Source organism: Glycine soja, chromosome 20, assembly GCF_004193775.1.
Source record: "Glycine soja cultivar W05 chromosome 20, ASM419377v2, whole genome shotgun sequence".
Taxonomy (NCBI): Eukaryota; Viridiplantae; Streptophyta; class Magnoliopsida; order Fabales; family Fabaceae; genus Glycine; species Glycine soja.
In genome coordinates this window covers 11,482,010-11,554,098 of record NC_041021.1, presented here as the reverse complement: position 1 = coordinate 11,554,098, position 72,089 = coordinate 11,482,010, and the positions used below count along the sequence as shown (strand labels likewise).

Below are 72,089 nucleotides of genomic sequence, written 5' to 3'. Positions count from 1 at the left end.
TTAGTTATGATTTAGCCCACTAATCCAAGATCAATTCCAAGATTCTCCATTAAGTGTGCTTAGGTGTCATGAGGCATGAAAAACATGAAGGACATGCACAAAGTGTGACTATATGATGTGGCAATGGGGTGTTGTAAGCAAATGCTCACCTCCTCCTCTAAAATTTAATTGGATTGGGCTCCTACCAATTCAATTAAATTTATTTCCAACCACACACATCAAATATCCACTTAGTGCATGTGAAATTACAAAACTACCCCTAATACAAAAACTAGTCTAGGTGCCCTAAAATACAAGGGCTGAAAAAATCCTATATTTCTAGGGTACCCTACCTACAATATGGAGCCCTAAATACAAGTACCAAATATAATGACATCCTAGTCTAATATGTACAAAGATAATTGGACCCAACCTTGGCCCATGAGCTCAGAAATCTACCCTGAGGTTCATCAGAACCCTAGGGCCTTCTTCAGCAGCTCTAGCCCAATCTTCTTGGAGCCTCTTGCTCATAGTTCTAGTGATTGGTCCCTTCCTAGGGAGGATTGCATCAGAAGCAACTGGGCGGCAAGCTCCTCCACGTTGTTGAAAAATGGTTTCCGGGGCTTCCGTGGCTTCCATAATGCTTCCGTAAAATTTTCGAAAACCTTGGGTAAGCATATTTCACTTAACATTGGTGAAAGGTAAGAGAAAAAAAGATGAAAATCAAATCCGAAACACTTCCGTAACTTTTCCGTAAAGTACGAAAAGGGGGTGAACTTAGTAATTGCGGTGCGCTTAGAAATCTTCCTCAAGAAGCCTCTGGACGGCAAGCACCTCCATTTTTCCCTATAAATAGGGGAGGGGGGCTGTTTCAAATGTTCATGACCCCTAAGCTATGCATTTCGGCTATTTTGGGCAAAAAAACACGTTTTCGTGAAGAAAAATCGAGTTGAAGTGCTTCCGTAACGCTTCCGAGACGTTTCCATAAGCGATTCTGTGGAAATTCTTCATCGTTCTTCACCGTTCTTCGCCGTTCTTCAGTCTTCAACCGGTAAGTTCCCGAAATCGAATCTTTCAATTCATTCTATGCACCCATAGTGGTCCCTACTTGTTTTGTGTACTTTCACTTCCATTTCGCTTACTTTCAATTTTCTTTTCTTCCACTTTAACGAGCTTTTAACCGTTTATTTAATCCGTTTTCTCACCTAATAAATGATAAAATGAATTTCAACCAATCATTTGTGTTGTAATCTCGTTTAATCACTGTTAAAATAAAATCTAACTGATTGTTCACGTTGTAACCACAGTTAAATAAAAAAAAGCAAAATAATAATAAAATAATCAAAATATCTTGAAAAATAATAATAAAATAATCAAAATATCTTTGAATAAAATAATCAAAAAAATCAATCGGACGTTTTTCTTTGGAAGTTTCCTTGAATGAATTGACTAGTAACCAAAGTAAAACTAAGGCTAAAATCAACTCATAAATCAAGCTTCGTCCGCAAAAGTCACTCAAAACTGTTTTAAGGTCCAACGCCTTAAACAATCCTCTTTGCTTTTATCGGTTAACATAGACCGTTCAATAGCATAAAATCAACACATAACTTTACCGCTTTTGCAAGAACTACGTAGGTCTGATTTCCTCATCGCAATTGAGGATACGTAGGAGCAAAAGCCCCGCTTTTTTCGACCACCCCAAGAGATGGTTAATGGTCCAACGCCTTAACGTTTCTCTACTTTCAAAAACCAAGAGATCGTTAATGGTCCAACGCCTTAACGTCTCTCTCCTTTCAAAATCAAAAGATTGTTTAATGGTCCAACGCCTTAAATGACCTTTTGTTCGGTTAAAATATATCTTGCAAAAAAAGATAAAAACAACTTAACCAATGTTTAGTTCTCAAAGAACTACGTAGGTTTGATTTCCTCATCGCAATTGAGGATACGTAAGAGCGAGGGAAACATCCTTGTCGACCACAAAAAGATAAAAAATACAAAAAGACCCACAAAAGGCAAAAAACATAAAAAGGGAAAATACATAAAGACATAAAAAAGGGGAAAATACATAATTTTGAAGTCATGTCTTGCACACTCGATTAAAGGCTGTCGTCCCTTGTGACGAATGCGTGGAATGCTAATACCTTCCCCGTGCGTAAAAACTACTGTCGAACCTTTCACGATTAAAGCTCGTAGACCACACCTTTCCGGTTTTTTTGACGTTTTCCTCGAATAAACGTTGGTGGCGACTCCGCGCATTTTCCTCCCATGGAAGACACACCCGCGAGCCCCGCGTCACTCTCCCGCCGAAGGGTAGGTTGCGACAGTTGGCGACTCCACTAGGGACTGTTTTTAGAGAGTTAGGCCTTCTAATCTCGTGCAATATCATGACTTCCTCTTTTGTCGATTTCCTTTTTCTCTTACGTTCTTATATATAAGTCTTTGATGCTTTCAGTGTGTTTTTGAAATGTATGCATGAGATAGATATTTATTCATTTGATGCACACAAACACCAACACTATTTGTACACACAGTGAGTTGAAAAGGGGCCCTATACCCGGGTCCATAGGAACATAAGGAGTGGAGGTAAATATGTGGTCATGTTGGGTCTCCGACTTGCTTGATAACAGTGAACCCTCATCTAGAGTTTTTCTCTTTGATAACATATTGTTGCTGGTAGTCCCTACTGCCGCAATATGTTTTTCGAAGGGGATGATACCTCTAGAAACCATCAAGAGAGATATGACCACCTTGGGAATTATCACTAAAAGCCTTTTAGTTCCTCCCATTTAGGTCCCTAAAATAGGGGCACAAAGCGAACACGCTGCGTGCGTTTTAAACACTGCCATGCATATAACCTAAATGTCATGTACGCCTTTGCTGTATGATTATTTGAGAATATTGCCATGTTGTGTACATCCCCCTGTTGCGCTTTTGCACATCTACATCATGTCGTCACGCATGCATTGTATGTTGGTCTCGTCTTTTGTCACGGGAAGTTGGAAGGTCCATATCACCTTCTTAACTATAGACATGGGGCACTGCGCCCCCAAATGCGCAAGTAAGAAGATATGATTTTTCGGTCTCTCGTGTCCGTTAATGCATTCATATCATGCACCGCATAAGCATCCCTTCATGGCATTGTAATGGACATATCGTTCCTGCATTTGTCACTTACCATATTCATGCATTGCATTTTGCATAAGTCACTTCATCACCATGCATCTGCATCTATGATGTGCCATCATTTTCTTCTATTTTCTAAACCCTTTTTGCACCATTTTAATTATTGATTGGTCTTAATTGTCAATTAATTAGGCAGTTTTATAATTTGGGCTCATTTAGCTAATTTGATGTTTTTAATCTAATTTCAGGAATTAATGAAACATTGGGCTTAATCCGGATTTTGGTTGTGGACTTGAAGAGGGCAAATAAAGCAGCGCTTACCTTAGTTAATTTCTAATTAGGAAATTTCGCAATTTTATTTTATGTTGTTCAGTGTTTATTTCGTTTTGGGCCAGAGTATTGTAATAGGGCCCAGTGACTTTGAGTGACTCTTTTTAAATAGCTGCATTGGGATTCATGCAGGGCATTCTATTCTGTTATGCTATTCATTCTTCAGAGCTTTGTTTTAGGGTTTTTCGTTTTTCTGTTTTGCTGCTTCTGAGTTCGTAATGCAATTTTACGTTTTCTGCTTCTAATTACAATTTTGTTCTTGCTTCTTCTTTTACTCTCATTTACGTTTCTGTTCCATTTTACATTTCTGTTCGTTTACGTTTCTGTTCATTTACGTTTCCGTTCATTTACGTTTCTGCTTCATGTTTCAATTGCGTTTTCTGTTTGAATCCATGGAAGGCTAGATTTTCTGGTGTTGTTTCCTTTTGAGGACGAAGCCCAACTCTCTTTGAGGTTTCGCTTGTAATGTGGTTTCCTGGCAGTTTTCCCTTCACCAGTTATCCCAATTTCGTGAATATTAATCAGTGCACGCTTCGTGTTCGATTAATTGCCTCTGAGCCTAACTTGCGTTCATGCTTAATGGACGAAGGGCTAACTGGTGTATGTGGTGCCTAATCACGTATTGAAAACCCTAAGTTGATTTTCGCTTAGTAAATTGAAATAGGGTTGGATTAAGTGGTTGACTGTTAGGGACGAATTCTCCATAACCCAGGATAAGAGAGTGGCTTCTGAATCAGAGGAAACAACCCGTTTTTAATATTAGTAGTTTCGTATTCCATTTTATTTGTTCTGCTCTTTAATTACCAAACAACCAAACCCCCCCCCCCCCATCGTTACTGTTACTGCCAGCATATTATGAACATTTGGCTCGTCACTGCTCGTTGGGAAACGACCTAGGATCACTTCCTAGTTACTGCATTTTCATGTTTATTTGATTCGGGTACGGCCTCGATCAATCTAACATGTTTTTTGCATACCATTTGTTTTCATGTTTACTCATGCATGATCCTTGCATTTTCCTCTACAAAACAAAAACAAAAAAGGAAGCATGAAAATTCACGCTGCATTCTTAGTTGTATATGTTCGGTACCATGAGCCAACCATGTTGGGATCATAAACCTGTTTCACTTAAAAACAAAATGATTAAACATGGTACCTAATGCATGGTTAACTAAGAAAAGATGTTTCTTTGGGCATCTCAATTTCATAATTACATTTGCCATGCATAGCTTAAGTATGCTTGAGTCATTCATCTCTGTGAAATGTTGTCAAATTATTGGCAATTGAAATTGTCATTCCTTGGGTTATGGGGTTGAACCAAGCTCATGCTTTTACGAAAAAGGTTCATCAAGTCAAGTTGAAGTATGGAAGTAACCATCTTGCAAAAATTGGGGCAAAAGATGGATCGGGTTACATCACTGGTTCATCTACTGCCAAACACATTTAGGACTATTGATGTCCTTGTTACTTCTAGTTTCACCTTGAAAAAGATGTCATGGACCATGTTGAAAATCTAAATTGATTCAACCCCATGTCTTGCGTAAAAATTCGCAATACTTCAACTGTGCATCATTCGCATACATCCATGCTTTTCATTGGTTGCATTGCTCATGGCATTCATTCCTTGAAAAAAAAAGAACTTAATCATTGTTATCAAAAGGAAAGAACACACTTTACGGCGCCCTTATCGAACCCGTGCTAGAGCTAGATTAATGGGTGAAGTAGAAAAGGTGCAAAAGTAGATGAAGGCCGACATGGAGGCCATGAAAGAGCAAATGGCCACAATGATGGAGGCCATGATGAGCATGAAGAAGATAATGGAAGCCAATGTGGTTGTAGTTGCCGCTACCAGCGCTATTGCTAAGGTGAACCTGATGCCCCCATTTGGCCTCAACCAAATGAATCATCCAACCTCAGCTATGGTAGGCAAAGATTTGGGAAGTACGAGCGGCCCCTATTATGTGCAAATTCAAAACAAGCATGCCTTCCCACCATATGGCTTGCCTCCCAACTATACACCACCCAATGTGGCATACACTCCCAGTGAGGATGTCAATAACTCTGCTCCCATACTCATTGAAAGCCGACAACCTCAAGTTGATCATGCACATGTCTTTCAACCCATGGGGGAGACACATGAAATGCCCCACCACAATCTAACAGACTTTGAGCCTTGCCTCGGATATGCTACTGAAGGGCAAGCAGTTGGTGGTATACCCCTGCAAAACACTTTGGAGGGCCCTCAGTATCACCCACAACCACACCCCTCACATTCCACAACGGTTAAAAACCCTCATGCTATGGCAGAAATGGGAAAGTTGGATCATCTAGAGGAAAGGCTCGGGGTCATTGAAGGAGGCGAAGATTATGCCTTTGTTAACCTAGAAGAGTTGTTCCTAGTACCCAATATCATCACCCCTCCCAAGTTCAAGGTGTCAGACTTTGACAAGTACAAGGGAACTAGTTGCCCCAAGAACCATCTAAAGATTTACTGTCGGAAGATGGGGGCATACGCAAAAGATGAGGAACTGCTGATACATTTCTTCCAAGAAAGTCTTATTGGGGTAGCTGTTACCTGATAGGATGAGGTTGCATGAATTATCACCTCTTTCAAAAGGACAGTCAATCTGTGTTTTCCAAAAAAAATCAAATCAAATCAAAATCACAAAATAGGGAAAGAATGTCATGAACGTTGTACAACTTTCCATTACATTGCATTGTTGCATACGAAGTCCGCATTTACCGCATTTCAAGACAAAGGTTGCATGCATTTGGAACCCTAAAAATCATGTTAACTACATAGATTTCCTACATCTATTGTCCAATCTTTTTGAATTTGGAATGACCGGCCCTCTCGATGAGTCAATCTCTTGCTTTCTCATAAGGGTGGACCCTTGGGTACTAGTACCTTCACTTTCAAAGGGCAACACGCTTTCGCCTTTAGTGGACTACACCTCCACGCCTTTAGAGGGCTACACGCCCTCGCCTTCAGAGGACTGTACGTCTTCGCCTTCAGAGGGATACACGCCCTCGCCTTCAGAGGGCTACATGCCCTCGCCTTCAAAGGACTACACATCCTCGCCTTCATAAGGCTACACGCCCTTGCCTTCAGAGGGCTACATGTCCTCACCTTCAGAGGGCTACATACATTCACCTTCAGAGGGCTACACGTTCTCGCCTTCAGAGGATTACAAGTCCTCGCCTTCAGAGGGCTACACGCCCTCGCCTTCAGAAGGCTACGTGCCCTCACCTTCAGAGAACTGCACGTCCTCGCCTTCAGAGGGCTACATGCCCTCGCCTTCAGAGGACTACATGTCCTCGCCATCAGAGGGCTACATGCCCTCACCTTCAGAAGACTACACGTCCTCCCCTTCAGAGGGCAACATGTCCTCGCCTTTAGAGGACTACACATCCTCACCTTCAGAGGACTACTCGTCCTCCTTTTCAGAGGGCTACTCATCCTCGCCTTCAGAGGACTACACGTCCTCGCCATCAGAGGATTACAAGTCCTCACCTTCAGAGGGCTACGTGCCCTCGCCTTCAGAGAACTGCACGTCCTCGCCTTCAGAGGGCAACATGCCCTCGCCTTCAGAGGACTACATGTCCTCGCCTTCAGAGGACTACACGTCCTCACCTTTAGAGGACTACACGTCCTCACCTTCAGAGGACTACTCGTCCTCCTTTTCAGAGGGCTACTCATCCTCGCCTTCAGAGGACTACACGTCCTCGCCATCAGAGGATTACAAGTCCTCACCTTCAGAGGGCTACGTGCCCTCGCCTTCAGAGAACTGCACGTCCTCGCCTTCAGAGGGCGCCCTCGCCTTCAGAGGGCAACATGCCCTCGCCTTCAGAGGGCAACATGCCCTCGCCTTCAGAGGACTACATGTCCTCGCCTTCAGAGGACTACACGTCCTCACCTTTAGAGGACTACACGTCCTCGCCTTCAGAGGGCTACACGCCCTCACCTTCAGAGGGCTACACGCCCTCGCCTTGCCTTTAGAGGACTACATGTCCTCGCCTTCAGAGGACTACACGTCTTCGCCATCAGAGGACTACATGTCCTTGCCTTCAGAGGACTACACGTCCTCGCCTTCAGAGGGCTACTCGCCTTGCCTTCAAAGGACTACACGTCCTCTCCTTCAGAGGGCTACTCGCCTTGCCTTCAGAGGACTACACGTCCTCGCCATCAAAGGACTACACATCCTTGCCTTCAGAGGACTACACTTTCTCGCCTTCAGAGGATTGCACATCCTCACCTTCAGAGGGCTACACACCCTCACCTTCAGAGGGCTACACGCCTTCGGCTTGCCTTCAGAGGACTACACGTCCTCTCCATCAGAGGACTACACGTCCTCGCCTTTAGAGGACTACGCATTCTCGCCTTCAGAGGGCTACACGTTCTCGCCTTCAGAGGACTACACGTGCTCACCTTTAGAGGGCTGCACGCGCTCACCTTCAGAGGACTGCATGCACTCGCCATTAGAAGGCTGCACGTCCTCGCCTTCAAAGGGCTGCACGCCTTCACCTTCAAAGGGCAACACATCCTCGATTTCAGAGGGCTGCACACCCTCACCTTTAGAGGGCTACGCGTCCTCACTTTCAGTGGGCTCCATATCCACACCTTAAGAGAATTTAAGGTCCTCTACCCCTAATGCTTAACCGAGACTTGCACTCCCAGTTGAGGGGCTAGTAGTTTGCTTTTATCAGTTCCTGGGCCACCCCCTGATATTGGAGGGCGACCAACTGTGCGAGCACAACCAAAGAGGGAGGCTATTGCGCAGCTACTATGCATACCGGGGCAAGATTTCACCCGTGCCACTGCAAAGAGACGAGTGCGGATCATGCACACCAACATGACCACTCTTACACAGATATGGATGACGTTGTTACTTAGCAACATTCTGCCCAGCGACCACAATACCGATCTCCCCCTGCGCAAGTATCAGTTGGTCTGTGCCGTCATGACACAGGTAAGTATGCACGTGGCTCAAATGATTTCTGATGCCATCCACTATTTGCAAGGATTGCACCTGCAAGACACCCAGTGGACCCAGAGAAGTCCAACAGGGCCCTGGGGTTTCCAGCTCTGGTTATGGGCCTCTGTCAGTCTTACTGGGTGTCCGTCCCCTAACAAGGTCACGCCATCATGACTTAGGTAAGTATGCACATCACTCAACTGATTTTTGATGTCATCTATTGTTTGTAGGGATCGTGCCCGCAAGACACCCAGTGGACCCGGAGAAGTCCAACAGGGTCTTGAGGTTTCCAGCTCTGATTACGAGCCTCTGTCAGTTCTACGGAGTGCCTGTCGCCCCCAGCAAGGTCATCAGGCCCCCTACTAACCGAGCTTTCATCAAGATGTACTACGCCCCCAGGCAGGCGCAGGGCGAGGCACCACAGCAGCCTGGGGATGGCCGGCAGCGGGCAGCAAACGCACTGCCGCCACCTCCAAAGCCCCTCAGCTCATCTACAAAAGTTGGAGCGCTGCCTACAACCTGTGGTCGACCTGCAGGCGACCAAGTCCAAAGCCAAAGGTAAGCAAAAGTACTAGGTCCGTGACTGACAAGTCATCACGCGTCCAGCTCAAGACGTTAAAGAAGCGCTACTAGGAGGCAACCTAGTACCCTTTAAATTTCTGCTAGTTATTTGATCACCTTTTGTTTCTTAAGTCATAGTAGGACACACCTAGTTGCTCATGATCCTAGGAATTTAAATAAAACAAGCACAAGCTCAGAAGGTAGTCATACCTCACAATATATCTATATATATATATATGTGTGTGTGTGTGTGTGTGTGTGTGTGTGTGTGTGTGTGTGTGTGTTTAGGTAGCAAAATACCTCATGAAAAAAAAACAGAAAAAGTAAAATAAAAATAAAATTGGTTAGCTAAAAAGCCAACATGCTTTTGAAAGGAAATGAACTTGCCATTCAGAACACAAGGTTTTTGAAGAAAAATGTGACCTGAAGGGTGAATGCAGTGAAAATTTTCCTGAACGCCCAAAATGGACTCGGATGAATGCATGAATTGATGAAAGAACATATTTTGGAAACACTGGGTTGACTTAAATAGGAAAAATGAATCCTGAGCCCTAGTGTCACATGACCATAAAAACTTGATGCTTGAGTGTCCACATGGGTGCGTGCATGACTAGTTTTGCATAAAATTTCCAAATCATCATTGTTGCATGTGTGTCATGGAAATAATGTGGGACATCCCCTTTATCCCTAAACCTCTGGCCAAACCCACACCCTGACATATATCATGTCCAACCGTTCTACAAGCCTTGACCCAAAATCCCAACTTACCATAAACCTTGACCCAGGGTGAGAATGTCCATCTGTGCCCTCGAAAGAAAACAAAAAAAAGAAAGTTCCCGATCAAAGATCGGACGAAAGCAAAAGAAGAAAATTCCCAATCAAAGATTGGAAGAAAGCAAAAAAGAAAGAAAAATTCCCGATCAAAGATCGAAAGAAAACAAAAGAAATATACAGAAAGGTCTTTGGACCAGACAATATCTGAACAATACAGAATTGTCACAAGTAAACAAGAAAAGAAAGAAAACCACGACTTGAAGTGGTCCCCTCCCTTTGATTGCCAACCAAAATCCTGTGCGCTAGCGACTTTCTCGCCCCGCACTAAACAAAAATAGAAAAGGAAAAGGCCCAAACACTCAGAGCCAAATTCCTCACCAAAACACCATTCCCGAAAAAGTCCTATTGATCCATGATCACGCACGTAATCTTTGATTTGATAGGAAATGATTTGCAAAATTAAGTCATGACATATCTATGGTTCGGAATTAAGATAAAACACTTACCTGTGTGAGATTGATACACTTCGAGTGATTTTCTTCTATTTTGTTGGACCCAATGTTTCCTCTAAATTGTCGTTTAGAAACGAAACGCTAACATCCAAAATCTCATTTATGGTTATGAGAAAATTTCATCAGCATACTCTCCTTCCCCAATAGACACATTGCTTTTCACCAAAAATCATATGTTGCTCTGATCAGTTGGAGGTTTTGTTTCTTTACTAAAGCATGTTCACATTTTAGTGAAAGAACACCGAGACTATTTTAGTCTCAACATCACAAAATCAAGAACTACGTAGGTCTGAGTTCCTCATCACAAATTGAGGATATGTAGGAGCAAAAGCCCTGCTTTTGTCGACCACCCCACCTTTTGTTACCGTGACCCAAGAGTCCGGTGGCATGCGGAGACACCCGATGGTAACCTGCACACACTCTTTTGCTATCCGTCTAACTCAGAGTTCGATAGCATGCAGAGACTAACATCGTCATCTGCACCCTTTGTCAACCTGGGGCAAGCGAGCCCTTTGACACGCAGAGACTAACATCGTCTGCACCTTTGTCATCCAGAAAACGGCGAGTCCGATGACATCCAGAGATACCCAAATGATTATCCGTACAAAATGATTTCTGTTAATCCTGACCCGAGAAGTCAGGTGGCAGGTGGGGATACCAAAGTGGTTATCCGTACAAAACGATTTCTGTTAACCCTGACCCGAGAAGTCAGGTGGCAGGCGGAGATACCCAAGTGGTTATCCGTATAAACACTCTTTTGCTATCCGGCAGACTCAGAGTCCGGTAGCATGCAGAGACTAACATCGTCATCTGCACCCTTTGTCAACCAGGGGCAAGCGAGTCCGTTGACACGCAGAGACTAACGTCGTCTTCTGCACCTTTGTCATCCAGAGACGGCAGGTCCGATGACAAGCGGAGATACCTAAGTGGTTATCCGTACAAAATGATTTTTGTTAATCCTGACCCGAGAAGTCAAGTGGTAGACGGGGATACCCAAGTGATTATCCGTACAAAACAATTTCTGTTAATCCTGACCCGAGAAATCAGGTGGCAGGCGGAGATACCCAAGTGGTTATCCGTATAAACACTCTTTTGCTATCCGTCAGACTCAGAGTCTGGTAGCATGCAGAGACTAACATCGTCATCTGCACCCTTTGTCAGCCAGGGGCAAGCGAGCCCGCTGACACGCAGAGACTAACGTCGTCATTTGCACCTTTGTCATCCAGAGACGACGAGTCTGATGACATGCAGAGATACCCAAGTGGTTATCCGTACAAACGATTTCTGTTAAACCTGATCCAAGAAGTCAGGTGGCAGGCGAAGATACCTAAGTTTTTATCCGTACAAAACGATTTCTGTTAATCCTGACCCGAGAAGTCAGGTGGCAGGCGGAGATACCTCATGGTCATCTGCACCTTTTGTCAACCAGGGGCAAGCGAGCCCGTTGACATGCAAAGACTAACATCGTCTTCTGCACCTTTGTCATCCAGAGATGGCGAGTCCGATGACATGCAGAGATACCCAAGTGGTTATCCGTACAAAATGATTTCTGTTAATCCTGACCCAAGAAGTCAGGTGGCAGGCAAAGATACCCAAGTGGTTATCCGTTACAAACGATTTCTGTTAATCCTGACCCGTGAAGTCAGGTGGCAGGCGGAAATACCCCAAGTGGTTATCCGTACACACACAATTCTGCTAGCCCGACCTGTGAGAAGTCAGGTAGCATGCGGAGACGCCCTATACGGTAATCTGCACACATTTCGAAGATGACAATGTTTTCACCTCAAAAACTTCAATATCCTTTTCCCCTCTGCTTCGTAGGACTTGACATCCTTTTTTTGTACGTTTTTTTTTTAAAAAAAAAGAATTTCAATATCTTCATGCCTTCACGGGTTTTACTGCTTGGATTTGCGCTAGTGGCCGGTCGAGTAAGGATTCAGCTCGAACGAAATTAGTGTCTTATCTTTACTTCCCTATAAAAGATAAGTAAAGAGGGGCAAATGTCATACCCTAATTTTGTCTGGGGACCATTGTTTATCGGCATGCGACCTTCGTTTGACCACCTCAAAATGTTTAACACCCATTGTTGTGGAATCCGTAAAGTTCTGAGATGTTTCAAGAAGAAACTGGTCAAAAACACGAAAACGGGAGTGTATTTAGCAAAGTGGGGTGTGTGTAAATAAACTATTACACTCTAATTTCATCCGAGGACCATTGTTGATCACTTCGGAAGGCTTAACACTCATCGCGGTGGAATCCGTAAAGTTTCGTGAGATTTCGGAAAGAAAACGGCCAAAAACACAAAAATGGGGGGTGAACTTATCAAGATAGGGGTGTAAACAACAGTTCGAATCTAGGCCCTTCCGGAACATTTTGGAAGTTGGGTTGCTTAAGGAGGAAGCAACTGGGCGGCAAGCTCCTCCACGTTGCTGAAAAATGGTTTGTAGGGCTTCTGTGACTTCCATAATGCTTCCGTAAAATTTCTGAAAACCTTGGGTAAGCATATTTCACTTAACATTGGCGAAAGGGAAGAGAAAAAAAGATGAAAATCAATTCTGAAACACTTCCGTAAGGCTTCCGTATCTTTTCCGTAAAGTACGAAAGGGGGGGTGAACTTAGTAATTGAGGTGCGCTTAGAAATCTTCCTCAAGATGCCTCTGGGCGGCAAGCACCTCCTTTTTTCCCTATAAATAAGGGAGGGGGTGCTGTTTCAAATGTTCATGACCCCTAAGCTATGCATTTCGGCTATTTTGGGCAAAAAACACGTTCTCGTTAAGAAAATTCGAGTCGAAGTGCTTCCGTAACGCTTCCGAGACGTTTCTGTAAGCGATTATGTGGAAATTCTTCATCTTTCTTCATCGTTCTTCGTTCTTTCTTCGTCGTTCTTCGGTCTTCAACCGGTAAGTTCCCGAAATCGAATCTTTCAATTCATTCTATGCACCCTTAGTGGTCCCTACTTGTTTTGTGTACTTTCACTTCCATTTTGCTTACTTTTAGTTTTCTTTTCTTCCGCTTTAACGAGCTTATAACCGTTTATTTAAGTCGTTTTCTCACCTAATAAATGATAAAATGAATTTCAACCGATCATTTGTGTTGTAATCTCGTTTAATCACTGTTAAAATAAAATCTAACCGATCGTTCACGCTGTAACCACGGTTAAATAAAAAAAAGGCAAAATAATAATAAAATAATCAAAATATCTTGAAAAATAATAATAAAATAATCAAAATATTTTTGAATAAAATAATCAAAAAAATCAAGCGGACGTTTTTCTTTGGAAGTTTCTTTCAATGAATTGACTAATAACCAAAGTGAAACTAAGGCTAAAATCAACTCACAAATCAAGCTTCATCCGCAAAAGTCACTTAAAACCGTTTTAAGGTCCAACGCCTTAAATGGTGATCTTTGCTTTTATCGGTTAACATGGACCGTTCAAAAGCATAAAATCAACACATAACTTTACCGCTTTTGCAAGAACTACGTAGGTCTGATTTCCTCATCGTAATTGAGGATACGTAGAAGCGAGGGAAACACCCTTGTCGACCACAAAAAGATAAAAAATACAGAAAGGCCCACAAAAAGAAAAAGAGGATAAAAAAGGGAAAATACATAAAGACATAAAAAATGGGGAAAATACATAATTTTGAAGTCATGTCTTGCACACTCGATTAAAGGCTGTCGTCCCTTGTGACGGACATGTGGGGTGCTAATACCTTCCTCGTGCTTAAAAACAACTCCCGAACTTTTCACGATTAAAGTTCGTAAACCACACCTTTCCGGTTTTTCCGACGTTTTCCTCGAATAAACGTTGGTGGCAACTCCGCACATTTTGCTCCCATGGAAGATGCACCCGCGAGCCCCGCTGAAGGGTAGGTTGCGACACATGCCACTCGCCGTGGACGACACGCACTGGAGACATGGTGATGTGAACCAATGGGACTCACAAAGGGCGGACCTTGGGTTTTGCGAGCCCTTTGGAGTATGAACAAGGGAATTGTCTAACCTGGGTTTTGGGCATCATGCTCTTGCATACATGCCACTTGCCGTGGGTGGCATGCACTAGAGACATGGTGATATACTTCTACATATATGTCACTCGCCGTGGGTGACACATACTGGAGTCATGATATTGATACGCTCCTGCATGTATGCCATTCTCCATGGGCGATATACATTGGAGGCTTAATAGGATGCTTGAGCGCATATACCGTGAGTGACATATGTTGGAAGCTTAGTGGTATGCTCTTACATATATGTCACTCATTGTGGTTGACATATACTAGAGACTTAATAAGGTGCTCGTGTGCACATGTTGCGGGTGGCACGTACTAGAGGCTTTGTATTACGCTCTTGCATATATGTCACTCATCGTGGATGGCATATATTGGAGTCATGGTAGTATGTTGGTGTGCACATGCCGTAGGTGACATGTACTGGAGGCTTGATAGTATGCTCTTGGATATATGCCATTCTCCGTTGGTGGCATATACTGGAGACATAATGTTGTGCTCTTGCATGTATGTCACTCGTCATGGGCAGCACACACTAAAGGCTTAGTAGGGTGCTCGTGCGGACATGTTCCTCGTTATGGATGGCATGTACTAGAGTCACAGTGGAGTGCTCGTGCGCACATGTCACCCGTCGTAGGTGGCATGTACTGGAGGCTTAGTAGAGTGCTCATGCCCACATGTCACTCGCCATAGGTGGCATGTACTGGAGTCATAATGATACGCTCTTGCATTCATGCCTCTTACAAAGTGGAACATACTAGAGCTTGGTAGCTTATCCTTAATCCTGGTCATTTCTTGGACTTCTTTGGCGGTTTTAAGTTCCACTCTTATGTTTTCTTCATTTTGTTGTTGCTGGAACAGCAGTCTCCTTGTCGATGGTTCCCCGATTTCAACAGGGATTATGGCATCTTTGCCATATGTGAGTCGTTAAAGAGTTTCTTTAGTGGCTGTCTAGGGTGAATAATGGTACGCCTAGAGCATGTTGTAGAGTTCTTCTTTCCATAGGCCCTTAAACTTGTTAAGTCTAGTGCACAGGGCCCTGAGGATGACTCTGTTAGCTTTCTTTGCCTGTCTGTTAATCTGAGGATGTTCGATAGAGGTGATTAGGTGCTTGATGCCTAGCCTTGGCAGGAAGTCTTCCTGAGTATGAGTTTTGAATTGAGTGTCGTTGTCGGTGAAAATGGCGTATGAGAGGCCGTACTTACAGATGAGGTGCTTCCAGGAGAATTTTTCCACCTTATTGGTCGTAATTTCCCGAAGTGGTCTTGCTTCTATCCACTTGGTGAAGTAGTCAATGGTGACTAGTAAGTATTTGACTACTCTTGGGGCCTTTGGCAGTGGTTTCAGGATGTCCATTCCCCACATGGCAAAGGGCCAAGGGGAGCTCAGACTATAAAGGCTGTTTAGGAGGAGTGGGTGGCACATATGCAAACTCTTGGCATCATCTACATCTCCTGGTAAAGTTGAAAGTAGTAGCTGACTCGCACCGCTTTGGTGGCTAGGAAGCGTCCTTCAGTATGGAGACCATAGATCCCTTCGTGAAGTTCTCTCATGACGTAGTTTGCCTCTTGGCTGTTTAGGCATTTGAGTAGAGGTGTTGTCAACTATCTTTTGAATAGTTTGCCATCAAGGATGACGTAATAACTAGGCTTCCATTTGAGGCATCGAGTTTTGCCCTCGTTTGATGGTAGGACCCCCCTAATTAGGAGGTTCTTGTAAAGGGTCATCTAGTTTGGTTCCTCCTTTTCTCTGGCCATAATTTCCTCAGCCCTTATGGTGGGAGTTTGGAGCGTCTCCTAGATATGGTCTTGAGGTGCCCAACCTTCTTGGTGCTGGTCAGCTTGGAAAATAGGTCTGCTTGGGTATTGTTTTCCTTGGGAATGTAATACATTTCAAAACATCAGAAATTATCAATGAGAGATTTTGCTATGTGATAGTACTTGAGCAGTATTATTTCCTTGGTCTGGTATGTGTTGGCAACCTGTCCTTGGACAAGCTGGGAATCTGTGTAACATCATAGCCTCTTGGCTCCAACTTTTCTTGCTAGCTTCATACCTACAATGAGTGTCTCATACTCTGCCTGGTTGTTTGAGGCTCTAAAGTGATATTGTCAAGGCCTTATAGGATGATCCATGTCTCGCTTTCTTTTACGTTGGACGCATCGCCAACGTAAAAGGTCCACCAGTTTGGGGTGGTTGTGTCATTTCTAGTGAATTATGCTAGAAAGTCAACCATGAATTGTGTCTTCATGGGGATGCGTAATTCATACTAAATGTCGAACTCTGATATTTTGACGGACCAAGCTACCATCCTTCCTATGAGTTTAGGTTTTCCAAAAACCTACTTGATGGGGGTACTTTATCTTGACTACAACTTGATGACTCTGGAAGTATGGCCTGAGTCATCGGGCCAAAGTGATGAGTGCTAGTGCCACCTTTTCAATCATTTGGTACCGCTTCTCGACGTTATAGAGCATGCGGCTGGTGAAATACATAAGGAACTGGTGCTTCCCTTCCTCTTGTACAAGGGCTAAACTGACAGCTTCGTCAGCTACTGAGAGATACAGGAGCAAAGATGCTCCTAGCCTAGGTTGACTCAAAATTGGCGTTGTGGCTATGGTCTTCTTGAAAGTCAGGAAGGCTTGTTCACAAGTCTCGTCCCATGAGAAGGGCTCAGTTTTGTTGAGCAGTTTGTAAAATGGCTTTGCATTTTCGGCGAGCTTAGGGAGGAACCTGGACAAGGATGTAGCCTATTGTTCAACTTCTGGACTTCTTGTATGTTGGTTGGGTTGCGTATCTCCATATGGCAGTGCATTTGTTGGGGTTTGCTTCAATCCCCCGATGTGTGATCATGAAGCCGAGGAACTTGTCGCCACCTACCCCAAAAGTATATTTCAGGGTTAAGGCACATGTGGTATTTGCATAGTTCCCAAATACTTCTTCCAGGTCCACCAGATGTTAGGGTATGCTTTGAGACTTGACAACCATGTCGTCCACATATACCTCAATTTTTTGTCTGATCTGTTCTTTGAAGACTCGGTCTATTAGTCGTTGGTATGTCACGCCTATGTTTTTGAGGTCAAATGGCATGTTCCTATAGCAAAAGTTGGCATCTGCAATGATGAATGTCATTTTCTCCTCGTTTGGAGGATGCATTCTGATCTGGTTGTATCTGGAGTAAGCATCCAAGAAGCTTAGCACCTGGAACCTAGACATTCCATCAACTATCCTGTTGATGTTGGCAAGAGGGTATGCGGCTTTGGGGCATGCCCTATTCAGATCAGTGTAGTCAGTGCACATTCGTCATTTGCCATTCATCTTTTTGACCATGACAACATTGACGAGCCAGGTAGAAAACCTGACATCTCTGATAAAGTGTGCATGAAGAAGCTTGTCGACTTCTTCTTTGAAGGCTTTACGTCGTTCTTCTCCCATCTTCTTTTTCTTCTGTGATATAGGTTTGGCTTGGGGGAAGATAGCAAGTTTGTGGTAGATTATGCCGAGGTGGATTCCCGACATGTCAAATGGCTGCCAAGCAAATAAATTTGTGTTTCTATGTTGCACATCAGTGATGCGTCGGTGCTCGTGACTAAATAGGTCCTTATTGAGTTGCATGCATTGCCCCGATTTAGGTCCGAGTTGTGGCTAGACAAGCTCTTCGGTGGGTTTCGAGCCTCTACCGGATGTGTCGTCTCACAAATCTATGTCAAATTCACCATCCAGACTAGCTTGGTAGACGATCAGGGCTCGGATTTGAGACCCTTCGTCCACTATCATTACTTGAGTGCCTTTAGCCGTTGTGGGTTTAGGCATGGCGGACTCCTGAATAGGAGGATACGATGCTACTTTTAGGCTCTTTGCATAGCACTGTCGTGCTTGCTTTTGGTTAGCTTGATGGTTATAATTTCCCTGATCAGTGTAGGGAATTTCGTTGTCAAATGAAGCATGGAGATCCAAGTTTGTTGAGTGTCTTTCTATCGATTAAGGCAAAGTATGACATGTCTGTTTCAACCAGTAGGTATCTGATGGTGAAGCTCCTAGAAATCTTGCCCTGACCGAAGGTGGTCATCAAGTCCACGTAGCCTCTGGTCTCGACTTTCTCACCTGTAAAGCCGAGGAGTGGACTAGCGTGAGGATGGACAGTGTCGAGTGTGACCTCGAGTCTTTGGAAGGTTTTCCAGTACAGGATATTAGCATAACTACCCTGGTCGATGAGGTCCCTGGACACCATGAAGTTCGCTATGATGATGGAGACAACCATAAGGTCGTCTTGGTTGACAGGATTAATCCCCTTGAAGTCCCAATTTGTAAAGGTGATAGGGGAGACTTTGCTATAAGGTTGCATCGATAGAATTAATGTCGATGTCCCAAATGGCGTGCAAGTGACATTTTTGGGACTGGCTAGACTGTCCCCCATATAAAAAGCCATCAGTGATGGTGTTGATTACACCTCTGATGTGTTGGGGTTCCTGTTCTAGTGGAGGTGGTCGCTCACGCTGTTATGGTTGTTGTCTTTGTCTGCCTCGATCTTTTGCTCTTCTTCTGTCTGTTTCCTAGTTCTTGCACTGCTCCTCTTGATGTCCTCCAGATCTTGCTTGGTAGTTGTCTAGTCTCTTAACAAATTGGACTAAGTACCCAACCTATATAAGTTCTTTTATCTTGTCCTTTAGGGCTCAACAGTCTTCAGTGTTATGACCAATACCACGGTGATATGTACAGTACTTGGTTGCGTCTGACCCTAGCCTGGGAGGTTTTGTCTAGGGTAGCCGGATGGGTACCTCTAGGTTGAATGCTTCCTCGAGAATCATGGTGTGATTGGTCGTTAGGGGTGTGTAATGCTCGTACTTGGGCCCTTTGGAGAGAGGCTGGTGCTTGTCTGGCTTGTGCCTCTTATCCGCCTTGTGCAAGTCGACCTAGGTGTTTGCTTCGCACTAATCATGCTTCTATCCGGCTTGACAGACTTCATTCAAAAATCTAGACATTTCTTCCATCTAGATGTAGCCCTCATCTCGCTCACGCAACTCGTCTATGGTACCGGATGGTTTTTGGCACAGACTGTCTACGAACTTGTCAAGGTGTAAGGCGAGAAGCATGGAATGCAATGCTACCTCGGGGTTGAGATTTTGGATCTGGACAGTTGTGCACCCAAATTTGTTCATTAACTTTCTGAGGGACTCGTCGTCTGCTTGTCGTACATTGACCAAGGCGACCGAGGTCATGCGGTGAGACTTGATAATGGCGCACTGCCTACTAACTCGTTCAACAAGGGTGTCGAAGGTGTCTATGGACCTAGGTGGGATTCCACCATACCAGATCAATATTGCTCCCTTGAGGGATGATAGGAAGACACAACATAGAATCGTGTCATCGTTGGTGTAGAGGTTCGTTTGTGTCAGGAAGGCGTCCAAGTGCTCGTGTGGATCTATTGTCCCATCGTACTGCTCAAGGTTGAGTGGTTTCCATCCCAAGGGTATGTTTGTCTCCGTAATACAATCAACAAAAGGATGTCGACGGATAGTCCGCCCTACTGGATGGTGCATGTGGGAGAGACTTAAGTCGTCTGTAGTATTGCCTGTGCATCGAGGGTGTGATTCCCCTTAGGTGCGCTCAGGCAAGGTGTGGGCGGATTGCTCGTCGTCTTGGGGACGTCTGACATGAGCCTCTACCTAATCATGGTCAGCTTTTAGCTTTGTTAACTTTTCCTCATGGCATATGTTTATCTCCACGATGTAGTTTTGGAGTTGTTATAGAGTATCTGTGTCTGTCATAGCTGCCGAATGAGGATGGGAGTCTTGGAGAGGGGTTTGGTCTGAGGCCGGACCAAGTGCTAACGATGGATGAATGAGATAGAATTGACGAGAGGTCGTGGGGTATGTTTTACCGTGGCCCCACGATGGGTGCCAAATATTCTTACCAAAATCCGAAACTGTGACACTTTAAGGTGAATGTGGTTGAGTGGGGTTGCGAACTTCACACGTTGGCTAGGAAATGTGTCTTTGACAAGGGATGACCTGCAAAATAAAGGACTTTGACACTGTAAGAATATAAATGAGGAAAGTAAAACAAGTATATGCTTAAGTAAAACTCATATAAGCGAGAAAGAGAGAAAGACATAGTCTTGTTGCTCGTGTGTTGAGTGTGTGATCAGATGTGTAGAGAGTTCAATGAAACTTGTATTTATATTAGTTGAGTGTGGTTGTTGGTCCTTGTTTATAGGGATTGTTGTAGCCTTTGTAAATAATTTTCGGCTTATAGATAATAGCCAAGAGCTTATAGATAATGTTAGAGATAAATATTCGTTTATAAATTAAAAGTAGAAGATAATCGTACCGTGTGGATAAAATGTGACGTTATAGATTATTAATTATTTGTCAATAGATAAAATATTTAAATACATTTAAATATTAGTAGGTTAAAGATAACATATTTGTTGAGGAGTCTGGCTGTTAAAGGTCAGGTGTCTTTGCTCCTGTAGCATCTGTAGCAAGACTGACATGGAGGATTGATACTCGGTGTGATGTAAGATGCTACAAATTGTACATATAAAAACTTTCATCAAAGCATAACACTAAGCTTAAGCTAAAAGCCATGTGAAGGAGACCATTCCTTATAAAAGTGAAATTTATAATCGCAGCTCCCTAAAGAATAGAAAACTCAACATCTTGTTTGCCCTTAACGACGACAGCACGAATATTAACCACTTTTTCCGCCCCCGATGTCTAACCAGTCAAATGGGAAAAGTAATAAAATTCGGAGTCTGCTATTTGTGTACTTCATGATTTTGTAAGCATAAAAAAATCTATAATAAGATTATGTGATAATTGCGTTTCAATTATATATAAAACGATTTTAGAATGATTTTCAGAATGTAATTTTTGTTCTTTTACCAAAGACAAAGCCTATTATTAATCATACTAGATTTTAAATGCCGTGCGATGTACGAATTTATTTAAATTATATTTTTATTTATTATTTATTTTAAAAATATGAATATAAATAAAATAAATCTTAAAATTTGTTAGTAACATATCAAATTAACTATTTTAAAATTGAAAAATATGATTAATTATATTTTTAATGTAGTAGATATTGTCTTAAAAAAATTAAATCTGTTGCAACTTATTATAATTTATTTTGCAATTTATTTGTATATAAATAAAATTTGTAGTTTTTAAAATATGAAATAGTATATTAAATCTAATTACATTAAAATTGAGTAAGATTATTAATTACATTTTTAGTTAATAATTCTAAAAAAATGTTAGCCTATTCAAATTTATTATAATTTGTTTTTTCTCTAAATAATAATAAAGTGATCAAATACCAATAAATGTATAAATGAAAAAAATATAAATATAAATTTATAATTATTTAAGTTTAAAGTTTTATTTTTTCATTATAAATATTATGTTAACATGTATGTGATTTTTGTCTGATTATAAATTTTTGAATGTGTTTAATGTGTGTGTGTCTATATATATATATATATATATTATGTTTTTTGAAATAATTTCATTTTTATTAATTAAATATAATTTCTAATTATTTTAAAATCATAGTTTTAAACATTTTGAATAAATTAAACGGTTAATATTAATCATTTTATAATAATTATGACATGTCTCAATTTTTATATCTTATAATTTGAGTATTATACTTTTCATAGGTTACTAAATATTTTTTTTATCATTCTAAGTAGAATAAAAAGACAATGTTATTTTATATTTAATTTCATTATTATTACATACTTTATAACTTATATATATACGATACTTAATGGATGCTTATTATTTTTATGGTCTGAAATTATAAAAAAAACATAATTTTTTAATTAAAAGTTATAAAATAAATTATTATTATTATTATTATTATTATTATTATTATTATTATTATTATTATTATTATTATTATTATTATTATTATTATTATTAAGGTCTAAATTGATAAGACCTAAATATTATAATGTTAAAGTTTGAAAGACTAATATAATTATACTAATTGAATAAAATTAGACATGACTTATATATTCTTAATTTAGAAGAAAAATTAAATAAAAATTAACTTTTATGTATTTTTTTAGTATGTTGTAATAATAATTTTTTTAAAAAAAATCAGTTTCGTACAAAATCAAATCAGTATAAAATGAATTATATAATCAATATGTGTAAACAAAAGAAGAAAATTGACTATAAAAACAATTTATGTGAAGTAAAGTATATAAAAAAATTATAACTAAGAATAATATTAATGAATAATAAGTAAAGTTATAACAATATTAGCCTCCCTTTACATTATGTTAAACAATAAAATAAATTGTAAGCTGAAGATATATACAGTACAAAGTAAAAATTTCTTGTTAAACAAAAAAAAAATATTGTAATTTGAAGATATAAAGTAAAATGTAGATTATTGATTTCTTTTGTTTAAAGTTAGAAAATATAATATAGTAGTGGTAGAAGAAAAAAAAAAGAATATGTTTGAAGAACCTGAACAATAATTATCAAAATGTAAAATAACACAATAGCAAAATCAGAAACGAAAAAAATGCTAAGAGATCATAAAAAAACAAAATAAGATTATATACATAATTAATTGTTATGCGATGTTAAAGTAGTAGGTGATTTTTTTCTCCATTTTCAATCCCTATTACTCACCAAATTCAATGGATAATGCACTGTCGTAAGAATATTCTTCTTTTTACCTACACAAAAAATGTCAATATTAATTATAAGAAAACTAAAACATATTAAGAGAAAGAAAATCAATGAGAGAAATGAACAAATGAAATAAGTGAAAAAGAATATATATATATATATATATATATATATATATATATATATATATTATCACAAAAAAATATGATGATGATTTAACTTTTGTGATCCAAAATTATGAATTAGGTAATATGAAAGAAGAAAGTGAAATATTTTTGTGTTTAATTGACATGATTTCTTTCCTTTGTCACCAGGGTGTTGTAAAATTAAGAATATTTATTAAGGAGGTCTAATTCAATTGGTTAGATAGATGTGTGAGTGTTATAAATTTCATTATACATATTTAATTTTTATAAATAAAAAAATATTTAATAAAAATAAATTATAAAATGGCATGATCAGACACAGGGAATGTATTATAAGAGCATGAAACATGTGTATCAAAAAACTTTTAAGCACAGTTTGATTAGTTGTGAAACTCCTAAACTCATTACTTTTAATTAATATAATTTTAAAAATTATATAATTTAGTTTGTTACTTTATTATATGTTTCAAACCTTAGACGTCTAATAATTAAAAAACCCTTAAACGTCTGATTCATTATTTTAAAAATATAACTTATAATAATGTATATTAAAAATTCTTAGTTGATGGTTACAAATTTAATTTTAGTAAATATAATGATTATGGAAAATTAATGAGATTAATTGCTTTTTACCAAAAAAAATTGCATTATTATTATATTATATTGGATTAAATTAATGGTTATTGTCGAATTAGAATTTTGATCTAACAACTCACAGCTATTTAAATTTTTTTAACATATATTAAATCAAATTGAGGTTGTTGTGAAATCAAAATCTCAATCTATCAGCTGACGATTTTTCAAGTCTCTTTAACATATATTGAATTAAATAAATGCTTATTGTCAAATTAAAATATTGATCTAATGATTCACAATTCTTGAAGTCTCCTTTACATATAATAGATAATAGAGATATAGGTTTTGCAAAGATATTATCATGTGCATATTTTAAAAGAGTTTGAATTTTATTTTATAAAATATTTTAAATTTGTTTATAAATTATTAATATACATAAAAATTAATATATTAAATAATTATTTAATAATTAGTTTACAAAAATAAATAATTATTTTAATTTTTTAAAATTGATACTAATTTTTTTATTTTATTAGTTTTCTCTATTTGAATTTAATAAATATATATAAAAGATAATAATTATAATAATTGTACATCATCATTTTTAAAAAAATGTTAACCTTCAATTACTTTTATATCACAAATTAAATTTTATCAACAATTTTTGTGAATTAAAATTTTAATCTAACGGCTTAAAAATTATAAGGTGAAAATTACATATTCAGTTGTTTTGAAAATGCCGAAAAGGTGCTTTGAAATTTCACATCATGCTGTTGGGTTGTTTTTCTTGTTATATTAATATTAGTAATATATTGCCAAACTGATAAAAAAAAAATATTAGTTTTGGCAATAACGCGTGCAACTTTTTTGAATGCGTGAAGCCATCAACTTTTAATTGGATCGTCATATATTCTTTTTTTCATAAGACTTAATTATATTTTTTATTTTTAATTCTTGGTAAATTTTATACCAACTTTTTAATTTTCTGCATTTTAGTCTAATTTTTAAGAATTTTATGAATTTTACTTTTTATTATTTTACTATTAATATAGTTGTATTTTTATTTTTAATTTATTATTTTTTGGAAAATTTTAATGTCAATTTTTTTTATTTTTTGGTGAATTTTGTTTTCAACTTTTGTGTTTATTAATGAAAAGGATGAATTTTACAAGATTCTTAAAAATTAGAATAAAATTTGTTAAATTAAAAAATTAAAGATAAAATTTGCCAAAAATAAAGAAATTGAAAGTAAAAAGTGTAATTAACCGTTTTCATAACAAGCTAGAGAATTAGGTACGGCTAATAATACATTATTGCTGGGCATCTTACGCAAGAGCGAGGTGACAAAGCCATATTACAAGGAAGCCATTGCTTATTATTTTAGAGAAAAGAAACACGGTAAATAGAAATGAGAAAAAGGAAAAATGGAGAAAAGAGAAATAGTTAAAAAAAAAAATTGAATGAAATGGGTTTTTTTAATGTATTTTTTTTTTATTCTTATCCTATAAAAAGATTTTTTTTTTTCTCCTTTCGTCTTCAACTCGTCCCCAGTCCCTCACCCGCCGTTCTTCCTTTGCTGCAAAATCCAGCAACACCCAATTCTAAATTCCAAATCTACGAATTTTCTTTTTACCTCTGCTGGTGATTTCTTCGTTTCAATCCCAATACCAAATATGAATTCATTCAACATTATTTCAAACCACAAAACCTTAAATTTATAAATTATTAACTTGAAATTAATCAATAAATCTCTTGTGGAACTCAATTGCTCTCTATACAAGCAAACCAAAAACTTGACAAATTTTGATGAAGTTAAGTCTTGAATGATGAAGACAAGAGAGAAAGAAAGTGAGGAAGAGAATGAAACAAGGAGAACTAATCATGAAACTAAAAAAATGGTAACTAACTTCCATTGAACAAACCGATTCCATTTATACAGCCATCACAGGAACCACTTTGTAATTATTCAACAAAACTAACTTTGCAGACCGGTCCTTCTAACTGAAAATAACAGAAAAACAAACTAACAACTTCAGATACAACTCATCAAGGTCTAAATTGACTTTGAACTAACTCCAAACTCCAACACTCTCTCTCAATTCAGATCCTTCAAGCTATTGATCAATCTATTACAAATCTGCTTGAATCTTGAGACTTGGATTGGCTTTGTCATCAAATCAGCTAGTTGTTCTTCTGCTTGACAGTATTCCACATCTACATTCCCTTTCAAAACTTGGTCTCTAATATAGTGAAACCTAAGTTCAATATGTTTGCTTCTGCCATGCAAAGTAGGATGCTTGGCCAAGTTGATTGTAGATTTGTTGTCAATCAACAAGCAAACAGGTTTCCTCTCCCTAAGCTTCAATTCCTCGAGCAGGTTCATCATCCACACTGCTTGACAAGCACCAAGTGATGCTGCCACATACTCAGCTTCAGAGGTAGACAAGGCCACCACATCCTGCTTCCTTGAACTCCAAGCCACTGGTGCATCATAGTACATGAACAAATACCCTCCAGTACTCTTCTTCTGTTCTGGATCTCTTTTCCAATCAGAATTTGTGTAACCAAACAGATCTGATTCACATGATTCAACTTCAAAAGGGAACAACACACCATTGTCAATTGTCCCTTTAACAAACCTAAGTATTCTTTTGGCTGCTTGCATGTGTGAAAGTCTAGGTTTTTGCATGAACCTGCTAATCAAACTTACTGCAAAGCAGATATCAGGTATGCTGTTGCATAAGTACCTCAAGGATCCAACCAATTGTCTGAACTCAGTCGCATCAACAAGCTCCTCTTCAGGGTCCTTCTCGAGCTTAAGTCCTGGTTCAGCTGGTGTGGAAGAAGGATTGCAGTTCAACATGCCAAATCTCTTTAAAACCTCCTATGCATATCTACTTTGATACATGAACACTCCCTTCTGGACTTGATTAAATTCTAATCCAAGGAAATGTGATAGTTTTCCTAAATCAGCTATCTCAAATGCAGCCATCATGGACTGCTTGAAAACCTAAATCTCATTTTCACTACTACCAGTCACAAGTAGATCATCAACATACAGACAAACTAGCAACAAATTGGTTGGACAATTATCCCTTACATACACACCATGCTCAGTCTTGTATTTGATGAACCTTTGTTTGGCTAAGACTCCATCAATCCTCATGTTCCAGGCTCTTGGTGATTGTTTTAAGCCATAAAGGGATTTTATGAGCCTGTAGACCTTATCTTCATGCTTCTCTATTTCAAAACTTGGTGGCTGTAGTATGTACACCTCTTCTTCTAGGTATCCATTTAAGAAAGCTGATTTGACATCCATCTGGTACATGGGCCAACCTTCGTTACTAGCAGCAGCTATGATCACCCTAACTATCTCCAATCTTGCAACGGGAGCAAAGACTTCAATGTAGTCAATTCCCTTTTTCTGAAGAAAGCCTCTTGCCACCAACCTAGCCTTGTACTTAGCTACATCCCCATTTGGCTTATGTTTGATCTTGTATATTGTTCACATCCTGGTACTACTTATTTTTGTGGATGTGAAATCTAACTGGCAAGTGCACTGGGTCGTCAAGTAAATAATTAAAACAGAATGAATTGAGTATCGAACTCAGAGAACTTGTTTTACTTGGAAAAGTGTCATTCAAAATGCAAGTGTTTGTAAAAAGAATTAAGTGTCATGAATTGAAAACAAAGGTATTTTCTATTCTAATCAAAGAAACAGTAAACGTAAGCAATTGAGTGTGAAAACAAATAAGTAAAAGCATTGGGTCCTTCTACCGAGATACTTGAAGCAATTAGAGTTTTTCTCTATTTAAAATTATTTCTGTGTTCTATACTGAGGATAAAAATACCAAACATCGATGTCTCGTGAGTTTGGACTAATTTAAACTAAACTTCGTTCGCAAATGTCTCTTGTTGAACTTAGCTTAATTTAAACAGCATTATAGTCACAACATAATAAAAAACAAAACCCTGCACTCTATTCCTAGAAATGCAGTTATCTAGCCTTGCTCTATCAAGTTCTAAGGAAACAATACATTTTCCAATGCTAAAGTTCCTAATAGCACAAACCAATGGGTGATCAAACCACAAGCATGCATATAATAAGCATAGATAGAAACATTGAACACATGAAAATAACTTTAAATAGATAATAATAATATTTACATCAAGTATTCAACAGAAATTCCCAACAAAGGATTTTAGCCCTCCATTACAAGGGAGCAACTTTCACAAATAGGAGAAGGGTTTCAGAGAAAATACCAGATTACAAAGCAATGGGGATTCCTCCTCCACCTCTAAAAACCTAGGACTTACTCTTTAACCTAGAATCTACCTAAAAGTTAGGGCCTTTGCTTCCTTGCTTAGCTTTTCCTCTGTTCTCTGCACACAATTCACAGTCTATTCAAACCTCTCTCACATTTTCTGCAAGTCAGGCTTAAAAAAGGGCTTTATGTCCGCGAAGGCGCGCTTAGCGCCACTCTCGCGCTAGGCGCGAGTAACTGAGATTTGGCTTAGCGCCAATCTCGCGCTTAGCGCAGAAGAGTCAACCATCTCACTTAGTGAGTTGCATACACGCTGGGCGCATGCTAGCGCGGACGAACTCTCTTCAGGCTTATCCTCAATTGCTAAGCCACTGCTGTCTCACTTAGCGGTTTGGTCTCACTAAGCGTATGGTTCAGGCTTAGCGAGACAACAACTTTTGCACCTTCATAATTTTCTCCTTTTTACCTGAAATTGAGGTGAAATTTACATTAAATTCATAAGGAAGGCTTCTACTAAGCACATATGAAAACTAAACTAGAAATATTTACAATCCTACAAAAAATAACCACAAATTGGGAGAGTTATATACATTTTGGAAAAATTTTCTATACAAAAGTTAGTCGTAAAAGACGACTAACAAACTCCCCCAAATTTACTGTTTTGCTTGCCCTCAAGCAAAGAAAGAACAGTTCACTTGTTCTCAAGTGACAAAATCACAGAGGTTATTCACAAGGTTTTTATTCAAAAGAATTCAATCACATGACATGAATGGCATACAATGCTTCAATCAACAACTTCTCACAAGACATGCAGCTTTTAAAAGATATGAACATGATTATTAAGAAACATAACTGAAATAAGCTAGTAAGAATGACAGATATCATGGAAGGATCATCACCCAAAGCCTCATGGTCACTGTTTCACTCAAGCACAAGTGGTTAGGTTATCCATCAATCAACAACCAACATAAGTCTCAATCTTTGCACTTCATCTTATATCATACAGTCAAGAACACACAAACTGAATCTGAAGGACTTTACTAGGCTTGTAATGAGGCTGGGCTGCAACAAATCATGGTTTTCCTAGGATGCAAAAGCTTAGGATCTAGGAGAGCATTTATCCTTAGATTAACCCTTTCTATAATTATTCCCAACTTCTATTACATTCCTTTAAGTACTTAGCTTTTCTTTTTCTCATTTAACAGCACACACATTTTATTTAAGATACTTACATACACAAATTAATTATTCCTAACTTCTATTACATCTTCTTCAAACTCATGCATTCATTCCGTATTCAGAGATTCATGCAAAAACCATTACTTAATGCTAGTCGTTCTCTCACAATTAAAGATCACACTCTCACCGAGTTGTGGCTAATGAGTACCTTCACAATCAAACTGTCAAACTGACTAACATTTTCAGTCATGATCCTAATCCATGTTCTTTCTCTTCTAATCACTACACACTCATTCAAAACATATGATTTACGCATTCCAATTCACTCAAATAATGCAATCGATCACTTCAAACCAATCAACAAACATTGAATTTCAAAACCAAGCATCAAACCACTGGATAATATAAGTGCATTACTCAATCAAGCTTTATACAAGCTATCAACCAAAATAAAAACTATAAAATGAAATTTAAAGATTGAAACATAAACATAAATCTAAATTATAAAATGTACTAAAGACGAGATAATATTAAAACTGTTCAAAAAGCAGGGAAATAAAAATCCTGTCAGTGATCCTAGTCCTGTGGTGATGGTGGGCCCTAATCCATGGCCTCCTCGTTCAAGTCCAGTGCAGGAGTGTCTGCTGGAGATGCCTGTTGAGTACCCTTTGCGGTCACTAGATCATCCTAAAAAATAAATGGCTCAGGTGGAGTGGGAGTGGCTTCAGAAGAGTCATCCTCCTGGTCTGGCTGAGGTTCCTGGGCTGCGGAGGCCTCACCCCTTCCCAAAGGAGAAGGCAGGACTCTTGGCCAGGCAACCTATTGCAAAAACATCTCCATGCTCATAACCGATCGCTGTTGGACCACATCCTGCAAGCTCTGCATAATCAGGAGCTGGCCCTGGTGCAGGCTCTGCAGCATAGACATGAAAGGCTCCGAGCTTTGAGCAAAGGGACCTGGAAGAACTGGGGCTGCTAGAGCTAAAGGGAGAGCAGAAGTAGAGGGAGCAGAAGTAGGGGGAGCAGGGGCAGCTGAAGAGGATGGGGCCTTAGATCCTCTAGCCCTGGATTTGCAGGTCCTTAGAAAAGTGACCGAAGGGTCATCCAGGTTCCAGCAATTCTTCTTAATATAAGCCAAATTAATGGCTGGGCTGAGGGACTCATAAGTGAGAGAATCTGAGGTGACTCCTCGGGCCTTGCATAAGGCAATGATGAGCGCTGGAAATCCAAGCCTCGAGGAGTTGGACTGAGCAATGAGCGAGATCTATCCAGATATAAGTGCACCTATGTTCATGTCCATCTTCATTACTAGCCCATAAACTGACCTAACTCTGTCAAGATTAAGATCATAGGTATGTGAAGTCGGGGCTAGGTTAGAATAAGATAAAACACTCCAGGTCTGCGCCAGAGTTGTAAGATCCTTCCTCAAGAGCTTCCACGGCAAGCCCTCGACGTTAAGAAAAAATCCCCTTGTAGGGATACATAGCCAGGCTGTCAGCTCTTGAGGGTTTGGCCTCAACCTGCAGAACCTAGAGTAAGAAGGTAAGTTCTCCCTTTGCTCCAAGACCACTGGAGTCTTCAAGAAAGTGTTGAAGGAGTCCACATCGAACTTAATCAGGTGCCCTCGAACCCTAACTTGCTTTGGTGCTTTGTCCTCAGGGTAATATAGGTTTGCATAGGATTCTTTAACAACTGCCACATCTATGCTTCCTTCAAAAAAATTAGTGAGCTCCCTGTGCCAGTTCCTCCTCTCGACTTCTCTTCTGAAGTCATCAAACTCATTAATGTATAGCTTCACATTCCTCTCTAAAAGAATGTTCCGACCGAGGATGTTATCTGTGTAACGGTCTCGGGCATCCCTTGATACAAATATGGATGAGTCATAACTGGCCTGGGACAATAAAGTTGTGGCTTTTCTCTTACGAGGAGCCATATGCAACACAAAAGAATCAAAACACAAGATTAGACAGGAAATTATTCAATTTGAAAAACTGAAAATCAGTCTGGGCGCTTAGCGCGCCTTAGGAAAAACTACTCATGCGCTAAGCATGATAGCCACGCGCTTAGAGAGTGAACACAAATCCATTTTTTTTTTTTTTGCAAAATTGGCTTAACGAGCAGGCTCGCTAAGCCTAATTCCATAAATTTTCAAAATAGACAAGGATTTCCGCTTAGCGTGGCAAGGCGCGCTTAGCGTGACTACTCTACTGAACAACACTGGCTTAGCGAGCAGGCTCGCTAAGCCCAATTCCAACAAATAGAAAAATAGAGAGATAATTGTGCTTAGCGTGACAAGGCATGCTTAGCGCACAACAAAACACAGAAATTTCTAAGTGTCTGAGAACACATTACTCGCTTAGTGCACAGATGCGCTTAGCAAGTTCATAAGCAATTGAACTTTCAACCAGAGAAGATTAACCCGCTTAGCGGGACAGGGCCGCGCTTAGCTAGTTCATCTGGAAATCCAAATGTTCAACAAAAATGATGAACTTGCTTAGCGCGTTCATCGCGATTTCCAGAAAAACAGGGGCTTTCTTAACCCCTCAATTAGGCCTCTATTAGGCCATCTAAACCTAAGCAAAACAAGCACATTGTATACAAAATAAAACCCTAACCTCTACTCTAACAAGCAACTAAGCTAAAAGCATTAATCAAGACAACAATCTAAACCTAAACAGTAACTAAGTCAACTAACCTAAAGTTTAAAAATTTTAAGAAAATAAAGACAAGGTTGAAACATTTACTTGAATTGCTGAGATTGAGTGTGCAAAGGAAATAAAAAATGCAGGCAATTTGGAAATGAAAGCAAGGTGTAGAAAAATGCAGGGAAAGAAGAGATGCTGAAGAGAGTGGGGTGGTAACTGCCAAAGGAAATTACGCCTCTTTACATTATGCAAATGTCGATCCTCTCACTTAGCGCGTAGACTCACTAAGCGAGCCCAAAGTGACGATTGAGTTTTTAAACATGCACGCTTAGCAAATCTACTCACTAAGCCCAATTAAAAAATTTGAAATTCCAGAGAAGTTTTTGGGCTTAGCACGAAGATATGCGCTTAGCGGGTTCTGCAGATCTGATTGGCCTGCAACTTACGCTTAGCGGGCAATGGTCGCGCTTAGCGAATAAATTGCTTCTTAAATGCAGAGAGTGGGTCTTGCTAAGCGAGGTGGCTCGCTTAGCGCAATTCTAAAAAATGCAATTCCAGAAAGGTTTGTGTGCTTAGCGAGCGGTTGCACTAAGCCCAATTCGAAAGAATTGAAATCCAGAGAAGTTTTTAGGCTTAGCGCGGAGCACGCACTTTGCGAGACCACTACAGCTAATGATCAGGGGTTAAGGCACCTAGCGCAAGCACAACTCGCTTAGCGTCTGCAGAGAATTTTGCTTAGCACAAGGGCTGCACTTAGCGAATGGACTTTTGAAAATTTTCTGAGTTAAATTTTCAGTCCATAGCTCAAGAAAGCTTTTGAAACCCCTTTTTTTCAATGCAATGCATGCTGAAATATATTCCCACAATCAAAGTTAAATGTTCAACTAATGCAAATGAAAACAAGAAAAGAATAAAATAAGCTGGGTTGCACGAGTAAGTGAGATTTGGCTTAGCGCTAATCTCGCGCTTAGCATAGAAGAGACAGTTGTCTCGCTTAGCGAGTTGCATACGCACTGGGCGCATGCTGGCGTGGACGAACTCTCTTCAGGCTTATCCTCAATCGCTAAGCCACTGCAGTCTCGCTTAGCGGTTTGGTCTCGATAAGCGCATGGTTCAGGCTTAGCGAGACAACAACTTTTGCACCTTCATAATTTTCTCCTTTTACCTGAAATTGAGGTAAAATTTACATTAAATTCATAAGGAAGGCTTCTACTGAGCACATATGAAAACTAAACTATAAATATTTACAATCCTACCAAAAATAACCATAAATTGGGAGATTTATATATATTTTGGAAAACTTTTCTATACAAAAGTTAGTCGTAAAAGACGACTAACATATATCCACTTAACACCTATGGCCTTCTTTCCTTTTGGAAGTTTGACTAACTCCCAAGTCCTATTCCTTTCAATTGACTGCAGCTCTTCCTTCATTGCTTCTGCCCATTTTCCTTCCCTGATGGCTTGAGCAAAGGAAAAAGGCTCAACATTAGCAAACAGTGCAATATGCACTACTTCACTGGATAGAAGTTCACCCTCATCAGTGATAGTGTCATTAGTGTGTACTTCAAAACCATGAAGTCTGGATGAAGGAACCCTAGTTCTTTTAGGCCTATTATTTGTTGTCACTTCTAGGTTCTGGTCAATGTGAACCAGTGTCTCATGATCTGCAGTTTCATAGTCACTGACTAATTCTGAAGCAGGCGTATCAATCTTGAGTTCATGCTGCCTTGAGCCAGTATCTTCAGTGGTGCTTTCCCAATTCAGGCTTCTACTTTCATAAAAAATCACATCACTATTGATCACCACTTTCTTTGAACTGCAATCATAAAGCCTGTACCCACCAGTACTATGATAGCCCAACATAATCATTTGTTCACCTTTTTTGTCCAGTTTTCTTCTTAACTGATCTAGAACATGCTTGAAACACAAGCATCCAAACACTCTTAAGTGCTTGACATACGACTTACTTCCACTCCAAGCTTCCTCAGGTGTCACATTCTCTAGCCTCTTTGTTGAGCATCTGTTGAGCAGATAGGCTGTTGTTGACACTACTTCACCCCAAAACTCCTTTGGCAAGTCAAAATTCCTTAGCATACACTTGGTCATGTTGACTATGGTTCTATTGAGTCTCTCAGATACACCATTGTGTTGTGGTGTATATGAAGGTGTGATCTCATGAATGATACCCTCATCCTCACAAAATTTCTCGAATTCATGTGATGCGTATTCACCACCACCATCTGATCTGAGTCTCTGAATCCTGTTTCCACTTTGTGTTTTTACCATCACCTTGAATCTTTTGAAGGTGAAAAACACTTCACTCTTCCTTCTTAGCAAGTAGATCCACACTTTTCTTGAGTAATCATCTATAAAGGACACAAAATATGAACTACCCCCTAGAGAAACTTTCTCAAAAGGGCCACACACATCAGTATAGACCAAATTCAAAACTGCTGAAGACTTAGTTGGTACTTTAGTATTATAGGACTTCCTCAGTTGTTTGGATTCACAACAACCGTCACACACTTTACTTGGTTGTTGTACATTAGCCATTCCTATAACAATTTTATTATTACTCATCATACTGAGTCTTTTAAAGTTCAAATGGCCATACCTCTAGTGCCAAAGCCAGTTTTAGAGTCTTCAATGATTGAAAAACACTCTTGATCCTGCTGAACTTGTATTTCAATCTTAAAGGTCTTGTTGCTTGACACTGGTGCCTTGATAATCATCCTACCCTTCTGATAAAAAATCTTCATATGATGGCCCTCAAGCATTGTCTTGTATCCCTTCTCAAGCAACTGTCCCAAGCTCAACAAGTTGCTATGCATGGTAAGTACATAGAGAACTTCATTGATTGAAGACCTTTTACCATCTTTTCTGTGAATCAATACCCTCCCAAGACCTTCTGCCATGACTGTATTGTTATTTGCAAACCTGACATTCTTCTTCACTGATTCATCCAGATCAATTAGCCAGTCTTTCCTCCTAGTCATGTGATTTGAGCACCCTGTATCCAAGTACCATTCATTGTTGGTAGCCTTGTCTGAATCATTTGTCACCATCAAAAGGACCTGATCATCTTCTGAGTCACTCTCCTGAGCTAGTTGTGCTTAATCATCTCTTATCTTTTGGTGCTTTCCTGACTTGCACTGAGTTGCAAAATGACCCCATTCTCTGCAGTACCAATATTGAATATGTTTTCTTCTGGAGTTACCGCTCTTACCACTATTCTGAGAGCCCTTCTGCCTTAAGTGTGACACACCTTCATCATGGTTGGATTCATTAGCACTTGAATCATCAGTACCATCATCTCTTGTTTTTTTCAATTTATGGTTTTTTGGTTTAGCCTTCCCTTTACTACTGCCTGAGCCATTGTTGAATATTTTTCCACTCTGAGCAAGTAAAGCCTGTTCAGATGACCTATCTGTTTCCCTCTCTTTTATTCTTTGCTTGTGTGCTTCAAGAGAGCATTGAAGCTCATCCAATTTCATTTATGCAAAATCCTTAGATTCTTCTATTGCAGCAACCACATAATCAAATCTTGAACTTAAGGTTCTTAAAACCTTTTCTACAAGATCTTGATCGTTCAAGGTTTCACCACAAGCCATCACCTGATTCGACAGATTTTGCACATGATTTAGGTATTCGGCTATACCTTCCTTCTCATTCATCTGTAATAGCTCGAATTGCTGCTTCAAAGTTTGCATCTTGACTCTTTTCAACTTATCAGAACTAGCATAGGTATTTGCAAGAATGTCACAAGCTTGCTTAGCCGATGTAGCAGAAGCAATCTTGGCAAAGTTTTGAGGATCCACACACTGGTGAATAAGGAAACGAGCCTTACAATCCATTTTCTTGGATTCTCTGAACGTACTCTTTTGTGCTTCCCCTGCATCTTTCTCCAATTCTTGAAGTCCAATCGTGACAAACTCAAGAACATCCTACATTCCAAAGATGATTTTCATTTGAATGCACCATGCATTGTAGTTCTTTCCATCAAGGATTGGAAAATGCGCTGGAAACTCGTTCCCATTCATCTCTACAACAATGAAGCTTCGAAGATCCCACACTAAAACCAATCAAGACTCTCCCAACATCGATGGAACCTGAAGCTCGTGATACCACTATCGAACCCGATTGCTCGCTGTACAAGCAAACCAGAAACTTGACAAATTTGGATGAAGTTGAGTCTTGAATGATGAAGACAAAAGAGAAAGAAAGTAAGGAAGAGAATGAAACAAGGAGAACTAATCATGAAACTGGAAAAATGGTAACTAACTTCCATTGAACAAACTGATTTCATTTATACAGTCATCACAGGAACCACTCTATAATTATTCTACAAAACTAACTTTGCAGATTGGTCCTTCTAACTAAAAATAATAGAAAAATAAACTAACAACTTTAGATACAACTCATCAAGGTCTGAATTGACTTTGAACTAACTCCAAACTCCAACATCTCTCACAAACAATAATGAATTCGTTCCAAATTTCAAATCCTCCCATCAATTTAAGTAATTGAGATGCAGAAAAGAACAATAAAAAAAACTAATTCATGGATTAATTAATTAATAAGCAAAACAAAGCAAATTCTAACAAAGAAAATACAACAAATAAAAGAAAAGAAAAAATAGGCATTGTTGATTCCTGAAGCAAACGTCCATTAACGTTTTCCTCCCTTTTCCTCCACCCTCTAGGACCTCCTTGCCCTCCGCAACGCTGGCTCAAGTTCTTCATCAAATCCCCCCGCGACCAAGATTTTCGACCACCACGACTAGATCAACAAATGTCGTAACTAGATCTGCGACTAAATTAAATGGTGACAGTTTTGTTTACTACTACTATCGGCAATCTCAATGGCAGTGGGGTGCGAGGTCGTGCAGTGTTAATCTCCACTATGAGTTTGCAAATCCACACATGTAAAATATCCTAACCATCCAATCTTTTATTCATAAATCCAACGGTATTTATTTATCTAATATACCCTTCCATATGATATAACATATTATTATATTTTATTTTTTATTTATTTAAAACAACTGGTTAACATAACCTGCTACTACAAGTAAAATGAACAGGTCCACCGCTGGATCACTTAAAACTTCTCCACCTTAGCCCAACCAACCTTAGAGCCCTAGAATTAATAAATAGAATTTGTACATTTATTTGTTAATTTAAAGACATCAACCATTTATATATATTGTCAAAATTGTAAAATTGGTCCCCCACTTTATCTCTAATTACGGATTTGGTCCCCCTATAATTTAATTCATAAATTTGGTCCTCCAATTTTATAAATCCCTGCAAAATTGGTCCTAGAAGCCTGATTTGGACGTTGACCGTTAACCTCAGACGTTGACTGCCACGTGTCAATGCCACATGTCAACGTCTGAGTGGTTCCCCGTAAAGACTTCATTCTTTTAGGTAAAATTGCACTTTTGGTCCATGAATTTTACTCCAATTTCTATTTTGGTCCCCCTATAGTTTAATTCACACATTTGGTCCCCCAGTTTTATAAATCCCTTTATAAATTGTTCCTGCAAAATTGATCTTTTGAATGGTTTAGCCTCTGGTGCTAGAGACATGGTAAGTCTTGATAAATCTCGGGCTTCTTTTTCATTGCAAGTTTTTCACTCACTTGGAACCCAGAGAAAAATCACTCTTTGTCTCTCTCCCACTTCCGGGATTGTTCAACTTGGGAAAGTGGTGCATGAATCCCAACCTAGGTCTGAAATTTTCAGATCTCTTATTTTAACAGGTTTTGTAATAACTCCCTCTTTTTTTTTCTTTTTATGCTCTCCAATGCGATATTATGTGTATACGACTGCTTAAGTGGCCTATGTATGACAATGATATTTTTGTTTGAAATTTGAAATACAACTTCTCCAGTAGTAAAATTTGGCTGAATTTATAAAGAGATTTATAAGACTGGGGGACCAAATGTGTGAATTAAATTATAAAGGGACCAAAATCGAAATTGGAGTAAAACTGGAAGACCAAAAGTGTAATTTTACCTACAAAAAATGAAGCTTTTACAGGGAGTCACTCAGACGTTGACACGTGACATTGACACGTGACAGTCAACGTCTGAGGTTAACGGTCAACGTCCAAATTGGGCTTCCAGGACCAATTTTGCAAGGATTTATAAAATTGGGGGACCAAATTTGTGAATTAAATTATAGGGGGACCAAATCCGAAATTGGAAATAAACTGGGGGACCAAAAGTACAATTTTGTCATATATATTTAGTGTCACCATCCAAATACAACCTCAATCCTCTACACCTATTATTCTTTTATACATAATTCTATATCTTTCATGATTTCCTTAATTTGTTCACCAATAGCTTCTTCTGCCAATTGAGAAGGGTTTCTCCTGATCAGAAAAATTAACACAATAATGAGCTTGAAAGCTCTTTTTGTTTGGTGCATAATATGGTTGGGTTTGGTAGAATTGTCACTTGGAGGAAGAGTGAGACACTACAAGTTTGATGTGGAGTACATGATCAGAAAGCCAGATTGCTTGGAACACGTTGTGATGGGAATCAACGGCCAGTTTCCCGGCCCAACTATTAGGGCTGAAGTTGGTGACATTCTTGACATTGCTCTCACCAACAAGCTTTTCAGTGAGGGAACTGTTGTTCACTGGCATGGAATCAGACAGGCTCTTGTTCTTTACTTTTTCTTCTTCTTTTGTTTTTCTCTCTAATTCTAGCCCTTTTACACGCACTACATGAATGTTCAGAATTACAATGAGTCTATTACAGTGGACCACGAGTTCATCACTAATACAGATAAATTAGAGTAAATTTATTCATCGGTAAATTACATACGACTTTTCCATCAATAATACCAACAAATTAGACTCACTCGCACTTTTTATGACTTTGTATATGAGCATGCATGTTTGAGTCAGTTTATCCAAAAATAATTCTCAAATAAAAAAATAAGAAAAAAATATTTTTTTTCTTATTTTCTTATAATAAAAGTTTTTCTGGAAAAGGTTATCCACAAGCCCTATATATTTACTTATATATACGTAGGAATAGGAGTGTTTCTGTGGTTTTACTATGCCCAGTGCTAAGCTAAAATTAAATACCATATTAATTAATTAATAGTTTTTGTTAATTTATGTTTTCACTTTGCAGGTTGGAACTCCTTGGGCAGATGGAACTGCTTCCATCTCACAGTGTGCTATAAACCCAGGAGAAACTTATCATTACAGGTTTACAGTTGACCGGGTAATTACATTTCTCTCCTCTCATTTCTTAACTTTTTATTAACAAGACACATTAAACTTTTAGACATTTATATAATGAATTTAATGTTTATGTATTACAAGAATTGTAAAATAATTTTATATGAACATTTAATCATAAATCATCATTTGAATTATTTTAATATGATTATTTTAAAAATTAATAAATTTATTATTTATAGTGAGTTATGATTGAATGATTGTATAAAAATTTTTATGTTGTCGATATAACTCTTTTTCTCTTATATAATTCTGTTTATTTCTATTTATTTTCCATTTATACATATTGATCGACGTCCCATGTCCTATGAATTTTGAGTCCAAAGTTCTGTTTGGTTTAATTAGAAAAATGAAAGTAAGAAAGAGAAAATTGAAAGGAAAAAATATGTTTTGTTTTCTTTAAATATTTTTTTCTTTCCCTTTTTGATTAAATAAAGATAACATGCATCTTTGTCCGGGTTATCTGTTTTTTTTTTTTATCTTCTCTTGCATAAATATTCCACAAGTGGTTGGTTTCTCCGGCTATGGTTTTACTTTCGGTGGTTTTCTTGTGTTTTTTATGCATTTGTTTAAACTAAAGCTAGAATAGGTCTTAGTGTTATGTAATGTTGTATTCATGAGTTTTTATACGCTGCAGCCTGGTACATATTTCTATCATGGACACTATGGTATGCAAAGAGCAGCTGAGTTGTATGGTTCATTGATAGTAGATTTGCCAAAGGGACAAAACGAACCGTTTCATTACGATGGTGAATTCAACCTTCTTCTTAGTGATTTGTGGCACACAAGCTCACATGAACAAGAAGTTGGTCTCTCTACAAAACCATTAAAATGGATTGGTGAACCTCAGGTAATATTAACAGAAATTTATATTTTGTTTTTACAATTTTTATATCTTTTGTCCTGAGTCAGAAATCACAAGTGTCTTTTAATCCACTGGATCAAAGATTAATCTCGCTCGTAATGTTTGATTATGGTTGATCTCAAAAAATTTTGCATACGATGAAAATCAAACACAGATTCTTTCACTAAATAGATTATTCTTACTCATGTGAATATAATTGAATCTTACACTAGTACACCAATCTTTTTTAAACCTTTCAATTCTTATATATAGTTTATTGTAAGATATCAATAAAGAGAAAATAAAAACAGAACGATTACTACTCACCAATATTATTTAACCTTTGTTTAAGAGGCATTTGATCTAAAGGTTTATAAATAACCTACAATGAACAAATTGAAATGACTCATGTTATTAGCTTTACCTCCGACATAACATTGAAAAATAAAGGTACAAATTAATCCAGATCGAAATATATAAAATTCGGTAAAGTAATCTAGAAAAACTTGAACATGAGGCCCTTTTGCAGAAAGTGGAGTTGAATTTTTATAATATATACAGGGCAACTTGGATAATTCTCCACAGCCATACCTTTTCTTTTTCTTTTTCTTTTTTAAGAGTGCATGCTTTTTTTTTTTCTTTTTCTTTTTTCCCTTTATCAAAAATATATTTCAAGACAATCGACTTTAACATCACTTAAAAACTAATAATTAATTAATTTAAATAGTTTTGCATACACAATGTGCAATCCTCTAATGGTGCATTACGCGTTAGTTAGTAGCTTTTTATATTGACTGATCGAAGAGAAAAGGTAGAAAGAAAAGAAACATACAAAAGGAAAAGAGAAGCTTTCACATTTAGGTAGCCCTCTAGAATCTTAATTTCTTACCCTTTACCCATTCATTTTTCACTTTTTTAGACTCCGCTCATCAATGGAAGAGGACAATTCAATTGTTCCCTTGCATCTAAATTCATCAACACAACCCTACCCCAATGCCATCTTAAAGGTGATGAAGAATGTGCCCCTCAGATTCTTGATGTGGAGCCAAACAAGACCTATAGAATCAGGATTGCCAGCACCACTTCCTTAGCTGCACTCAACTTAGCTATTTCGGTGAGTTCTATATGACCCTATACATGAAATGTTGCATTTCATTAATTATTTTTTTCTCTTTCTATTTTTAATTTTTTATCATTTACAATTTTTTTCTAAAAGTGTCATCACATGTACATCTTAATTAGTGACCATTAACTGTATTATGAGGTTAGTGTAAGATATTTTATTGCTCTCACTTAAACCAAAAAGAAACCAATTGGAGAAATCCACAGTGATTTTTTTTTTTTTCTGAGTTAAATCCTCGGTGATTCATCACATCTATTATTAATTGTTTGTTTACCAACAATAGAATGGTTCAAATTTTTTTGTTTGCTGAGTGAAATCCACGGTGATTCATCACATCTATTATTAATTGTTTGTTTACCAACAATAGAATGGTTCAAATGTTAGTTGGTGTTAAGGTAATAAAGACTTTACTAATGGGTCAAGAAAGTTGAAAAAAAGGGTTTCGACAATCTATCTTTCATATATAATATAAAAATGTTTAGTGGATGTAGAAATCCGTGACTTTTTGTGTACATCCCAATTAGACCGTTGTATGTAGGAAGATGGTTGATGGAGGACTTAAAAAGATTAAAAAATTAATAAAAGAAAGAGTTGCAAGTTATTGACACACTTATTTTATTTATATCTTTAGAAAATAATTTCTTAAAATGAAGTTTTAAACATATACTCAAATATATGAAGCAGTATTACTATTGAAAAAACAACTGTTCCACATTAATTATATATATATATATATATATATATATATATATATATATATATATGTTTAATTTCTATAAAATGTCACTTTAAAAAGTTTTACACTACAAATTAATTAGACTTTATGATAATTATAAATTTAAAATAATTAAAAGTGAATATGAAGAATTTTATTAAATTCGTATTTTATTTATAAAAATTTAAAATCCTACAATTTTAAGTAATCAAAAGGACAAAATGCATTCACAAATCACTAAAATTTTAATTTCTCTTTTAAACTTATGATCCAAACAATATATTTTACCACAATATTTTAAATTTCTTAAAAAAAAATGAATTGCATCCAAACATATTATTAGTGAATAGAAGAATAAGCTTTTCTTAAATATTTGGATTGATTATACAATTAGTGTAATTATAAATGACACCATCGATTCATTTTATGCATCAATTAACTTGACCTAATTTGTGTGTATTGTAGAATCACAAACTTGTTGTGGTTGAAGTTGATGGAAACTACGTTACACCATTTGCGGTTGATGACATGGACATCTACTCTGGTGAGAGCTACTCAGTGCTCCTTCACACAAACCAAAATCCAAACAAAAATTATTGGCTTTCAATTGGGGTTAGAGGAAGAAAGCCTAAAACCCCACAAGGCTTGGCCATTCTAAACTATAAGACCATTTCTGCCTTAATTTTTCCAACTTCTCCACCACCCATCACACCCCTTTGGAATGATTTTGAGCATAGCAAAGCCTTCACCAAAAAAATCATTGCCAAAATGGGAACCCCACAACCTCCGGAGCATTCAGACCGCACAATACTCCTCCTCAACACCCAAAATCGAGTTGATGGGTTTACCAAATGGTCCATTAATAATGTATCCTTAACATTGCCACCCACCCCTTACTTGGGCTCAATCAAGTTCAAAATAAACAATGCCTTTGACCAAACGCCCCCACCTGTGACCTTCCAACAAGATTATCACATTTTTAACCCTCCTGTGAACCCAAATGCAACAATTGGCAATGGGGTGTACATGTTCAATCTTAATGAAGTCGTTGATGTGATATTGCAAAATGCGAACCAATTAATTGGGAATGGTAGTGAGATTCACCCTTGGCACTTGCATGGACATGACTTTTGGGTTTTGGGGTATGGAGAAGGGAAATTCAAATCGGGTGATGTGAAGAAATTCAATTTCACACAAGCACCCTTAAGGAACACCGCAGTGATATTTCCATATGGTTGGACTGCATTGAGGTTTAAGGCCGATAACCCAGGAGTTTGGGCCTTCCATTGTCACATTGAGCCTCATTTGCACATGGGAATGGGTGTGGTTTTTGCTGAGGGTGTTCACAAAGTTGGAAAAATCCCAAGAGAAGCACTAACTTGTGGTCTTACAGGAAAGAAGCTAATAGAAAACGGACGCTACTAAAACTAGCTTGCCACACTATTGATGCTTAATAGGCCTTAAGTTGCCAAGTGTATGTTTCCTTTGTCCTCTTTCTCAATTCTGTTTGTGGGGTTTGTTTTGTACTATTTTCTCTTGTAGAATTGGACCTATTATCTTATAGGGTAGTCATGTCTTCTCCTTTAAGGTAATTTATTTATTTTATTGCATTCTTGTGTAACTCATTAATTTAATTTTGAGAAATGTGTTAAGAGAAGGATTGAATGAATAATGAATATGATATAAACATTTTCTAGAATGGATAATGTGTTGCAACCATTTACCTACTACAATTGCATCCTGTAAGGGAAATGAAATTGAGATAACGAACATCCAACTTAATTGATATATGTAAAGTTCTTATGAGCTTGGTCCATTAAGATAAAGGTACCCTTTTTATTTCTATTTGGACTTTTGATAAAATTAACTCAAGTCACCTAAACTTCTTCTTGGGAGTTGCTATTCGTCCCATTCCATTTGGTATTAGCCCCACCAAGAGGCTGACCCTTTTTTTATTTTAAAAATGTCCTTCTCACCAAATCATGATTTTATTGAATAAAATACATAACGACGTAACCAATTTCACACCCCCCTTATCACAACAAAATCATGATTTTGTTATATATTATTTTATCACCCTATACATAACAATGGAATCATGATTTCATTGTTATTTTTTTGGCATCCCCCTTAACACAATGAAATTGTTACTTTTTTTCACAACACAATAGAATCATAATTTCGCTGTGTGTTTCATCAAACAACACAACATAATCGTGATTTTGTTGTGCATGCTGGTGATTGTTTTTCTAAACCTAAATAAAATATATGTAATGATATCATGATTTTGTTGTGTCAAAATACATAATGGAATCCCGATTTCGTTACCTATTTTTTTCATAAAAATATAAACGAAGTCATGATTCTGTTGTAGATACGTCTACAACGGAATCACAATAATGTTGAACGATGAATAACAAAAAAACCATCCTCAGACGCGAGCTGGGAAGGAGAGGGAGAAGGGTTAGGCACAGGTAGAGGAAGGAGGGTTGGGAAGGGGTTAGAAGGGAAGGAGAAGAGTGGGGGTTTGTGTGCAAAGAAGGCAAAGAGAAGGTGGAGGGTGCTAGGAAAGGTGGCAGGGCACAAATAAAGGAAAGGAAAAAGAGGGAGGGTGAAGAATTTAAATTGGAGGGCAGATAAGTCTTTTCACCAGGCGGTAGGGGCCAATAGCAACACCCCTTCTCCTTCCAAGATTTGATGATGATGCTGTTGCAAAGATTTAGGCCAGGATGGGTAACACTTGGAATCAAAGTTGAGAGGTAAAAAAGGCTTTACTGGGTAATTTTTAGCAAGAGAAATGGTAAATACTATGATTTCTTTTACATGAATTGCATGAATAATTATATGGTTTTGTTTTGAAAAAAATGTTTTTTTTTTCATAAAGAAGAAACAACAAATGTTAGAATTTTGTTCGACAAAAAGAATACATAAAATTAAAAAATTTACAATTATTTGTGTTTACATGTCTTCAGCTTTTGTAATACTCAATTTCCATTTTAGCATAACAAAAATTTCATGTAGTGGCTAAGAACAAATTACGAAAATTACCTATGATTCTAGGGACTCCAAAAACCTTAGGAATTGTCTAACCTTTTGAAAATATGTACCCTGTAATTTTCTAAAAATCAAAACATCTCTGCTCAAAAATAGCTAAAAAAACACGAGTTTTTAACATTTTTAGCAACATAGCATGAAACCCATAGCATTTTTATGTTTCCAAACACCCATATGATCCCAAAACAGTCCCACGTCACATGATTCGTGAGGTTTAGAGTGGAAACTCCCTACACCTAGTGTGGTTGAGTTGACATTTGAAGACACAATGGTGCGAATGCTCTTTGTTAGTGGTTTCTACCTCCTTACCTTCATATTTTTCCTAAAAAAAGGGAAAAAAGGGAAATAAATGTAAGAATCAAGCTTGGGGAAAGAAGAAACATGGAAGAGATAGAAGATGTTGTGCAATCTGAGGGGAGTAAGCATGGAGATTTTTACACCAATGGGTCATGAGTAACCACGTAAGTGAACTTTGATACCATACTTTATGATACTAAATCTTATATGGTACTCAATCTTCTCATTTTTATCTGATGTACACACAGACACAAGGAAGCACAAAACCACTTCTCGCTCTAATACTAGGGTCAACACACACTAGGGAAGGGTTGGAGAGTCTATTTTACTTCCTTAAATAAACTCTTTAACCCTAGGAACCTATGTGCAAATTAGATTTTCATTTTAATCCATTTTTCCCTTAATTAGACATATTTCATTCTAATCCTTTTAATTAATGAGTCTCATGTTTGATTTTATGTTTCTAATATCACACCACACTTAATTTATTTATTCTAGTCTTAATAAAATTATTTCCACTAAAATCTCATGCTTAAATTATTTTTAAATAATTATTTCACTAAAGAAATTAGATTTTATATATATATATATATATATATATATATATATATATATATCAAATACTTATTTTATTTTTTAAACATCATATCCACACATAAGTTTGCCATATAAAAAATTTCACAAGAAAATTAAATTAAATACTATAATTTCGTAAACAATTCACACAAAAAACAATAAATTGAATTGTAAAGTTTTAGGGTGTTACAACATGCATACAAGCACGTCTTTTTCTAAGTCGGTTCCATATCTCCTATAGTTTTACTAGAGCGTAAATGCATAGGCAAATTAGAATGAACCTCTTATCCAAACCTTGTGATTAATTTGCCTACTCTAGTCCCACTAGACGTGCCAATTTTTTGTCGCATAAAAATCAACCGATAGGATCAACTACTGCTTCAACATGATTCTAAAATAGAAATCAAGCGATTGATGTTGAAGAGAGAAATTTTATACTCAACCTAATGGATTCCCAAGCTATTTCAAAGAATGCATGGTGTAGGTGTTAGAATCCATTAATTGTAGGGATTAGCTATGATTTGAATTTAAATTGTAATTAATCCAAATTCATGTATATTTTCTCCTTTTTTATTTGTGATTCTGTTATGATATTTTGTCCTCAATAATCATGAAAAGATGGTAGAGAGGATCATGTATTTATTCACTGTTTCATATCAATGAAAGCCACCAGATACCATTTTCTTAACATGGTATCAGAGTCAACTCCAATTACCTCTCTTCTTTAGGAATTGGAGATTAGCTTCTGAGTATGAAAATGGAGAATAGGTCAAATGAAATCAGATTCTGCTCCACATATGCAGGATCTATCTTCAATCCTTACACCTGAGCGTCTTGATGGTACAAGTTATCTTGAATGGCATCAAAAAGGGAAAAAGATGAAGTCTCCCAAGGACAACTCCACGTTGCTACTGGATTTGTTGGTACATTTCAACCAATTTGTAGTTTTTCTGTTACTACTAAAGGTAGTGATTGGATAATTGATACAGGTGCAATAAACCATATGACTTGTGATAGAAATATGTTTATACAGTTTTCCTCTAATAGTTATGTTTTAGTCATTATAAACGCTAATGGTGCTTCTTCCCCAGTTATAGGTAGTGGTACATTATCCATTTCTCCCTTGTTATCCATTTCTAATGTGCTTTCTGTTCCTTCTCTCAATTGCAATCTTCTCTCTGTCAGTCAATTAACCCAGTCCCATAACTGTGCTTTCTTGTTCTTTCCCACATATTGTACTCTACAAAATATACATATGAAGGAGAAGATTAGCAGTGGTAAAAGAAGTGAAGGATTATACTATCTTGAAGGTAATTCTCAATGTACCAAAGGAAAAGCATTGGCTCACTCTATAAGTGATGAAACACAAGCTAAGAATAAAAGAGATATTTGGCAATGACATAAGCGATTAGGACATCCATCTTTTAGCTATCTTAAGAGATTATTTCCTTCATTGTTTAACCATTGTCATATCTCTGATTTTAAATGTGAAACTTGTGTAATGGAAAAAAGTCATCGCGTTACTTGTCCTATAAATAACAACAGAGCTAATGCTCCTCTCTCTATTATTCACTATGATGTTTGGGACCTACCCCTCTTCCCACACATAATGGAATGCGATGGTTTGTGACATTTGTGGATGACTGTACAAGAATGACTTGGTTATACCTTCTTAAACACAAAAGTGATGTGTGTAAGGTTTTTCAAGTTTTTCACAAAATGATAAACACACTATTTAATACTCCAATATAGATAGTTAGGTCTGATAATGGAGGGGAATACTACAAAAAATGAGTTGACAAATTTTATGAAATTTGTTGGTACTTTTCATCAAGCATCATGTCCTAATTCCCCTCAGCAAAATGGAGTAGTCGAGAGAAAAAATAGACATCTTTTGGAGGTTACTAGATCACTATTGATTGGCGGTAATATTCCTTCTTACTTATAAGGTGAAGCTTTAAGCTCTGGAGTTTATCTTATTAACAGAGTTCCCTCAAGTGTGTTAAACTTTAAGAGACCTCTTGATGCCCTTTCTCATCATTTCACCCTTAATTTTGTCAATCATTTACCACCCCATATTTTTGGTTGTGTCCTATATATGCATTTGCATCCTCACCAATGAACAAAATTAGAATCTAGAGCAATGAAATGTGTTTTTGTGGGATACAACACTACTCAAAAGGGATATAAGGCTTATCATCCATCTACAAAAAGATTTTTTTGTATCAATGGATGTTACATTTCATGAGCATGAACTATTTTTTCCCTTGAAAACACTTCATTCTTCACCTCAAAGGGGAGGTGATTTGAAGGTGCATAATCACGATAGACTTGAGCAAGATATCATGTTATTTGATGTTATGCCAACAACAATAGATGATGGAATTCAAGATAATGGAGATGAGAACATGGAGGATCAAATTCAGAATAATGTAAATGAGAATATGGTCAAAGATGATAGTATAATCTCTCCTTCAACCTCAAATCCATTGTTTTAGAGGTATCACCTGAAACTCTTACTCCTTTTCATTTTGTTGCTGATACACAAAACTATGTTTCCACTTATATACAATGCAATGTCTCTACTACCCTAAATTCTGACCCTATAGTGAGCCCTTACACTTTTCCACCTCATACTAATAGAGGACAACCCCCAACTAAGTATGAACCTGTCGCAACCTACCATTCGACGGGAGGGCGAAGGCAAAAAGCCAAAGGAGCATCTTCCAAAAAGGAGAACGTGTGGGAATCGCTACCAACGTTTATTCGAGGAAAACGTTAGAAAAACTTAAAAGAGGTCTGCGAATTTTGAAAATAAGGGTTCGGGAGTTGTTTACACATGGGGAAGGTATTAGCACCCCACGCGCCCGTCACAAGGGACGACAACCTTTAATCAAGTGTGCAAAAACGTGACTTCAATATTATTTATTTTCCCTTTTTATATTTTTTGGGGTCGACAAGGGGGCTACCCTTGCTCCTACATATCCTTAGGTGTAATAAAGAATTCATACCTACGTAGTTCTTTAAGTCTGAATGTTTGTGTGTTAAATTGATTTTTATGTTTTTAAAGGATTCATTTTTTATTGCGAACAAAAAGTTGTTTAAGGAATTGAACCTTGAAATGATGTTTTAAATTTTGAAAAGCGGAGAGAATCGTTAATGCGTTGGACCTTGAAACGATTTTTTCAATTTGAAAAGTGGAGAGAATCGTTAAGACGTTGGACCTTGAAACGATCTCAAGTGATATTTGATAAAAAGAAGTTAGTTATGAGTTGGTTTTATCTTGGTTTTGTTTATTAACTTTCAATCTCTTTAAAGACAACTTTACGACACTAGTGATCGGTTAAGATTGAAATTTACAAAGAAAAATGAGATCATCGATGATAGATGGAGAAGATGGATGTGCACATAATAACAAGGGTGACCCCTAAGGATACATAGATCACATTCAAATCTTAAAAACAAAACTAACCGACGGTCGCACGAAGAACACCGAACACGAAACGATGCAGGGATTTGATCACGGTCACGATTCGGTACCGCCTCGGCTTTGTTTCCTCTTCTTTCTTCTTCTTCTTCTTTTTTCTCTCTTCTCTCAATTCCCTCAATTTTTACCTTAGAACCCTTTAAAACACCTCTAGGACGCCTATTTATAGGCAAAGGGTCACTTTAAGGCAGTTGCAGCTCGCCCAGGCGAGCTGAAACTTAGTGTTGAAGCAATGAACTTGCCCAAGTGAGCTGGCTTCTTCACCATAAAGCCATTTGGTGGCCCAGGCGAGCAAGAGGCTAGCCTGGGCGAGCTAGGGTCCAGGAAAACCAAGGAAAAGACTCTTTTGCCCCCTTTTTTTTTTGGTATTTTTCGTATTCTTGATAAAACACTGAATGATCATCTGTTTCACATTGTAATTAGCGTTCAACACTGTAAGTCGACTAGTAAGGATCAAAAGATCAATGAACGATAGTCCCTGGACGAAATTAGGGTATGATAGTTGCCCTTCTTTACTTATCTTTTATTGGAAATAAAAGGGAAGTAAAGATAAGGACACTAATTTCGTTCGAGTGACCTTGCTATTCGACTGGGCAACTGGCGAAAACCAAGGAAGAAAAACTTATAAACAAAAGGACATTGAAGTATTGTAAAATGTAAAAAGGGAGGACATGGAAGTCCTATACAGCAGAAGACATTTAAAGTTTTTTTCCAAAGCATAGAAACAGAGGACGTTGAGTCCTAAGAAGCACAAAGACAAGGACCTTAAGTCCTATGAAAGATAAAGACAAGGACATTGAGTCCTATGAAAGACAGAAGATGTTGAAGTCTTATAAAGTGTAAAAGACAGAAGACATTGAAGTCTTCGTAAAATGTAAAAGACAGAAGACATTGAAGTCTTGTAAATGTAAATGAAGACATTGTAGTCTTGTAGTCTTTTGAAAGCGTATATGACTGAAGACATTGAAGTCTTTGAAATGTAAATGAAGACATTGTAGTCTAGTAGTCTTTTGAAAGCGTAAATGACTGAAGACATTGAAGTCTTTGAAATGTAAATGAAGACACTGTAGTCTTTGAAAGCGTAAATGACTAAAGACATTGAATTCTTTGAAATGTAAATGAAGACACTGTAGTCTTTGAAAGCGTAAATGACTAAAGACATTGAATCTTTGAAATATAAATGAAGACATTGCAGTATTTTGAAAGCGTAAATGACTGAAGACATTGAAGCCTTTGAAATTTAAATGGAGACATTGTAGTCTTGGAAATGTAAAAGACAGAGGACTTTGAGTCCTATGAAAGCATAAAGACATAGGACTTTGAGTCCTATGAATGATAAAGGTGAGGACTTTGAGTCCTATGAAAGATAAAAGTGAGGACTTTGAGTCCTATGAAAGATAAAGGCGAGGACTTTGAGTCCCGTGAAAGATAAAGGCGAGGAATTTGAGTCCGGTGAAAGATAAAGGCGAGGACTTTGAGTCTTGTGAAAGATAAAGGCGAGGACTTGGAGTCCGATGAAAGATAAAGGAAAGGACGTTGAGTCCTACAAAACAAGCCAATATGCACTAGTACCAAAGGGCTTAACCTTATGAAAAAACAAGAGGTTGACTCTTTGAAAGGGCCTCTCATTCTAAACTTAAAATATTAGATTTGGGAAAGTGGTATATAAAGAGAAATCTATGCACTTATAGCCTAATATGAACATGATTTTGGGATGCAGATGCATGCAACCTTCACCTTGAAATGCTAGTAATGCAAAAGATTTTGAATCATGAAAGTTGTGTAATGCTCATGACATTCTTTCCCATTGAAGGATGGCAATGGATTGTCACACTTTGGTATGTGACCAAGTGAAACTTTCCCAATTTAAGATCGTAGAGTGATGCCAAGGGTCTATCGATCCCGCTGAAACTTAATGACATGGGCTGATCCCAAAAGAATTTATACAACAAAGGTACTCTCGGATTCAAAAGGAATCCTAAGGAGTCTGCATGAGCGACTAAAATCATATTTACCCTACTATCACAATTGTCTTTGGGCATTTTCTAGGAGCTTCTGGTCGAATGCGTTTTCTTCTCAAATGTGCAAGTGTGAAACCTCGAGGATTCTCTCTCTCTCTTTTTATATATGTTTTTTCAACAATCGCAAGCGTGTGCGGGTTCTATTTCAGAATCCAAACTTAAAAGAAAAATTAGTCATTCCTTGATCCACATGGGCTTTATTGGGCTTGTAACGTGGTCAGGGGTAAGATGGTTATGAAAGAAAGGATCAAAGAGGCTCAAAGAGTGTTTAAGGGTTACATTGAGTAAGAACCTCGAGAGCGTTGCTCGTACTTTTATTCATTTCAACTTTTGGTTGGGCTCTACTCTTTTTGTCTTATACATTAATCCTTATTGCACTTTTGTGCCTTTCTTGTAAAATCTAGAGATCTTTGTCTCTTTTTTTTTTCTTCACTCGCCTTTGGCGGATTTTATTTTCTTTTTTCTTTTCACTGTTGCCCAACTTCATGCATGTGTTATTTGCATTGCTCTTCCCACCACTTTAAGGGTGGTTCCTACCCAGGGTTCCTATTTTGTTTTTGTTGTTTTTTTGTGTTGTTTTTAGAAAACAAATATGCTTTGGCTCGGAGTGGGTAACAAGGGATAAATTAGTGTTTGGGATGTTGAAACACGGCCATGTGTCATTTCAAATCTTCACTATATACTTTTGTAGTTTGGATTTTGGGATGAAACCTTTGATAAATATGCTCCTTACCCTTTCTTCTTTTTTATTTTTTACTACCCTAATTTTTGCCTAGGCCGCTCTTTCGAGTTTTTGACCTATCGGGTGAGAACTTCTGATCTCCCCTTAAGTTCGCTTGAGGCTCATGCATGGTGCCTCTCATTGCCCCAGTGTAGGGCTTTGAGGTATCTATTGTTGTCTTTTGTCATGACCTTGTAGCAAGGAAAAATGAAAGAAACTGTGCAGGTTATCGAAAATGAATTTTCAAGGACAAGAAATATTTAAAGGATTTTAAATTGACAAATTAAGTCAAATGACTCTTCTTCTTGATAACTCACTTTTCTCTCAAAAAGACAACTTTTAAGAACAATAAAATGAGGTCACATGAATGTTTGTACTTCTTATTTTTTATTTGAAACACAATCAATCAAACATTTTTTTAAACTTTTTACTTTACTCGTCATTTACGGCACCCTCACCAAACATGTAGAACGAGCAATTTCTGATTGAACAGACTTGGAGATCAACCCAGGAGCATAAGTCACTTGAGCAAACAAACCAACAACGTGCATTCACATTCTAGTGAATGTTAAATAAATACGCAAAGATGTAATTGTGAGAGAATGAGAGGCAAGGACATCAAATTTATCCATTTTATTAGCATTGTGAATGTTGTTTACAGTAATGTCATAAACTTGAAAATCCTAACGAGTCATTGGAGACATCTAACAACAACCTTCAAATTGCCCCACGCATAGTGTCGCTTGACAAATGTCAAAATTCATAAGCAATTGTCCTCCTCGAATTTTAGCCAGCCTGCATCAATTAGACTTGCACCTTATGTTTCAGGGTTATACAATGCTCAATGAAATGCCCCATAACTCCTCCTTGATAAGCACATGTTGCATTCAAGTTGTATCCTCGGGAAAATAGAGGTTGAGGAATCTTTGCTGGGATTATGGAGACCATTGCATTATTGAGTAGATATGGGAGTAAGTTAGCATACAACACCGGAAATGGGGTGAATTCTACAGGCTTCTTTTCTGGAAAATTCCTTCCCTGGTTGGTGTTTTTGTTCGTGACAAGGGTGGTGTTTGGTATCGGATGTGCAGCAGGCAGGTTTTGGGGCTGATTTAGGGGTGACCTTTGTGGATGATTGGGTGTTCTTGGCTGATAGGGTGGTGGGTAATGAGAAGGGCTGATATTGGCTAAGTATTAATATTGTTGAGCTGGTGGAAAATTTGGTCATGTAGGAACGACAGTCACAACATGGGTTCCTCCCTCCTTCTTATTTTCTCCATTTTCCCCAGGCTTCCTATTCATCAAAGCAGGATAATCAAATTTGCCTCTTCTTAGACCCACTTCGATCCTTTCACCGACGAAAACTAAATCGGCAAAGCTTGAAGGCATGTAACACACCATCTTCTCATAGTAGAACACCGGTAACGTGTCTACTATCATTGTTATCATCTCCCTCTCCATCATTGGGGGCGCTACTTGATGTAGCTCCATGTGGAGCTTGTAGGCCTTGGATCTTCTTCATCAATGAAGTCCTTTGCTTCTTGAAGTTTAATGGCAGCGGAATGGAGATGGAAGAAAGATGATTGGAGACGCCACTTCAAGGAGAAGATGAGTCAAGAAGAAGCTCACCACCATAGGAAGCCATGGATAAGAGCTTAAAGGTTGGAGAAGATGAGTGGAGGGAGAGGGAGAGAAGGAGCACGAAATTTTGTGCCTTAAATGAGGTCTGAACTTTGAAGTGTAATTCCCAAATGATCAAAGTTCAAAAAATGCAAACACATGACCTCTATTTATAGCCTAAGTGTAACACAAAATTGGAGGGAAATTTGAATTTTTATTCAAATTTTACTTGAATTCGAAATTGAATTTGTGGAGCCAAATTTTCACTAATTATGATTAGTGAATTTTAGCTATGGTTTAGCTCACTAATCCAAGATCAAGTCCAAGATTCTCCACTAAGTGTGCTTAGGTGTCATGAGGCATGTAAAGCATGAAGGACATGCACAAAGTGTGACTATATGATGTGGCAATGAGGTGTAGCAAGCTAATGCTCACCTCCCCCTCTAAAATTTAATTGGATTGGGCTTCTCCCAATTCAATTAAATTTATTTCCAACCACACACATCAAATATTCACTTAATGCATGTGAAATTACAAAACTACCCCTAATACAAAAACTAGTCTAGGTGCCCTAAAATACAAGGGCTGAAAAGTTCTACATTTCTAGGGTACCTTATGATCGAGGCCTTACCCGAATCAAATAAACATTAAAAATGCAGTATCTAGGAAGTGATCCTAGGTCGTCTCCCAACGAGCAAAGGTCAACCAAACGTTCATAACAAATGGTAGTAAAATAGTAACGAATTGGGGGGGGGGGGGTTGTTTGTTTTTGTAATTTAAACAGCGAGAAAATTTAATTAGAAAATATCAGAATTAAAACACGTTGTTTCCCCTTGATTCACAAGCAAGTCTCTTATCCTAGGTTACGAGAATTTCTCCTTTATCAGTTCAACAACTTAATCCAACCCTAAATTAAATTACTAAGCGAAGTTTAACATAAGGCTGTCATTATGTGAGTAAGCAACACATACATCAATTAATCATGAACGGAACTGATCATTAAGCATGAACGTAAATTAAGCGCAGAGACAATTAATCAAGCACTAAGCATGCATGGATTAATAGCAATAAATACAGAGTAATTGGTGAAGAGGAAAAACTTATCAGAATTCAATAGTAATAATAAAACCTCAAAGAGAGTTGTGCTTGATCCTCAAGAGAAAACAACACTGGAGACTTAGCCTTCCATTAATCAGTAGAAAACGAAATTGCGGATTGAAGCATAAAATGAAATTGCAGATTGAAGCAGAAAATGAATTTTATTGCTACGTGAATAGTAAAAACTGAAATTGCAAAACCTAAAATTATTCTTTCTCCCAAAATGAAAAGACTCCCTAAACTAAAAACTTGGTGTTGTTATATAGGTTCTCAGCCCCCAAAAGCTTACAAATCTGTTTTAAGTCCAAGCCCATTAATAAAATAAAATCTGGACAAGATAAGATAAGATTTGATAAAATAAAATCTAGATGAAATAAAATCTAGATAAGATAAGATAAGATAAAATCTAGATGAAATAATATCTAGATGAGATAAAATCTAGATAAGATAAGATTTGGTAGAATAAAATTGTCTGCTCTCTTCAAGTCCAAGCCCAATTCTGGATTCAAGCCCAATTGCTTATAATTCTCCTGAAATTAAATTAAAAACACAAAATGAGTCCAGTAGGCCCAAATGATAAAAATGCATAATTAATTTGACAATTAAGGCTAATCAGTAATTAAAATGGTGATAAAAAGGGTTAAGAAATAGGAGAAAATGATGACACATCAAATCCCCTCACACTTAGCCTTTTGCACTCTTGGACAAAATCAAAAAGCAAAGCAAGGGACAAATCCAGAGACATTAAGGAGAAACAAACTGACACAAAAACAATTACATATTTCTCAATGAATCTCAAGGAATGAAAAGAATGGGTAACATCCAACATGTAAAGAGTTAAAGAATCAAGGCCGTCATGAAAATCATCCAAGCATCTCAAACATGGCAAGATAGTCAATGAACTCAAGAATGAAAAGTGATAAAGCCTCACAAGATATGCACTCTATCTCTCAAGTGTCTAGGCTACTGTTTACTCTCAGAGCACCCATGAAAACAAACACCATATAGACTTGGCAAGACTCTAAAATTGACAACCACATCACAAACACATGCACATGAGGATCAAAAGGTCTTTTAAGGTTGTAATGGGGCCAAGGACAAGGTAGATGAAAGTATGGGATAGTAGCTAAAACCCAAAGGAATAGAGGAGCAATGGGGAATAAGTGGGAAGTAAGAAAAAGTAGTAAACCCCAAAACCAAAATTACAAATTAAGCTTTAAAAAGTAAACCCAAAACAAAATCAACCAAGTCCTCAACCAATCCAAGTCTTCAAACCAAGACCTCATTTATTCAACTTCATTCTTTTTCTTTTTTTATTTATTTTTTTGTATTTTTTTTAACGTAAACAATAGCAATAGAAAGCATTTGAAAAATAAAGCAACAATTAGGCAGTGTATGTATACATCATCAAGCATGGCCAATAAAAACATATCATCCAGTGAATCATACCCCCCCCCCCCCCCTCACAATTATTCCCAAAACAATTCCAAAGCTCCAAAATTCCTTAAGGGTAGGGTGAAATCATGGTTTTTCACTTAAGGCTTCTAATGAGCTTCAAAACAAAGAAAGGGGAACATAGGCTCAAAGGGGCTATAAAAGGAATTAATTCAAGGTAGGCTCATTTGGCTAGAGGCTTATAAGAACAACCTAAATCATCTCCCAACATGCATGTGAAGCAAGAAGTATCAACAAGAGTCAAGCCAAGGCTATTGTGCAAGCAATCAATGGGGGCAAAACACACCGAATAAAATAGATGATGATGGCTCAAATTCTCACTAAGGGTAAATCTATCTCTTTCAATTCGAACTTTCAAGACTAACTTGACATGTAGAGAAAAACAAGGGTTTCAATTCACAAAATGCCCAGAAACTCCTATTTCAAAAACAATTACCCATTACCTGTACATAACCCAAAATTCAAAGAGGAACATGCAATGTTGTACACAAAACATAAACCAAAATAACAAAATTAACCTAGAAAAAAAACTAATGAAATTAAACTAGAATACCCAACAAAATTAAAGAACAATCCCCCCCCCCCCCCCGGCCGCCCCGCACACTTAAACAACACATTGTCCTCAATGTAGCATAATCATAAGATCAAGAACAATCAAAACAATCAATAAATTTGGACAAGTGCAATAAAAGTAAAGAAGGAGTCAGAAAAAGAAAACTCCCTAAGTCATGGAGGAAGAGAAGTAGGGTGAAGTAAGGAGGTCTCCTCCACCACTACATCCACTAAGCAGGGATTTATGAGGAATGGTTTCAGCCGGTGTCCATTGACCTTGAAGCTCTTATCTGTGGATTCACTTTTGATCTCAACTGTACCATAAGGAAAAACATTAGTCACCACAAAAGGACCAATCCAATTTGACCTCAACTTATCACTCATGAGTCCAAGCCTAGAGTTATACAATAAAACTTTCTGTCCAACCATGAAGTCCTTCTTAGCTATCAAGCTGTCATGGAACTTCTTGGTCTTCTCTTTGTAGAATTTGGAATTCTCATAGGCTTCTAACTGGATCTCATCTAGCTCACTTAGTTGCAACTTCCTTTCCTCTCTAGCCTGATCAATAGAGAAGTTGAAGGTCTTTACAACCCAGTAGGGTTTGTGCTCTACCTCTACAGGAAGATGACATGCCTTGCCAAAGACAACCCTATAAGGAGACATTCCTATGGGTGCTTTGTAGGAAGTCCTATGCGCCCAAAGAGCATCATCCAGCCTGGTGCTCCAATCTTTTCTGTTCGGCTGCACAATCTTCTCCAAGATCCTTTTTATCTCCCTGTTTGAAATCTCAGCCAGCCCATTAGTTTGGGGGTGGTAAGGTGTGGAAATTCTGTGCACGACCCCATACTTTTTTAGCAAGGCATACATGGACCTGTTACAAAAATGGGTGCCTTGATCACTAACGATGGCTCTAGGGACTCCAAACCTGCAAAACAAATTAGATCTAACAAAATCCACAATGACCTTAGCATCGTTAGTTTTGGTGGGTTTGGCTTCCACCCATTTTGAAACATAATCAACAGCAAGGAGAATATAAGCAAAACCAAAAGAGACAGGGAAAGGCCCCATAAAATCTATACCCCAGACATCAAGCACCTCACATAATAACATGGATTGTTGAGGCATTTGCTGTTTCCATGAAGGTGAGCCGCCTGCTCTCTGACAAGGCTCACAAGTGCCACAGATTCTCCACGCATCCTTGAAGATGGTGGGCCAATAGAAACCGCAGTCAAGCACCTTGCGAGCTATCCTCTGTATGCCAAGATGGCCACCTGGTGCAGAAGAATGATAGAATTGCAGGACTTAGTCAATCTCATGGTTTGGAATGCATCTCCTAATAACCTGGTCACTGCACAACTTCCACAAATAGGGGTCATCCCAAATATAATGCTTAGCATCGCTCTTAATTTTATCATTTTGAGCTTTAGATGCTAAGGGAGGAAAAACAGAAGCAACCAAATAATTCACAATATTAGCAAACCAGGGAGTAGGGAAGGAATCAGAAATACTATACAGAATGTACAAATGGTCATCCGGAAAATCATCCTGAATGGGTGAGTCCTCAGACACACGCTCGATCCTACTCAGATGGTCAGCCACGAGGTTCTACGCACCACTTCGATCACGGATTTCCAAATCAAACTCTTGGAGCCAAAGCATCCACCTGATAAATCTAGGCTTTGATTCAGCCTTCTTCAATAGGTACTTTAGAGCTGCATGGTCAGTATAAACAATAACACGAGTACCAAGCAAATATGAATGAAATTTTTCAAGAGCAAAAACTATCGCTAATAGCTCCTTCTCTGTGGTAGTGTAATTTGCTTGAGCAACATCCAAAGTTTTGGAAGCGTAGTAGATCACCCGAGGCAGCTTATCAATCTTTTGAGCAAGGACAACCCCCAATGCGTAATTGGATGCATCGCACATTAGCTCAAATGGGGTTGCCCAATCAGGTGCCTGAATGATAGGGGTGGTAGTCACCGCACACTTGAGGCAATCAAAAGCCTCTTTGCATTGGTCATCAAAATCAAACTCCACCTCCTTTTGCAGCAGATTGGATAGTGGAAGGGCCACTTTGCTAAAATCCTTGATAAAGTGCCTATAAAACCCTGCATGACCAAGAAAAGAACGAACCTCTCGCACGCAAGAGGGGTAAGGCAATTGTGAAATAACATCTATTTTTGCAGGGTCTACCTCTATGCCCCTATTCGAAATGATATGCCCTAAAACTATACCTTGTTCTACCATGAAATGACATTTTTCAAAATTCAGCACAAGGTTAGTTTCAATGCATCTATTAAGAACTCTATCCAGACTATCCAAACATGCATCAAAAGAGGATCCATAAACAGTAAAATCATCCATAAACACCTCTATGCAAGTCTCTAAAAAATCACTGAAAATGCTAAGCATACACCGCTGGAAGGTACCAAGGGCATTGCATAGGCCAAAGGGCATCCTCCTATAAGCAAAACTGCCAAAGGGACAGGTGAATGTGGTCTTTTCTTGATCCTCAAGAGCAATATGAATTTGTAAATAACCAGAAAAACCATCAAGAAAATAGTAATGAGACTTACTTGCCAAGCGCTCAAGCATTTGATCAATGAAAGGCAGGGGAAAATGATCTTTTCTAGTTACCTGATTCAGCCTCCTATAATCAATGCAGACTCGCCAGCTGTTCTGCACTCTTGTGGGGATAAGCTCATCCTTTTCATTCTTGATCATTGTGAGGCCTGTTTTCTTAGGAACCACTTGGACTGGACTCACCCACTGGCTGTCAAAAATGGGGTAGATGATTCCAACTTGTAAGAGCTTAGTCACTTCCTTTTTCACCACATCTAGAATGCGGGGTTGAGTCGCCGTTGTGGCTGCCTCACTGGCTTAGCTCCATCCTCTAAAAGTATCCTATGCATATAGGTAGATGGGCTAATACCAGGAATGTCTGCTAAAGTCCATCCAATGACTTTCTTGTGCTTCTTGAGATCTCGCAACAACTTCTCCTCTTGCTCAGCAGCAAGGGAGGCAGAGATGATCACTGGAAATTTTTCCTTGTCCTCCATGTAACCATATTTGAGGGTTGTTGGTAAGGGCTTCAACTCTGGTGTGGGTGGTGGCTAAACTGTGGGAGGAACCATGGTAGGAGAAGAAGAAGATTCCTCAGCCTGTACCTCATAAAGCAAGTCAAAAGTATATGTACTTCCTGCAATATGGTTAGTGCATTCTGACTCTAAAAAATCAACATCAAGAGGTACAACACCCAGAAAATCAGATCCAGACTCAAATTCAGATTCATTCTCAGCATAAAAATCAGATACAAGATCAAATTCAAACTCAGATTCAGATTCAATGCATAAAGAATGACAAGTATGCAAATCAGATAAAAATGGATGTTTCCTACCATGAAGAACATAATCAAAATCAAACATATAATCATCAACAATCTGATCAATTATCTCAGCATGAAAAACAGAATAATCCTCAGATGGATGTTTCATGGCATCAAGAATGTTAAAATGAACAACAATATCACCAAATTCCATAGACAATGTGCCAGCATAAACATCTATCTTGGTTCGGGCTGTTTTCATAAATGGCCTGCCTAAAATAATTGGAACTGAACCATGAGAAAATCCCTCTTCCATATTAAGAACATAAAAATCAATAGGAAAAATAAGTTCACCAACCTGAACTAGCACATCCTCTATGAAACCTACGGGGTAAGCAACACTTCTATTTGCCAAATGAATCACCACATATGTAGATTGCAAGGGTCCAAGAGATAAAGAATTGAAAATGGACAGAGGCATGACACTAACTAATGCTCCTAGATCTAGCATGGCATTCTCAAATTTACTGTTCCCAATAATGCAAGGTATACAGAAAGTACTTGGGTCCTTACATTTCTCAGGAATGTAAGGAACAAATTTACCTATCAATGCTGACACATTTCTGCCCATGCAAATCCTTTCATTGCCTTTGAGCTTCCTTTTGTGGGTGCACAACTCCTTTAGAAACTTGGCATATCTTGGAATCTTCTTGATGACATCTAGCAGAGGTATGTTCACCTCTACTTTTTTAAAGGTCTCCAAGATCTCCTTTTTCGCTTCTTCCATCTTTTTGTTTGGAATTGCTCTAGGTGGGAATGGAAGAGGGATATGGGGCTGTTGTAAGTCAAAATTACTAGAAGAAGGTCCACCTGCATGAAAAATTTTGTTAGGAAACTTTTGCTTTTGTGCAACTATCTCATCCTCTTTTTCAGGTGTAGAATGAAGCTTGAAAGGTTCAGGTGCAGGTGCTGCTACTAGTGGAGGCACTTGAATTTGGTTGCCAGACCTCAAGGTGATTGATGCAATCCTATCCCGCAAAGGCATTGGGTAGAAGACTCCAAGTAGATTGGGCTAGAGATCCAAGGGAAGGCCCTAGGGTTCTCATGAGCCTTAGGGTAGATTTTGAGCCCATGGGCTAAGTATGAGCCCGCTTATCTTTGTAAATATTAGAATAGGTTTTTCCTTCGTTTGGGCCTTGTATTTTGGCCATTCTAGTAGTATAGGGTTTTAGCCTTGTATTTCGGGGCATTTTGAGTAGTCTTTGTAGTAAGGACTTTTTTTTTGTATTTTCATGTTTTTTTGTCATGGGGGTGAGCTTAGCTATTATAGGAGGTGTGTAGCTAAGCTCTAGCTTCTCATCTCAAGGAGGTGAGCTTAGCTATTAGAGAGGTATGTATAGCTAAGCTCTAGCTTCTTTAGGAATCTTCTTAAGGAAGCTTCTCAAGGAGGTGAGCTTAGTTATGAGAGGGGTGTGTGTAGCTAAGCTCTAGCTTCTCAAGGAAGTTTTCTCAAAGAAGCTTCTCAAGGAAGTTTTCTCAAGAAAGCTTCTCAAGGAAGCTACCTAGTCTATAAATAGAAGCATGTGTAACACTTGTTGTAACTTTGATGAATGCGAGTCTTGTGAGACACAACTCAAAGTTCAACTTCTCTCCCTTTTTTCTTCCTTCAATTTCGTGCTCCCCCCTCTCTCTTTCTCTCCCTCTTTCTTTTCCTCCATTGAAGCATCCTTCCAAGGCTCATCTTGGTGGTGAAGCTCCTTCTTCCATGGCTTATTCCCTAGTGGATGGCGCCTCTTCTCCTTTGTCTTCCGCTGCATCTCCATGGTGGAAAATCACCATTAAAGGACCTCATTGAAGCTCAAAGATCCAGCCTCCATAGAAGCTCCACAAGCAAGCTTCCATCAGTGATGGCACTCACATTTTTCAGATTCTACACAGTTTGTGAAGGCAATTTGTCAGAATTTTGGGACTGAGTTTGGTTCAACTGAGTAGCCATCTACCCCATCTGATTTGTCAAACTCTGAATGGAGGCTTTTGTCTCTTGCTAAAATTGCATATTCTGGATGGTCATTTGCCTCACTAACTCTTCTAAGGAAGGTTGAGGAGGGGCCTCAATTGCTTGTTGTCTTTGTTGTTGCTGCTACTGTATTGGAGGAGGAACATATGGCTTGCTTGGACTAGCAACACTCTGAAAAGGATGGACAGGCTGTTGTTGTTGAGAAGGACTTGTCCATCTCAGATTTGGATGATTCCTCCAACCTGGATTGTATCTGTTGCTTGAAAGATCATAATTATTCTATTGTTGTTGGTTTTGCTGCTGAGGAGGTCTATTATAAATGTTTGCAGCATAAGCTTCAGGTTGCTCATTGACTCCAGATTGCTGTAAAGAAGGACAGAGATCTGTATGGTGATCTACAGAAGAACATAGACCATAGACTCTTGCAACAGGTGTAGATTTCTGATTCATGGCAAGCTGAGCTACCAGGTTGACCAAGACATCAAGTTTTCCTTCAAGCTTTTTATTTTCAGTAGATGAAGATGAATCCGTGACCACCTTATGAACTCCTCTAAGAATAATAGCATCATTTCTTGCATTGAATTGTTAGAAGTTGGAAGCCATCTTCTCAATCAAATTCCTAGTCTCAATAGGGGTCATATCACCAAGAGCTCCACCACTGGCAGCATCAATCATACTCTTCTCCATGTTGCTAAGTCCCTCATAGAAATATTGAAGAAGGAGTTGCTCAGAAATCTGGTGGTGAGGGCAGCTTGCAGACAATTTCTTGAATCTTTCCAAGTACTCATACAGGCTTTCTCCACTAAGTTGCCTGATGCCTGAAATGTCTTTTCTGATGGCAGTGGTCCTAGATGCAGGGAAGAATTTGCCCAAGAACACCCTCTTAAGGTTATCCCAGCTGAAAATGGACCTAGGAGCAAGATAGTATAGCCAATCTTTTGCCACTCCCTCCAAAGAATGAGGAAAAGCCTTTAGAAAGATATGATCTTCTTGGACATCAGGGGGCTTCATGGTGAAACAAACAATATGGAACTCCTTAAGATGCTTATGAGGATCTTCACCTGCAAGACCATGAAACTTGGGTAGCAAATGTATTAGTCCAGTCTTGAGAACATATGGAACACCCTCATCAGGATATTGAATGCACAAGCTTTCATAAGTGAAATCAGGTGCAGCCATCTCCCTAAGAGTCCTCTCACGAGGTGGAGGTTGAGCCATGTTCTCAGTATGAAAATTAGTAGTGGAATGCTCAAAATCAGAATATTCAGAATCACCCTCAATAGAATGCTCAGAATGTTCAAAATGCACAGAATGACCAGGATGCACACTATCTATGAAAGGTTCTATCTATTTCAAGATCAAAGGGTTGTAAATCACCTGGATTGCCCCTAGTCATGCACTATATGCAGCAAATAGTGTGTTTCTCAACAAGCACCTAACAAGGGGGTAAAACTACAACTATACTCAAACAATATCAAAATGAGCAGAAATTTTGTGAGGAACACCCTAAAATCATGAAAAGATAGCACAAAAAATTTCAAACAAAAATTCAAAGTCTAACTATGAAAAATACCTAAGCAAAGTTTAGAAAAATATGATAATAATACTTGAAAAATAAAAAAAAACTTAGTAAACGGATGATTTTTGGAGCTTGGGAGACCCCAACTGGCTATAGAGGTTTGTCACAATACGGGAAATTTTTTTCTACCCCAAATGCATATATAATAATAGTCGTTCTGATACCCGGAGCAAAAGTTATGGCCGTTTTAAGTTTTGCTAAAAACAAGTTCCCAAAATTTTTGTCCCTCTCAAATACTGCCACACGAAGTGCTCCTGGTATTTTTCACACAAAATATGGATCAAAAGAAGCTACCACAAAAAAATTAGCCAAAAATAACAACTCTAATTATCAAAACAAAAATCGCTAATTAAATTGCAAAATCAGTCGCTAATTCCCAATCGCTAATCACTGTTCACAGCCAAACACAAAGTTGAAACAGTCATTGAATCAGTCGCTAAACAAGGGATGCAACTGAAATACAAAACAGAACACTACACAAAATAAGATAACTAAACACTATTATGAACCTTTGGCCCACTGCTCCCCGACAACGGTGCCAAATTTGATCGAGGCCGTACCCGAATCAAATAAACATTAAAAATACAGTATCTAGGAAGTGATCCTAACTCGTCTCCCAACGAGCAACGGTCAACCAAACGTTTAAAACAGATAGTAATAAAACAATAACGAATTGGAGGGGCGGGGAGGGCTGTTTGTTTTTGTAATTTAAACAGCGAGCAAATTTAATTAGAAAATATCAAAATTAAAACACGTTGTTTCCCCTTGATTCACAAGCAAGTCTCTTATCCTTGGTTACGAGAATTTATCCTTTATCAGTTCAACCACTTAATCCAACTCTAAATTAAATTACTAAGCAAAATTTAACATAAGGCTGTCATTATGTGAGTAAGCAACACATACACCAATTAATCATGAACGGAACTGATCATTAAGCATGAACGTAAATTAAGCGCAGAGACAATTAATCAAGCACTAAGCATGCATGGATTAATAGCAACAAATGCAAAGTAATTGGTGAAGAGGAAAAACTTATTAGAATTCAATAGTAATAATAAAACCTCAAACAGAGTTGTGCTTGATCCTCAAGAGAAAACAACACTGGAGACTTAGCCTTCCATTAATCAGTAGAAAATGAAATTGCAGATTGAAGCATAAAATGAAATTGCAGATTGAAGCAGAAAATGAATTTTATTGCTACGTGAATACTAAAAATTGGAATTGCAAAACCTAAAATTATTCTTTCTCCCTAAACGAAAAGACTCCCTAAACTAAAACCTTGGTGCTTTTATATAGGTTCTCAGCCCCCAAAGCTTACAAATTTGTTTTAAGTCCATGCCCATTAATAAAATAAAATCTGGACAAGATAAGATAAGATTTGATAAAATAGAATCTAGATGAAATAAAATCTAGATAAGATAAGATAAAATCTAGATGAAATAATATCTAGATGAGATAAAATCTGGATAAGATAAGATTTTGTAGAATAAAACTGTTTGCTCTTTTCAGTTCAAGCCCAATTCCGGATTCAAGCCCAATTGATTATAATTCTCCTGAAATTAAATTAAAAACACAAAATTAGTCCAGTAGGCCCAAATAATAAAACTGCATAATTAATTTGACAATTAAGGCTAATTAGTAATTAAAATGGTGATAAAACGGGTTAAGAAATAGGAGAAAATGATGACACATCACCTTACCTATATTATGGAGCCTTATATACAAGACCCAAAAATAAGGAAACCTTAATCTAATATGTACAAAGATAAGCGGGCTCATACATAGCTCATGGGCCCGAAATCTACCCTAAGGCTCAGGAGAACCCTAGGGCCTTCTCTTTCATCTCTGGCCCAATCTTCTTGGAGTCTTCTATCCAATGCCCTTACAGGGTAGGATTGCATCACTACTTGAGCTGCCAGATCCCTCCACCTTTGGGCGTATTCTTTGAAAAATTCATGCTCCTTCTTACACATGCTCTATAGCTACATTCTATCTGGAGCCATATTAGAATTGTACTGATACTGCCTAATGAAGGCAACCATTAGGTCCTTCCAAGAATGGACTCGGGAAGGTTCTAGATTAGTATACCAGGTGACGGCTGCCCCAGTAACACTTTCCTAGAAGAAATGCATCAATGATTTTTCATCTTTTGCGTATGCCCCCATTTTCCTGCAGTACATCTTTAGGTGATTCTTGGGGTAAGTAGTCCCCTTATATTTATCGAAATCCGCCACCTTGAACTTCGGAGGGATAATGACGTCGGGCACTAGGCACAATTCTGCCATGTCAGCAAAGGCATAATCTCCGCCTCCTTCAATAGCCCTCAGCCTCTCCTCTATGTGATCAAATTTTCCTTTTTCCACCATGGCAAGAGGCAGTCTTTCCACCGCAAAATGTAAGGGTTGTGGTTGTGGGCGATATTGAGTGCCCCCCAAAGTGTTTGGCAGGGGTATGCCACCAAACGCTTGCCTCTCAGTGGCATATCCGAGGCAAGGCTCGGAGTCGGCTAAAGTGTGGCCTCGGGGTACTTCATGTGTCTCCCCCATGGGTTGAGGGACTTGTGCCTGACCAGATTGGGGTTGTTGGCTCTCAATGAGTATAGGAGTAGAGTTATCGACATTCTCATCGGGAGCGTGTGCAACATTGGGTGGTGTATAGTTGGGAGGCAAGCCATATGGTGGGAAGGAATTCTTGCTTTGGACCTACACAAAATAGAGGCCACCCGCACTTCCCAATGCTTCGCCTCCTTGACCTACCATATCCGAGGCTGGGCGATTTACTTGGTTGAGGCCAAATGAGTGAGTTGGGTCCACCTCAGTGGCGGTACTTACGGCAATGACTGTAGCCATGTTGACCTCCATCATTTTTCTCATACTCATCATGGCTTCCATCATTGTGGTCATTTGCTCTTTCATGGCCTCCATGTCAACCTTCATCTGCTCTTGCACCTCCTTTATTTCACTCATCACTCTAGCTTTGGCACGCGTTCAGTAAGGGCATCATAAAGTGCGTTCTTTCCTTATGATTACAATGATTACGGTTCTGATTTTCAAGGAAATAATGCAGTTAGCAATGCATCCAAATGTGAAAAGAAGAATAAGCATGGATGTATGTGAATGATATATTGTTGAAGTATTGCAAGTTTTACACAAGACATTCAGTAGAACATAGGGTCGAATCAATTTAGATTTTCATTAAAGCAACATGGTTCATCACATCTTATCAGAGTTGTCGCAACCTACCCTTCGGCGGGAGGGCGACGCGAGGGCTCACGGGTGCGTCTTCCAAGAAAAGAAAATGCACGGAGTCGCCACCAACATTTATTTGAGGAAAACGTCGGAAAAACCAGAAAAAGACGTGGTCTACGAACTTTAAGTAAAAGGTTCAGGAGTTGTATTTATGCATGGGGAAGGTATTAGCACCCCACGCGTCCGTCACAAGGGACGACAGCTGTCGCAACCTACCCTTCGGCGGGAGGGCGACGCGTGACTCGCGGGTTGCGTGTTCCACGAAAGGAATACGCGCGGAGTCGCCACCAACGTTTATTTGAGGAAAACGTCGGAAAAACCGGAAAAGACGCGATCTACGAACTTTTAAGTGAAAGGTTCGGGAGTTGTATTTACGCACGGGGAAGGTATTAGCACCCCACACGTCCGTCCCAAGGGACGGCAGCCTTTAATCGAATGTGCAAACATGACTTTGATTTTTACGTTCCCTTTTATGTCCTTATATCCTTTATACCCTTTTTATATTTTTTCTTTTTTGTGGTCGACAAGGGTGTTTCCCTTTGCTCCTACGTATTCCTCAATTTGGGATGAGAAAATCAGACCTACGTAGTTCTTTCGGAACAAAGTGTTTGGCTAAGTTGTTTTTTATCTTTTTGCAAGATATATTTTGATTGAACAAAAAGGTCATTTGAGGTGTTGGACCATTAAATGATCTTTTGATTTTGAAAGGAGAGAAACGTTAAGGTGTTGGACCATTAACGATCTCTCGGGGTGGTCGACAAAAGCGGGGCTTTTGCTCCTACGTATCCTCAATTGCGATGAGGAAATCAGACCTACGTAGTTCTTGCAAAAGCGGTAAAGTCACATGTTGATTTTATGCTTTTGAACGGTCCATGTTAACCGATAAAAGCAAAGAGGACCGTTTAAGGCGTTGGGCCTTAAAACGGTTTTTAGTGATTTTTCGGACAAAACTTGATTTGTGAGTTGATTTTAGTCTTAGTTTCACTTTGATTATTAATCAATTCATTCAAGGAAACTTCCAATGAAAAACGTCCGATTGATTTTTTTTTATTATCTTATTCAAAGATATTTTGATTATTTTATTATTATTTTTCAAGATATTTTGATTTTTTTATTATTATTTTACCTTTTTTGGTTTAACCGAGGTTATAGCGTGAACGATCGGTTAGATTTCGTTTTAACAGTGATTAAACGAGATTACAACACAAATGATCGGTTGAAATTCATTTTATCATTTATTAGACGAGAAAACGACTTAAATAAATGGTTAAAGCACGTTAAAAACTGAAGAAAAGAAAACTGAAAGTAAACGAAATTAAAGTGAAAGTACACAAAACAAGAAATGAATTGAAAGTCTCGGATTCGAAAACTTACCCGTTGAAGAACGAAGAACGAACGAAGAACGGATGAAGAACGGTGAAGAACGATGAAGAATTTCCACAGAATCGCTTACGGAAGCGTTTCGGAAGCGCCTCGGCTTAGATTTTCTTCACGGAAACGATTTTTCCAAGCAAATTCGAAAGAGAGAGAAGTGCCAAAGGGGCTGAACATTTTGAAACAGCTCCCCCCTCCCCTATTTATAGAAAAAAAGGAGGTGCTTGCCGCCCAAAGACTTAATGAAGAAGATTTCTAAGCGCACCCGAATTACTAAGTTCACCCCCCTTTTCGTATTTTACGGAAAAGTTACGGAAGCCTTACGGAACTGTTTTCGAATTTGATTTTCATCTTTTTTCTTTTCCCTTTTACCAATGTTAAGTGGAATATGCTTACCCAAGGTTTTCGGAAATTTTACGGAAGTATTACGGAAGCCGCGGAAGCCCCGAAAACCATTTTTCAAAAACGTGGAGGAGCTTGCCGCCCAGTTGCTTCCTCCTTAAGCAACCCAACTTCCAAAATGTTCTAGAAGGGCCTAGATTTGAATTGCTATTTACACCCCTATCTTGATAAGTTCACCCCCTTACCTTTTTTGGTGATTCTTTTTTTCGTAAAGTTACGGAAACTTACGAATCTCGTAACGATACTTGTTTTCTTTCCGTAATGTTACGGAACCTTGCGGATTACATAATCATCCCCTTTTTGACTTACGGAATGTTACGGAATCTCACTTAATTATGCAACGATGCTTCCATTTGATTTCCGGTGTGTCACGGAAACTTACGGATTGTGCATCAATATTTTTTGGTTTTCCGGCATGTCCTGGAATTTCACAAATAGCCTAATGATGGGTGCCAAGCACCTCACAAGGACCAAAGAAAGGTCGCATGTCATCAAGCAAAGGTCCCCTGACGAAATTAGGGTATGACAGTTGCCCCTCTTTACTTGTCTTTTATTGGAGATAAAAGGAAAGTAAAGATAAGACACTAATTTCGTTCCTCTCGATTTGACGAGAGTCGCGGGCGACCATAAAATCTCCACATGCAAATGACTTGTTGTTCCCAGAATTTCACAAATTGCCTAATGATGGGTGCCAAGCACCTCACAAGGACCAAAGAAAGGTCGCATGTCATCAAGCAAAGGTACCCGGACGAAAATTAGTGTATGACACTAATTTCGCTCCTCTCGGTTGACGAGAGTCGCGGGTTACCATGACTTGTCGTTCCTAGAATTTCACAAATTGCCTAATGATGGATGCCAAGCACCTCACAAGGACCAAAGAATGGTCGCATGTCATCAAGCAAAGGTCCCCGGACGAAAATCAGTGTATGACACTAATTTCGCTCCTCTCGGTTGACGAGAGTCGCGGGTGACCATGACTTATCGTTCCTAGAATTTCACAAATTGCCTAATGATGGATGCCAAGCACCTCACAAGGACCAAAGAATGGTCGCATGTCATCAAGCAAAAGGTCCCCGGACGAAAATCAGTGTATGACACTAATTTCGCTCCTCTCGGTTGACGAGAGTCGCGGGTGACCATGAAATTTCCGCATGTAAATGACTTGTTGTTCCCGGAGGAACAAAAGGTGCAGAAGACTATGTCAGTCTCTGCATGCTATCAAGCGTTCTGTCTTACAGATAACAAAAGAATGTTTATACGGATAACCACTCGGGTATTTCCGCGTATCATCGGGCCCGCCGCCTCTGGATGATACAAGGGTGCAGAATGACCAAATTTGGTCTCTGCTTGTCATCGGGCCCGCCGCCTCTGGATGACAAAAGGGTGCGGATAACCGTAAGGTATCTCCGCGTATCATCGGGCCCGCCGCCTCTGGATGATACAAGGGTGCAGAATGACCAAACTTGGTCTCTGCTTGTCATCGGGCCCGCCGCCTCTGGATGACAAAAGGGTGCGAATAACCATAAGGTATCTCCGCGTATCATCGGGCCCGCCGCCTCTGGATGATACAAGGGTGCAGAATGACCAAACTTGGTCTCTGCTTGTCATCGGGCCCGCCGCCTCTGGATGACAAAAGGGTGCGGATAACCGTAAGGTATCTCCGCGTATCATCGGGCCCGCCGCCTCTGGATGATACAAGGGTGCAGAATGACCAAACTTGGTCTCTGCTTGTCATCGGGCCCGCCGCCTCTGGATGACAAAAGGGTGCGGATAACCGTAAGGTATCTCCGCGTATCATCGGGCCCGCCGCCTCTAGATGATACAAGGGTGCACGTCACATGACCTCAGGGTCAGTATGACAAAGATTATGGGGCGGCCGACAAAAGCAAAGCTCTTGCTCCTACGTATCCTCCAATGAGGAACTCAGACCTACGTAGTTCTGGATAACTTGTGAGACTTGAAAAGTCTCCATCGGAAAATGATGACATCTCCGGAAAGGGCAAAGATGACCATATTGGTCTCTGCTCGTCAATCACACTTGGGGTCACTGAATGACGAGGTGCGGATAATCGTAAGGTGTCTCCGCGGGCTACCAGCTCTTGAGTCATGGCAACAAAAGGCGGTATGGTCGACAAAAGCGAGGCTCTTGCTCCTACGTATCCTCCAATGAGGAACTCAGACCTACGTAGTTCTGGATAACTTGTGAGACTTGAAAAAGTCTCGGTGTTTTCTTTACTAAAATGCAAACATGCTTTAGTAAAGAGATAAATATTCCAACTGATTAGAGCAGCATACGCTTTTTTGAGTGAAAAACAATGCGTTTACCGGGGAAGGAGAGTCTGCTGATGAAATCCCCCCATAACCTTATATGAGATTTTGGATGTTAGCATTTTGTTTCTAAATGACCATTTAGAGGAAACACTGGGTTCGACAAAAATAGAAGAAATCCACTCAAAGTGTATCAATCTCGCACAGGTAAGTGTTTTATCCTAATTCCGAACCATAGATATGTCATGACTTAACTTTGCAAATTATTTCCTATCAAATCAAAAATTACATGTGTGATCATGGATCAATAGGACTTCCCTTGGGAATGGGTTCTTTTGGTGGGTTTTTCGGCTTTTGTGTGTTTTTGGCTTTTGATTTTTCTGGCTTTTTCTTTTTCTGTTTTTTTTTTGTTTAGTGCGGGGCGAGAAAAAAAAGTCGCTAGCGCACGGGATTTTGGTTGGTAATCAAAGGGAGAAGACCATTTTAGGTCGTGGTTTCCTTTCCTTCCCTTTTTGTTCATTTGGTGACAATTCTGTATTGTTCAGATATTGTCCGGTCCAAAGACTTCTCTGCACATTTCTTCTGTTTTCTTTCGATCCTTGATCAGGAGCTTTCTTTCCTCCTTTTCTCTTTTTTCTTTCTCCCATTCTTTGATTGGGAATTTTCTTTCTTTTCTTTTTGCTTTCTCCCACTCTTTGATTGGGAATTTCCTTTCTTTTCTTTTTTTGCTTTCTCTTTGATTGGAAATTTTCCTTCTTTTCTTTTTTGGCTAAGGATTATGGTGAGTCAGGATTTTGGCTCAAGGTTTGTAGAATGGCTAGACATGATACATGTCGGGGTTTGGTTTGGCTCAAGGATAAAAGGGATGCCCCACATTATTTCCATGACACAAATGCAAAAATGATGATTTGGAAACTTTATGCAAAACTGGTCATGCATGCACCTATGCGGACACTCAAGTGTCAAATTTTTATGGTCATGTGATGCTAGGGCTCAGGATTCATTTCCTCTATTTTAAATCAACCCAATGTTTCCAAAATATGTTCTTTTATCAATTTGTGCATTCATCCGAGTCCATTTCGGGCGTCCGGGGAAAACTTCACAGCATTCACCCTTCAGGTGTATACCCATTTTTTTCAAAAACTAGTTATGATCAGTGAATTTTTTTTCCAAAGAAAAGTTGGAAATCATCTCTTTTCAAAAGCATGTTGGTTTTTCAGCTTGACAACTTATTTTTTTCTTTTTTTTTTCTTCTTTTTTTTATCATTATCATTTGTTTATTTCTTTTTCTTGTTTGTTTTTGTTTTTTTTTTTCCTTTT

The 72,089-nt window shown here is 38.4% G+C and overlaps 1 protein-coding gene and 1 non-coding gene across 2 annotated transcripts; both read left to right on the top strand.

Moving 5' to 3' along the window:
* The first annotated feature begins 38,026 nt into the window (after positions 1 to 38,026).
* LOC114402561 (L-ascorbate oxidase-like) lies at positions 38,027 to 43,340 on the top strand. Its single transcript, XM_028365186.1, has 5 exons — positions 38,027 to 38,399; positions 38,884 to 38,976; positions 39,631 to 39,843; positions 40,757 to 40,951; positions 42,141 to 43,340. The coding sequence occupies exons 1-5, from the start codon at positions 38,136 to 38,138 to the stop codon at positions 43,098 to 43,100; spliced, it is 1,725 nt and encodes a 574-aa protein (XP_028220987.1). The 5' UTR covers positions 38,027 to 38,135; the 3' UTR covers positions 43,101 to 43,340.
* Positions 43,341 to 62,631: 19,291 nt separating this feature from the next.
* On the top strand, positions 62,632 to 62,738 carry LOC114403967. Its single transcript, XR_003664733.1, has one exon. It is a non-coding gene; the product is annotated as a small nucleolar RNA R71 (small nucleolar RNA).
* The last annotated feature ends 9,351 nt before the right edge of the window (positions 62,739 to 72,089 follow it).

Coding starts and splice junctions, on each gene's coding strand:
- LOC114402561 (XM_028365186.1), top strand. CDS start 38,136: ATGAGCTTGAAAGCTCTTTTTGTTTGGTGCATAATATGGTTGGGTTTG. Junction 38,977..39,630: donor ACAGGTTTACAGTTGACCGG/GTAATTACATTT, acceptor TATACGCTGCAG/CCTGGTACATATTTCTATCA. Junction 39,844..40,756: donor AATGGATTGGTGAACCTCAG/GTAATATTAACA, acceptor TCACTTTTTTAG/ACTCCGCTCATCAATGGAAG.